At 40.7% G+C, this 72,089-nt stretch overlaps 3 protein-coding genes and 1 pseudogene across 3 annotated transcripts; 1 reads left to right on the forward strand and 3 right to left on the reverse strand.

Moving 5' to 3' along the window:
• Positions 1–2,313: 2,313 nt before the first annotated feature.
• Positions 2,314–17,069, reverse strand: fnta (farnesyltransferase, CAAX box, alpha). Its single transcript, XM_041264585.1, has 9 exons — positions 16,875–17,069; positions 15,516–15,601; positions 14,264–14,378; positions 12,319–12,423; positions 11,759–11,885; positions 11,022–11,170; positions 10,591–10,653; positions 5,433–5,604; positions 2,314–3,048 (listed from the first exon to the last, which is right to left on the reverse strand). Exons 1-9 carry the CDS (start codon positions 17,000–17,002, stop codon positions 2,926–2,928), a joined length of 1,068 nt encoding a protein of 355 aa, XP_041120519.1. The 5' UTR covers positions 17,003–17,069; the 3' UTR covers positions 2,314–2,925.
• A 17,002-nt stretch (positions 17,070–34,071) lies between these two features.
• On the reverse strand, positions 34,072–39,656 carry gstp1 (glutathione S-transferase pi 1). Its single transcript, XM_041264596.1, has 7 exons — positions 39,541–39,656; positions 38,075–38,110; positions 37,486–37,592; positions 36,940–37,027; positions 36,013–36,116; positions 35,789–35,890; positions 34,072–34,482 (listed from the first exon to the last, which is right to left on the reverse strand). Coding segments are annotated over exons 1-7 (627 nt in total). The 5' UTR covers positions 39,542–39,656; the 3' UTR covers positions 34,072–34,293.
• A 12-nt stretch (positions 39,657–39,668) lies between these two features.
• On the forward strand, positions 39,669–41,638 carry LOC121325590 (annotated as a pseudogene).
• An 825-nt stretch (positions 41,639–42,463) lies between these two features.
• gsr (glutathione reductase) lies at positions 42,464–60,197 on the reverse strand. Its single transcript, XM_041264607.1, has 13 exons — positions 59,854–60,197; positions 57,126–57,152; positions 55,198–55,286; positions 53,547–53,616; positions 53,171–53,318; positions 50,800–50,854; positions 50,264–50,363; positions 49,646–49,732; positions 48,119–48,277; positions 46,097–46,208; positions 45,422–45,553; positions 44,361–44,494; positions 42,464–42,790 (listed from the first exon to the last, which is right to left on the reverse strand). Exons 1-13 carry the CDS (start codon positions 60,103–60,105, stop codon positions 42,641–42,643), a joined length of 1,515 nt encoding a protein of 504 aa, XP_041120541.1. The 5' UTR covers positions 60,106–60,197; the 3' UTR covers positions 42,464–42,640.
• Between the last annotated feature and the right edge of the window lie 11,892 nt (positions 60,198–72,089).

Below are 72,089 nucleotides of genomic sequence, written 5' to 3' on the forward strand. Positions count from 1 at the left end.
GAAGGTGGTGTAGATCACAAGGTTAAGAGACTTAAGAAAAGAAAAACATCCATAAAAGAAGTGTACACTGGTTCAACCCTAGCCTCAGTCTGAGAACACCAAAACCTCATGAAAGTTTAAAAATAATCATTATGGTTCCTGATGTAACAATGCAATTGAAATGTTGACAACATTCTAATTTATCTTCATCTCTAGTCAAACAAGACACACTATAAAAGTATACCAATTTATTGCAACAAATAGTTAATTGGTTGCCTCAACTTAGCTGAAATTATAAGATGTAGAAATACCCCCCAAAATAATTACACTATTATTGCATCCTACATCTCTATTACCACTATATAAGAACATAAGAACATAAGAAAGTTTACAAACGAGAGGAGGCCATTCGGCCCATCTTGCTCGTTTGGTTGTTAGTAGCTTATTGATCCCAGAATCTCATCAAGCAGCTTCTTGAAGGATCCCAGGGTGTCAGCTTCAACAACATTACTGGGGAGTTGATTCCAGACCCTCACGATTCTCTGTGCAAAAAAGTGCCTCCTATTTTCTGTTCTGAATGCCCCTTTGTCTAATCTCCATTTGTGACCCCTGGCCTTGTTTCTTTTTTCAGGTCAAAAAAGTCCCTTGGGTCGACATTGTCAATACCTTTTAGAATTCTGAATGCTTGAATTAGGTTGCCACATAGTCTTCTTTGTTCAAGACTGAACAGATTCAATTCTTTTAGCCTGTCTGCATATGACATGCCTTTTAAGCCCGGAATAATTCTGGTCGCTCTTCTTTGCACTCTTTCTAGAGCAGCAATATCTTTTTTATAGCGAGGCGACCAGAACTGAACACAATATTCAAGATGAGGTCTTACAAGTGCATTGTACAGTTTTAACATTACTTCCCTTGATTTAAATTCAACACTTTTCACATTGTATCCGAGCATCTTGTTAGCCTTTTTTATAGCTTCCCCACATTGCCTAGATGAAGACATTTCTGAGTCAACAAAAACTCCTAGGTCTTTTTCATAGATTCCTTCTCCAATTTCAATATCTCCCATATGATATTTATAATGTACATTTTTATTTCCTGCGTGCAGTACCTTACACTTTTCTCTATTAAATGTCATTTGCCATGTGTCTGCCCAGTTCTGAATCTTGTCTAGATCATTTTGAATGACCTTTGCTGCTGCAACGTTGTTTGCCACTCCTCCTACTTTTGTGTCGTCTGCAAATTTAACAAGTTTGCTTACTATACCAGAATCTAAATCATTAATGTAGATTAGGAATAGCAGAGGACCTAATACTGATCCCTGTGGTACACCGCTGGTTACCACACTCCATTCTGAGGTTTTTCCTCTAATCAGTACTTTCTGTTTTCTACATGTTAACCACTCCCTAATCCATGTACATGTGTTTCCTTGAATCCCAACTGCGTTCAGTTTGAGAATTAATCTTTTGTGCGGGACTTTGTCAAAAGCTTTCTGGAAATCTAAATAAACCATGTCATATGCTTTGCAATTATCCATTATCGATGTTGCATCCTCAAAAAAATCAAGCAAGTTAGTTAGACACGATCTCTCTTTCCAAAACCATGTTGACTGCCTCCCAGAACCCTGTTACCATATAGGTAATTTTCCATTTTGGATCTTATTATAGTTTCCATAAGTTTGCATATAATAGAAGTCAGGCTTACTGGTCTGTAGTTATCTGGTTCAGTTTTGTTTCCCTTTTTGTGGATCGGTATTACGTTTGCAATTTTCCAGTCTGTCGGTACCACCCCTGTGTCAAGAGACTGCTGCATGATCTTGGTTAGCGGTTTGTAAATAACTTCTTTCATTTCTTTGAGTACTATTGGGAGGATCTCACCCGGCCCAGGGGATTTGTTTATTTTCAGAGTGAACAATAGTGTGACAGCATGGTCTGTTTATTGATTTACTTTTTTTGTTACCAAATAATTTTTTTGTAACTAAGAACCTTTCCTCCTTCCCTTCATGTACATATGTGTGTGTTTGAGATACATGAGGAATGAATGTTTAGGCCGACCTAGTTTTGGGACGATTTGACTGGCACCCGTGTGGCCCTGCCTCTGAAGGATAACATTTTACTATAATGGGTTGCATTCACAATAATGCAATACAAAGGTTAGCATTCAGTGTAGCGGTAAAAAAAGGGACACCAACTTTCTCTGGATTGTAAAAAACAATATAAAATGTTATCGTAAAAAAAAAAAAAAAAAAAAATGTATGTATACACACATCTATACACACAAATAAACAACCTTAACTGAATACAAACAAAAGACAAGAATGTAGTTTGATGTTATTATTATTATTACATCTAAAAGTACAAAAGTAAATGCAGTTATAAGCATTGATTTGCCTGGTAAAATAATTGGTTTTGGAAATATGTTAATGTCTACAACAAACTAGTTTTAAAGCCTTTATTTCTTCCTTTGATCAGAGCTAATAAAGCACCATCCTATAAATAAATGACTCATTTTTACCATAATTTAAATACGTTAGTGGCCAAGTACCGTAATATATGCACTACATGTCCACATAACTTTGTTTTACTGTACTGAAGTAAAAACGAGATGCAGAGGTGATTTCAGTCCATGTAAACTTACTCTTACATGCATCACACAGGGATGGAAATAGAACTCCCGGTGCAAAGCAGCTGAAATTCCAGGTTTTACTACAAGCTTGATTAGCCAGTGTATAGGTAAGAAGCTCAGGAGTGTTATATTAAACTCATAGTAAAACCAATAGACCAAACTGCTATGCAATGGGAGTCTTATTGCCATCCTTGGTCACATCATCTATATTGGCTGGTTTAGCTTTTACTGTACAATTCTAGGCACAACTTTTTAATTGGGTACATCCCCCCCACCCCACCCCCTTCATACAATCCCTTCTGAAATAGCAAATATTTCCAACTCTTATTGCTCCTCTAATGGACTCTTAGATTCTTCTTTGCCGTATTTGTTCTTAAGACATCCCCCTATGTATTTCCAGTACTCTTTCCTTATGCTGTCTTTTTCTTTAGCCAAAAGGTCACATAGCTGTAAGAGAAAGAAAAACATGGCTGAAAATACAGGAAACTAACAAGTTCAGGTGTTACAGATACAACATGTTGAGTATACAACAAAAGCATTAAAATTCACATATCCCAAGTTATAAACAATTGGGCAATAACACAAAACACACTCCTCTGCATAATTTAGCAGGAACACTAATCAGCAAGAGAAACTTTAGCACCATGCATGACATATTTGTATCAAAATCAAAGTTCACTCCTACGCTGCTGCCGTTTTTCATATCCCAGTGCATTTAACTAAAATCAACACAGCTGTTATGTTGAAAAAATTAATTGCGCGATAAGTAGCAGTACACAATGTCCCGTATGCCCAGATACCCTTACCTTGGTTCAGAAAGGTACAGGTTCAACTTAATCAAATTCTATCGAAATACACTGCAATTATATACAGGTTTACTGTAGTTGTTATCTTTCTGACCTGCTTTGATGATGAGAATAATAATAATAATAATAATAATAATAATACCTCTACCGTTAGGAAACAGTTAAATGAATATGGATGTTATATACATACAATTTATCCACATATAATATAATATATATATATATATTATATATATTAATATATATATCTATATATATATATAGAGTATATTATATATATATATATATATTATATGTATAGAGTACACCACACACACCAAGTCACAGTCACCTCAAAAATTACTGGCACACTTGATAAAGATGACCCAAAAAGGAGTAGGCTATAAATAAAATTGAGTAACCCACACTGTAAAATCGATTGGGAAAACTATATTCTTTTATACTAATACAATTGCTCAGAGAAAACATTTATTTTTAACAAGTAATATTTTTTTCTCAAAAAGACAGGCGTCAATTATTGGCACCCCTAAAGATTCTTATAAATAAAATCAAACAAAACTAAATCTGCATTAACATTCTACTTTAAGTATATCTCAGTCTTAAGGAACTGTATTGTGACCTTCCATGGCTTTCTGTTTCACCAAGGTATAAAAATGAGGTAACACACATGAAAAATCCATTTGTCATCCATCACCATGGGGAAAGGCAAAGAACTCACAAATGAAGAGAGAAAAATGGTTGTTGACCTTCATAAATCAGGCAATGGGTACAAAAAAATAGCTAAAAACCTAAACATACCACTTACCAATATAGGGCAATAATTAAGAAGTTCAAAACCAGTGGAACAGTGGTAAATCTGCCTGGTAGAGGATGCAAGTGCATTTTGCCCCACATGCACAGTGAGGAAGATGGTTCGGGAGGCAAAGAAGAATCCAAGGGCTACAATTACGGAACTTGGTGCATCTTGGGGTCACCAAGTCTCCAAATCTATAATTAGACGCCGCCTCCATGCCAATAGCCTATTTGGAAGAGTTGCCAGAAAACAGCCTTTATTGAGAGCAACCAACAAATGTAAGCGCCTGGAGTTTGCTAAACGACACTGGCACTTGGATTAGAACCGGGTGCTATGGTCAGAAGAGACGAAAATAGAGCTCTTTGGTCATGCACATCAGTGGTGGGTTTGGCGTCGAAAGAAGGATGCGTACGCAGAAAAAAACCTCATACCTACTGTAGATTACGGTGGGTCTTTGATGTTATGGTGCTGTTTTGCTTCCACTGATCCTGGGACCCTTGTTAAGGTCAACAGCATCATGAACTCTACCAACTAAAAGGCCATTTTAGCCAAAAACCTGGTTGCCTCTGCCAGGAGGCTGAAACTTGGCCACAAGTGGATCTTCCAGGAAGACAACGACCCCAAACACACATCAAAATCCACAAAGATATGGTTAATTGACCACAAAATCAACATTTTGCAATGGTTTTCTCAGTCTCCGGACTTGAATCCCATTGAAAACCTGTGGTTTGAATTTAAGAGGGCAGCCCGTAAGCAAAGACCAAAGGAGATCAAGGATCTGAAAAGATTCTGTATGGAGGAATGGTCTAAGATCCGTTCCAATGTGTTCTCCAATCTTATAAAAAAAATTGTAGAAAAAGGCTCAGTGCCGTTATCCTTGCAAGGGGAGGGTGCACAAAGTACTGAAAACAAGGGTGCCAATAACTGTGACCCTTAATTTTTTTGGAAATTAATTTATAATTTGAGAAATGTGTAATTTTGGTTGATTCCCCTGAATCATTAAGTACAATATATTCCGCATGTTGGAAAATTACAATATAGCTCATTACCTGTGTTTATTTTATACAGCCTTTTTTGCTCATCTTTATCAAGGGTGCCAATAATTTTTTAATATATATAAAAAATCTCTCATTTTTCTCAATCTCTCATAAACAAAAATGGTTTAAGCACTATATACACATTACAAGACATGACTATAAAGTATAAATGCCCTCAGTATGTCCACTACTCACCTCCAGTGCATTGTTTAAGGTCTCTTCCTGGTTACTGCATGCATTCTCAAGCATGTCTTCATACATGTCTACAAGGAAGGCGATCAGGTAGGGAGAGCTATGGGTTTGCTGCAGTTCAAGAATCTGCTGCAGTAAATTTGGATATGCAGATAAGCAATGATCCTGCAATATTCTGATTTAAAAAAAAAAAAAAAAAAAAAAAGTAAAATAACGTTCAAACAAACAGATTAGTGTTATGTAGCACAGCAGACATTTTCACTACCCTTTGAGGCCTGGATTAAAATCCAGCTCAACAATACATTTGTTAGTTTCATTTTAACCCCCAGAGGCCTTTTTCACATGACAAAATCACCTCACAATCTGACACAACTGTTAGTTGCTAACAGGAACCTGTTCAGTTCAGGACTGAGGTGTGGTGTACCAGACTGTTGCCAATGCCAGTGTCCCTCACCTATGACCACTAAATTTAACAAAACAATACCATGATTTTTCCCAAGCCGAAACTGACATTTGCATAAAATTCCAACCGAACGCTACCAACAAATGATAAAGCCAACCTAAACAGAGTATTTTTTACAATGAAAAAGTGTTGCCTGTCTACAGCACTAAGCCAGAGGTATTTTTGGGAGCTCAATGCACACTGTGCTGCATGTAGACAGTTCCCTTAACTTTAATATTGTAACATAAATCAAAATGTACAAACAAGACTTAACTGATTGTCATCAGTAGGGATAACTTTGGCTTCATACTTCGTCTGGGGTCTAGGGTTGTTTTCTTTCCATGTTTCAGTTTGTTGATGAAATCTGCTACATTCATCCTGCAAACCTTAACCTAAACTTTGTTTAATAAATGCATCCTTAGAAGTGAAAAGCTGATGCTGGAAGTTTTTGTGTTAAACAAAACCAAAAAAAGTTGAGTCTGTCGAGTATGTTAAACTATGCATAGACATAATAAATAAAATAAAAAAATGTTTCTGAAGTGCTTAAATCTGAAAGTGTTAGTTGAGGTGCTGAACCACTGTGAAGCTGCAAAACAGACAAACGATACTGCAGACTAACATGTAGAAGCTGCTTTAAAGAGTAAGTAGAGGGGTTCCGAAGACTACAGTGCTGCACGTCCCCAGGTGCTGCTACAACTGTTTAAACCTGTCATTTTTTTCATTGTTAACAACCTGACAACTTTTTACACATAAAACTTTAAAGTCTGTTTAAAAGCTATTTTCAAAATGACAGTAAATAATAAATAAATGATCTTGAATTGATTTTTTTGTTTTTTTAAGGGTAGTACATGTTGTCTCTAAACCACTGCATAAATATTTTACTTGTTTAGCAGCTCAAAATGAACCGCAAATGGCCAAAAAAAAAAAAAAGACAGAATCTATCACATCCGTACTTTCCACCTGTGTGCATGTGTGATTGTGATTGAGTGGATTTCCACTCTGATATAGGAATGAGTGAAGCAGGGGTCTGACGACTCCGCCTATAGAGAGCACTGTGCTGCGCGTTAACTTTGCTGTTTTCAACTTGTCGTATAATTGAATACTAAAAAATCAGTGAAGCACAATATTTCAGCATGTTTTAGAAGTATAAATGCTCTGGTGAGCATAAACAGTAAGTAACAATACTCATACATTGATAGTTTTTGTTTAATAGATGTGGCTGCATTTTTAGTAACAGCAATAGCGGCTGGTTGAAATGGATACATTTTTTACTTGCAAAAGAAAAACAAAAAAAAAAAAATACAACAGTATAGAAAGTGCAAAGCGACAGAAAGTTATACCAAATCCCTTTGGATCATTTTTATGTTGGCTTTAATAAAAAAAAGTTTATCAATGTTGGTTATTACAGTTTTACCTTGGTTAATGTTTTTGATATTGTAAGCATTTTAAATGGCAGATAATTATCATGAGATGGGAAGTAAATGGTAACATGATAAACATTTACAGTGGAGACTAGTTTGTATTATTTATAATAACTCTGCTGAACAGAAAGAGATTCCAAAACACAGTAGTCACTAAGAGAACACCCCTCGGGAAGCAAGCAAAGTGTTCTTATAGCCGAAGTGTTCTCTAATAAACTAACTGTCAAACTAAATTAGCATAGCACCCCTACACGTTACAAAATGAAGTAGCAATAATACAAGACATGCACATTATTTCATAAAATGGTGAAGTAACTCACTAGAATGGGAAACATCATGTCTGACTCAGGTTTTTTTCAAGAGCGTAAACAATTTCCAACTTTGTGTAGCAAGAGAAACAGCGGCACGTTTTGCAGTTTATTACACGTCATTCTGTAGCGACGCGGCGCATCCACAGAAATCAGAATACAAAACGAGTCAGCGGTTCAGGAAAGATTTAATAAACCAATCAAGTGTCCCTCAAGACACCTCAGTCGCTTCTGAAAAGACTGAATAAACCATTTTAATTTAAATTTGATGAAGATGAGTTATCAGGTTACAAAACACTACTGTATCCACTGTGAACAAATCACTTTCAGTGCCAAGGTGTTGTTTTAAGTGAAGTTCCTGTTCCTTTAGCCGGAGCATTTACAATGGGGGAAAAATCAGTCTCACCACAAGGGTGTGCATTTAGGTGGGGTGTTCTCTCAGGAGGTGCTCCTATTCGTGGAGACTACTGTACTGCCTTTGAATTATGTGCATCCAAAGACATGTAATTAAAAGTTTTAAGAATTAATCCTACTGTTTGGTATTCTGTCCTAAACTAGCAGTTTGTCAGTCGCAAACTTGACAAATTACAAATTAAATAAACTGGAGAAAATGAAATGCATTAATCAGATTGTTCTGCCTTTTATTGCAACTGTAGTACCATTCAGTCAAGTGAAAATTGTAAAGGGTTACTTGATCTGAAAACAACAGAAGGGGTCAGTAAAAAAAAAAAAAAAAAGGTTGAAAACCCTTGCTTTGGATTACTGTAATGATGTGATACATAGCAGGTATCAACTTACCAGGAGCACAATTACTCCCCTTTGTGGAGAACTAGATCATGAACTCTGAGCTGAACTGCCAGAAACAAGGCTGCTCCTGTATTAATGACATTTACAAACTCACTGCATGCTGATTTCTGAGGTCAGCAGTGTTTACATGTGTTTACTATCTACATTAAAATACATATTAGTGTGAAATGGGACTGTATTTTTGTAGGTCAAGTAGTTGTATTTTAGTAACTACAAATACATTGTAAGAAACATGTTGTGTTTCTTAATCCAATTTCGTTATGAAACCAAGTAGTATTGCATGACAAGCAGGATTATACAATCTAGGTTTTTCTGTTTTTTTTTTTTTTTTTATTTTTTTTTACTTTAAAAAGAAGCCTCTGTATTGTAAGGTGTACTGTATGAGGAGCATATTTTAGATGCATTATTATTGTATTTGAATGAACTGTGCAGATATTTGCAAACTGAGGGATATATTTGTCCACCATTTAACAATTACTGGTATTTTAATTCAATTATTTGGTGCTGTCTGTCTATGCTATTTGTCAGTCAAACAAGTTTTAAAACAGGAGAAAAATAACCAATGCTTGCCACCGTTCCAGTGCCTAGTATATTTTCTTGCGCTGGAAATTAAACGTGTGCTTATATTGGAGGATCCTTTTCTCGAAAATATCCAGAACTGTGACAAATTAAATTTCTGGTGGTTACTGTTCTTTCAGGAAGGCATGTGAATATTTCAAGCTATATATTATATATATATATATATATATATATATATATATATATATATATATATATATATAATATATAAAAAATTTTTTTTTTTTTCTTCAAAATCAAAAATTGTACACTCACTTTACTCCAGCATCTTTAATTGCCATAACATGACAATGTAAACAGCCAGTGTAAGGTGCAGAGTTCTTAAATTAGGGGGCCAGCTTATTTGCATACCTGTGAGAATTGGTTAGATACAATCTTTACATAACAACACGTAACATTAAATCACATCTAAAACCATTACTGGCTGGTAAAATAACCAGACCATAGTATTATAAATCACGTTTTTAATGGGTGGAAATTACTGCCTTTTAGGCATATGGGCCAGTGTGTCTGGGTGTATTTTAAACTTGCAGAAAATAGGTTAGATTTGTATTTGTTAAATAATGAAGCCTCCACCACCAGCAGATTAGCTGCACCTGTCCTTCTCCACCCTGGCCACTCAGTGGTGGAACGACCTACCCACGGATATCAGGACTGCTCAGTCCCTGACTGCCTTCAAGCACCTCCTCAAGACACACCTGTTCAGACAGCATCTGTAAACCTCACAACTCTCCACTATACTGGACTATATGGCACCCAATTGTATCAGTACTTGCATCAGCTTGTACCTGCACTGAACTGCTCCATACCTTGCTGTATTCTACCACTGCTCTTAATTAATTAGACTTCTTGTATCTTGTACTTGACTTTACTTAGGTATCTGTATTCATGTTTCTTGTAATTGCTCTAACTTGAAATCATTCACATCCATTCATTGTACTTTACTACGTCCTCTTACTGGACTACTAATATAAGCAAACATGTTCAATATAAGTTAAACTGCTCTTAGTTGAACCCTCTCTTACATGTAATTATTTACTGTATTCTCTGTTTTGCTGTTATTTGAATCTGATTTTATTGTGCTTTACAACTGCTCTTATCTGTAATGTAATGCTTTACAATGTGATATTTTGTAATGCAATATTTTGTACTGTGATATTTTGTAATAATTGTAAGTCGCCCTGGATACGGGCTTCTGCTAAGAAACAAATAATAGTAATTATAAATACTGTTATTTTTTATTTAGCGTGCTAAATGATTTTACCCTTGCCTCACCAATTTTAAATGTTCAATTACATTCCCTCTAAGCAACACTAGATCAGGAGCATCGAAGGCCAGTGTGCGTTTTTAATCTCCACGACCATACCAATTGCCTCTTTACACTCAGGAACTCGAGCGTGGGTGTCAGCGAGCTACCAGTCTCTGGAGGACAAAGGTCAGCCCTGCAGGTATCTGCCTGAGCTTAACAGGTGCCTAGCCAATGGTTGGCTGTAACAAGATGAGGAGAAAAGCCAGTGGTGGTTTTGCCTTCAAAGCCAGTGCAACACTCCTTTTGGAATCACTATGTTATAATGTTAATGACTAATTTAAGAATAACAGCTTACCCTTTTAGATAGTTCCAAACACTTTCATTATGAGGAGCCTTTTTGATAAGCTTGAGACTATACCTGTAATAAAGTAATACATTATGTACAGTTGATAATAATGGATGTATGAATAGCTTCCAAATTGTTTCACATGCAAGGGTTGAACCACACACTTTCATGCAAAAGTATTGTATGGCTGTTTTCTCTCAAGGCAGATTTTACAGGGACACAACTTGAGCGCGGCAAGAGACATGAAAAACACTATTGCGAAGAGATAGATCACCCCTAGGAAAATCATCAGTAGGATTACATTAGTTATAGGTTGGCAATATGAAGATTGCCTCTATTTACATAATCATATCCAAATAGGCCGCTGCATGTATTCCCAGGAAATCCAACCCCTGTTCTACCAAATGATAAATTATATTTGAAGCAAAGTTTGTACTGACTGGACTTCTCTCTCCAGAACCGCAGCATCGTTGTATCCTGTTGTGTTGGAGATGACAAAATGCCTCTGGTTCCAAGCCGAGTTGTTTCTTACATCTTCATCCAGCAATTGGTCAACATACTCCAATTCACCGTCCCAAAGCTTATACTCCTGAATAGAAAGAACATACATGTAAACCCAGACAATCGTGGCACAACATTCCCCATAAACAACCCAACATACTGCTGCATGAGATCAGAGGCTTTTTAGTTTTGATAAGAGAGCACACCTAGCTGGAGCATCCTATCCTCTCTCTATCCTTTTAACTGAAAAAGCAGCATCTGTCAGGAAACAGTTAAACTGTTACCTGTCTAATCTCACAAACATCTGGAAACATGACAGTCACAGTTATAATTGGTACACAAACCACTTCTCTAGCTTTTAGGTTCACCAAGGCTTTTTTTCCCCCTTCTGCCTTCAAACTTTAGGGGATAAATCTTATGAACACTTAGGAGCAGAGAGATGAAATTTCATTTTTCAACATTCCCCACCACAAAAAAAAAAAAAAAAATGGATTTGTGTCAGACAGCTACTTGCAACGGAGTATCTTTCTTATAGTTTGGTTACGTTGTTTGACAGTGTTATTCGTCAATGTCCCTAATTCCAGTAACCATGCAGACACACTAAACAGCATGAGGCAAACTAAACACTTGTTAAGAAAAGAGAAAGAAGGATACTTCAGGTTCAAGCTGTTCCTACCTGAATAACCCACTGCCGGTGTTGCCAGGCATGGTAGTTCTTTGCATCCTGACTTAGAATATCAGCAATAAAGTCCAGCTCTTCGGAAGGATCTTTCAACCACTCCACTATCATCCGTCTGTGATGCCTAACATTAAAAACAATGTGGAAACAGCACAAAACTGAATAGCACACATTCCATCAAAGGTAGCGGCTATGGAACCAGAGGCACACATTCCTATTGTATTGATAATGGGTCCTCTTATTAGTCTATTTCAATGAAATACATACTATTTGGTGACTGTTTCTAGACTAACGTTAATGAAACCAACATGGTATTTCATGAATAACAATCAGCCAACAACAAGTCTTTAAACAACTTGGGAGTTTTCTGTACAATAGATAGCCAGCAGCGTGCTTCCACTGAGACTGAAGACTTGCTGTCAGCTACAACACTGCTAAACAGTGCAAGGATTGTTAGCCACTGATCACATGATACCAATAGTGCTTTACAAATGTGCAGCTCTCTGTCCCCAGCCTGTACAGAGATTAAAAGGTAGAGAGAAAATAATATACATTACCAGACTTGATAGTTCTTGGGTTGGTCTTCAATGATAGCTGTAATATACTTCATCTCTTCACGCAGATCCTTCTGTAATGACTGTACAAGAACTCTTCGATAATGCCTGCAGGAATATAAGAGGAAACAAACAAAAATAAATAAATCTCACAATAAAAGAACGCCACAAAGTTCGCCAATTTATCTTCTCTCACTACTGTAAACCATAAATTTGTAACACCAAGCCTCATACATTTTTGCCAATTAAATCTGGCATAACCAGGTTCTCCTGGCAATGGCAGTTAAATGTCTGCACACCAATTATTGTTTTTCATGCACTGACACACACTGTTTCACACTGACTCCAACACTTCGATTTCAGGGAAACGCCCAAATTTTGGTCAACTAAATCCTTTACTTTTTTTTTTTTGCCATCCGAAAAATTCGATTTAAATTGTCTACATTTCCTGACACAAGACTCACTAAAGGTCATACTTTCTTCCTGCCTCTCTATTCCTATGTTTCTACAAATTCCACAACTTTTCAGTTTAAAAAAAGCAGTATATTGCTGATGATGATCCATGACTCCCGCTTCTTTAGAAAATGCCTGTCTGTGTACGTCATGGATGATTCAAGATCGGGCAGCAATGTTTTTGTTTTGTCTTTACTCGGGCAGTGAAGTCGTTATACTTTAATTTAAGATGCAGGCCAGTTTTGAGAAGAAAAAAATGGTTTAAAAAGTGTCTTACATTTGAAGGAAAATAGTAAGTGTAAAAAGTTGTCTTTAACAATGAATAGAAAAACTACAGGTAGGTTATTTAAACAGTTGTAGCAACACGCGAGTATGTACATGCTGTATTTTTTGGAACCCCGCTACTTAAGGTTGGTGCATACTTCAGACTCCATCTTTTTTGCAAAGTCTTTTTTCATGCATCTGTGACCTGAAATTGCATGGGGTCGGATGATGTTGAAAAAAATGTCAGCATTTCTGCAGGGTCATACGCTGGTAACCACCACGGAGCAAGAATGAGGAACTTTTAATAAAAGTTTGTAGACACCCACATTATAACCCCTAACTTAATATAGAGATGCCAAAATAACAGAAGCAACATTGGTGCATGTTACTCAGAAAAAATAGAAGAGGACAGGATGAGAAAAGCACGTGGCCACACCTTGCTTTGAATTGCCAGTTACTATGTGCAGTGTGATTGCAAGTCTTTCTGCAGGTGTCATTGGCATTGCATATGTATTTTTGCATTGAAGGAATGGTCCCAATCCGTCAAATCCTTCATCTGTCATTCTAAAATACCTCATCTTTCTAATGTATAAAATTCACCGTTTTGGATTCTCGGTTGGTTGAGAGGACAGATTTACCAACAACGTCGCTTTTTTTTTTTTTTAAAACCTCTTGTATAAGAGATACAAACTCAGCACATCTCCTAAAACTACACAAATGCAGTCTGTTATTTCACCTTTAACAGTATGAGCAACAGCTGCACAGTCAAAAAGGTTGCGACACGATGCGTTCTTTGTAAAGCAAATAATGAAGGGGCAGACCTTTTATAGCAGTCTGCACCTAACGTATCACATTCATCTGTGACAGAAGTATGAACCAACCCTTACTCTAAGATCACTCACTATTTACTGTAGACCCCAGAACGTTATGCCTTCAGAGCATTAATTGTGACATGAATTACACTGGGCAACTGTTATTAACTTTAAAAAAGGTACCAACTATTTAAGTTATTTATCGATAACAAAAACTATGACTAGCCAACATCAGAATTTTCCACCAACCGAAAAACAACTCTTACTTCAAGTCTTGTAATTGGTCAACTGGTTTTGTACACATGGGACAAACAAAATAACACATTTTTTCCTGCTTTATATTTTTAAAGATCACACTTTCACTGCATTAACCACTGTTCTTATTTATTCAGCTTATAGGTTTGGAACCCAGTACTCACCATACTGTGTAGTTTGCAGCATTAAGTTCGATGGCATCTGCAGTTAACTGAAATGCTCTCTCACTCCGTTCATCTCGCTGAAGCACAGCTCGGAAATAATCAAACACATCCATAACTGTGAAAATAAAAAAAGTAACAACTTAAGGGCAGTGTCTTGTATTAGCAATGTGTTTTATTTAATGTGTACAGCAGTTATTTTAGGTTAAAGTACCTTAAATGGCTTGCTTTTAAATTGCACTGAATAATGTTTGTATGTGGAGGGACTCATTGTCACTGCCCCTTTGTTCCTGGACCATGCATTGCACTGTAGGTTTTTATTAGAGCCCCATTCATTTTATAGTACTTGACATATTGTTTGAAAACAATATCAAAATTAACAAATGTGACCAAAAACAAATCTTCCTTGCTAGCATGATCTTAGGGGTATAACATTTCTGATTGAACATCATAGAAAGAATCTGATTCAATGCCTCTTTTAGTACAGTGCTAAGGTGTGTATTACGTCTTGATCACATTCTGCAGGTATATTTATTTCAGTGTTAAATGTGTGTATAACAAAACTGTTATCAGTTCTTATAAACTGAGTTGAAATGTCAAACTGAGCCTACCGTACACTATACCAGCAAGCAACAAAAAAGTGTTAATTGACCATGCATTCATTTACAGCAGTGTAAATATAGTAAAAAAAAAAAAACGAATACGATGGAACAACGTGCCTGGACATTAGCTTTACTATCATCACTTTAACAAGGTGTAGCAAAAAGGGTGGCGTTCAAGCAGTCTTATCCCAGTGTCGATAACACTGCCTTAGCAGCAACGTTAACAAGATCAATTGAATGTGTCAAAGCATGTGATCTTTATCATTGTTATGACCAGAGGTTAATGCAACAAAATAGTGTGGCAGTGTTTATTTTATATTTAGTTATTTCATTAACTTTAAGGGGACAATTTGAGTAACCTACAGTGTATGGCAGATTATTTTAGATCACTGTAACCATTTAAAAATAACTTTGAAAAAAAAATGGAAGAGCACACTGAAGTGTAACAAAATATATTTAAGCTGCCTTTTTTATATAAAAAGCATAAAACAAAGACAATTTATAGTTCAGATCATGATCATTACCCTTAAATCAGATCCAATCACAACTAGTTTGAATTAGCATGAATCTACTGATAACATTTGGGGTACAATCATCTAGACTGGTGGCTTCAATTCTTCAATTCTTAAAAAAAAAAAAACCCGGATACTTACATTTGTCAGAGTAGGCAATCTTTACAATCGGGTTTGGCCCATCATCCTGTGGCACTGGATCAATATCAGCCCATTCTTTTCTATCCCTAAAGAAAACAAAAACATCTACCAGACATGGGACTGGAAGACAAACTGCTCCCTGGTGTTCAGTAAACATTGTATTCTTCACAGGTTGCTCTGGCACTTAAATATCTTACTGTAAAGGGTCAGACAGACACCGGCCACATGCCACCAGATGATCAAACACTTAATATTGTGCCAGAGGTGGTCCGTAGCAACTTTAATTACAACTGGAGGTATAAGCACAACTCGAAAGTGTGGCCAATTCCACATCTGAAACTGTTCAGCAAAGTGATTGTGGTGATTTAGCCTTGACTGACCCAAAAGCAGAGTGTAAATTAAATTAAGCATACAATCCTACATTCACCAAACATTAAAAGTTGTAAAATTCTTGTGCACGTATTATCATCACCAAGAAAAGGGTTCAGAAAACAAGAAAACATGTATACGGTTGTAAAAGTTTTTACTGCTCCAGATGTGACTGGTATTAAACAACAGTGTTTAATTACAGCTTTTAGCCCTCTATAACATGTTACGTTTCGATAGGGTTGTCTGGATTTGCTTATTTGTCATGAAACGCGTGAGCCCACGACATGGTTACATTCATTCATGTATGCAAGAGAAAAAAAGAAAAAAAAAAAAAAAAAAAAAAAACACTAGCTAAAGCCAAAACCAGAACTCGGATCTGTCCAAATAGGTTTCAGGGACCACTGAGTTTCAGACCAATTAAGCTACTGGTATAGCATGAACACATAATGTGATAATAAAATCAGTATTGTGATATACAATACATTATTTTTTTGTGAATTAACAGTGGGTCATTTACGAAAACGTTGAGAATGTAGGGTTGCATGTTTGGACTGTGTGAATAGTGATCAATAATACGATTATCGGTAGGGCAGCAGTTTCCACACAGTAAACACACGGCCAGTGACAATTCATTGACACCCAGTAACCTGAATCTGTGTTTCGGCGCTTTCACTTAAGTTTTTTAATTCCCTTAAATTATCAACATTCATATACGACCAGTATTTTTACGCCAAAACGCGATTTTAAAATAGTAGCCTACGACTAGTACTAAATCAAAGGACAGTACTAGTACAGACAATAGGTATCGCACAGCAAACGATCCATTGATTGCAAGCATACAATGACCTCAAATCTAAAGCTATAAACCATTTAAGTACATTAAACTGTATAACACTTAAGGATTTATTCGTTTCGATATTTTTTTTTTTTTTAGAGCCAATGGATGAACTGCTGTTTCACTGTGCACTTTTTTGTATTTCTGTATCGTACCTGTAGAATACATATCCCATCCCAATTTCATCTCCATATTCCATATCGGGTTCCACATCGCCCTCTTCTTGATTCTGGTGCTCTTCGTGGGGTTCTGAGTTCAGCTTTTCGCCTTCAGCAGCTGACATTGTGAGCGCTATATATTGTTTCTCTTCAGCAGACAGTTTTAACTGAGCACCAGGATGTTGAGGAGACATTAAGGCGGAACGAAAACGCCACTTCCTCTACTTTTAACCCGTTAAAAGCCGTATTTTCAGTTAGATGTTTCCTATCCATTTAAACGAACATAACAGACCGGGGATTTACAAAACTGTTTATTGTTTATTGGACCTTTGTACAATAAAATCCCTTAAATAAATCCAGCGGACATAGGTTGATCTAGTTTGGTAGTCTGATGCACTAATAATTATTACCAATAGGTCATTTTAATTAGGCAGATCTTAATAAGCTCAAAAAGATTGCACTGATGTTTAAACTGTGTTCTACATAACTAATATATAGGGTGTAGGGAAAATATGGCAGCTAATCTGACTGTTTGCAAGGTGTCGAGATTGATCTGGGGGATATGTGATTATTTCTCAATCACTGTTACATTGTATCCTTTCACTGTGTACAGTAGACAGACCCCAATAACAATCTGACCAGTCGGGACTACAGAGTGATGCTAGACACATTTATTCCACTTGAGATTTTCACTCATTCCAGTAACATGTCACTGAGTCTTGCCTGAAGCCTGTTCTTCAGCAGTCAGTAGGTCACACACACCTCCCTCCAGCTCTCCAGCCTTCTGCCAGCTCTGTTGTCAACTCAACGCTTGTCTTCTTTCTATTCCTTAAGGATATTATCTTCAAGTACTGCTCATCCTTGTTAGACAGCTTTTTGAGTCTTCCAGTCCTGGGTTTGTCAATTACAGAGGATGTTTCTCTGTATTTGTTGATTATGCTTTGGATACCACACCTTGAAAATAGAGTGATGCGAGCTATTTCACCCAATGTTTTTCCTTCTTTATGCAAGTCAAGGTTGTTATAATAGTTGAAACACTAGTGGAGGCTTTGAGTAAATTTTTAATGCTCATAATGCATCAGAGTAGAAAAATGCATATTATATATATATATATATATATATATATATATATATATATATATATATATATATATATATATATATATATATATATAATACTTTCGCAAGCCACTGTGTGTATATATATATATATATATATATATATATATATATATATATATATATATATATACAGTGGCTTGCGAAAGTATTGACCCCCTTGGCATTTTTCCTATTTTGTTGCCTTACAACCTTACAACCTGGAATTATTTTGCCTACCACATCCCCACAGCATGATGCTGCCACCACCATGCTTCACTGTGGGAATGGTGTTCTCGGGGTGATGATAGGTGTTGGGTTTGTGCCAGACATAGCGTTTTCCTTGATGGCCAAAAAGCTCAATTTTAGTCTCATCTGACCAGAGTACCTTCTTCCATATGTTTGGGGAGTCTCCCACATGCCTTTTGGCGAACACCAAACGTGTTTGCTTATTTTTTTCTTTAAGCAATGGCTTTTTTCTGGCCACTCTTCTGTAAAGCCCAGCTCTGTGGAGTGTATGGCTTAAAGTGGTCCTATGGACAGATACTCCAATCTCCACTGTGGAGCTTTGCAGCTCCTTCAGGGTTATCTTTGGTCTCTTTGTTGCCTCTCTTAATGCCCTCATTGCCTGGTCCATGAGTTTTGGTGGGCGGCCCTCTCTTGCCAGGTTTGTTGTGGTGCCATATTCTTTCCATATTTTAATAATGGCTTTAATGGTGCTCCGTGGGATGTTCAAAGTTTCGGATATTTTTTTATAACCCAACCCTGATCTGTACTTCTCCACAACTTTGTCCCTGACCTGTTTGGAGAGCTCCTTGGTCTTCATGGTGCCACTTGCTTGGTGGTGCCCCTTGCTTAATGATGTTGCAGACTCTGGGGCCTTTCAGAACAGGTGTATATATACTGAGATCATGTGACATTTAGATTGCACACAGGTGGACTTTATTTAACTAATTATGTGACTTCTGAAGGTAATTGGTTGCACCAGATCTTATTTATAGGCTTAATAGCAAAGGGGGTAAATACATATGCACGCACCACTTTTCCGTTATTTATTTTTTAGAATTTTTTTAAACAAGTTATTTTTTTCATTTCACTTCACCAATTTGGACTATTTTGTGTATGTCCATTACATGAAATCCAAATAAAAATCCATTTTAATTCCAGGTTGTAAGGCAACAAAATAGGAAAAATGCCAAGGGGGGTCAATACTTTCGCAAGCCACTATCTATCTATCTATATATCTATCTATATATATATATATATATATATATATATATCATCATCCCTTTTAAAGCTGTTCTTCTGGAAATATCAATACATTTTGCATACGCTGCAAACTAAACTCCTACTGTCATAAGAACATAAGAAAGTTTACAGACGAGAGAAGGCCATTCGGCCCATCTTACTCGTTTGGTTGTTAGTAGCTCATTGATCCCAGAATCTCATCAAGCAGCTTCTTGAAGGATCCCAGGGTGTCAGCTTCAACAACATTACTGGGGAGTTGATTCCAGACCCTCACAATTCTCTGTGTAAAAAAGTGCCACCTATTTTCTGTTCTGAATGCCCCTGTGGCAGGCTGGCGAGTGGATAGAGGCCCAGAGACAGACTGCAGTTCAAAAAAATAACTATTTTATTATAAATAAACAAAAATAAAGTGCACAAGGGCAAAATAACAGATACTCAAACACAAATAAAGCAAAAACAAAACTCACAAAAATAAAGTTTCCAGGCTGGGCAATGCCTTCACTGGATTTAGAAAATTCAAAAAACCACAAAACAAACACCAACCTGCTTCCTCAGCTCCCTCCTCCCAAATGAGAAGCTGAGGCCTCCTTTTATATCAGGTGGCTGGGCGCTGATTGATCGTTAATCAACCTAATCAACTAATCAACCCCAGCCACCTGAACATAATAAACCCAGGCAGGCAGGGGAAGTTAACCCCATCCCTGCCAATTTAAAAGGGCAGAGCTTTGCTCTGCCACACACCTCCCCCCATGTACAACGTACACCGGCCGCAATCGGCCAACTCCCCCCTTCCCCCCCCCCCCCCCACCCTCCTCCCCCCAAGAGTCCAATTATGTCCCTTGGGTGGGCTGTTATGGTGGGTGGTGGTGGGCGGGGTTGATGTCGGAGCCCCCAAGCCTTCTTTGGTTGAGGGGGCCCCGAATGTCCAAGGTAGCATGGCGACGGCGGCCCGGCTCCCTCTGGTGGCGGAGGCGGCGACGGCGGCCCGGCTCCCTCTGGTGGCGGAGGCGGCGACGGCGGCCCGGCTCCCTCTGGTGGCGGAGGCGGCGACGGCGGACCGGCTCCAACGGAGGACCGGCTACCCTCGGTGGACGGAGGGCGGCGGCCGCCTCGGCGGACCGGCCCCTGGGACCACCGGCAGGAGGAGGCGGCGGCTCCCTATGCTCCCTCTGGTGGCGGAGGCGGAGGCGGCGACGGCGGCCCGGCTCCCTCTGGTGGCGGAGGCGGCGGCCCGGCTCCCTCTGGTGGCGGAGGCGGCGGCCCGGCTCCCTCTGCCCGGCTCCCTCTGGTGGCGGAGGCGGCGGGCGGCCCGGCTCCCTCTGGTGGCGGAGGCGGCGGCCCGGCTCCCTCTGGTGGCGGAGGCGGCGGCGGCCCGGCTCCCTCTGGTGGCGGAGGCGGCGGCCCGGCTCCCTCTGGTGGCGGAGGCGGCGGCCCGGCTCCCTCTGGTGGCGGAGGCGGCGGCGGCCGGCTCCCTCTGGTGGCGGAGGCGGCGGCGGCGGCCCGGCTCCCTCTGGTGGCGGAGGCGGCGGCGGCGGCCCGGCTCCCTCTGGTGGCGGAGGCGGCGACGGCGGCCCGGCTCCCTCTGGTGGCGGAGGCGGCGGCAGCGGCCCGGCTCCCTCTGGTGGCGGAGGCGGACGGCGGCCCGGCTCCCTCTGGCTCTGGAGGCGGCGACGGCTCCTCCCTCTCGGGCTCTGAGAGCGGCGGCGGCTCCTCCCTCTCTGGCTCTGGAGCGACGGCAGATCCTCCTCCCTCTCTGGCTCTGGGAGCGACGGCAGATCCTCCTCCCTCTCTGGCTCTGGGAGCGACGGCAGCTCCTCCTCCCTCTCTGGCTCTGGGAGCGACGGCAGATCCTCCTCCCTCTCTGGCTCTGGGAGCGACGGCAGATCCTCCTCCCCTCTCTGGCTCTGGGAGCGACAGCAGATCCTCCTCCCTCTCTCTCTCTGGGAGCGACAGCAGATCCTCCTCCCTCTCTGGCTCTGGGAGCGACGGCAGATCCTCCTCCCTCTCTGGCTCTGGGAGCGACAGCAGATCCTCCTCCCTCTCTGGCTCTGGGAGCGACAGCAGATCCTCCTCCCTCTCTGGCTCTGGGAGCGACAGCAGATCCTCCTCCCTCTCTGGCTCTGGGAGCGACGGCGGCTCCTCACTCCTCTCTGGCTCTGGGAGTGACGGAGGCTCCTCCTCCCTCTCTGGCTCTGGGAGCGACGGCAGATCCTCCTCCCTCTCTGGCTCTGGGAGCGACGGCAGATCCTCCTCCCTCTCTGGCTCTGGGAGCGACAGCAGATCCTCCTCCCTCTCTCTCTCTGGGAGCGACAGCAGATCCTCCTCCCTCTCTGGCTCTGGGAGCGACGGCAGATCCTCCTCCCTCTCTGGCTCTGGGAGCGACAGCAGATCCTCCTCCCTCTCTGGCTCTGGGAGCGACAGCAGATCCTCCTCCCTCTCTGGCTCTGGGAGCGACAGCAGATCCTCCTCCCTCTCTGGCTCTGGGAGCGACAGCAGATCCTCCTCCCTCTCTGGCTCTGGGAGCGACAGCAGATCCTCCTCCCTCTCTCTCTCTGGGAGCGACAGCAGATCCTCCTCCCTCTCTGGCTCTGGGAGCGACAGCAGATCCTCCTCCCTCTCTGGCTCTGGGAGCGACAGCAGATCCTCCTCCCTCTCTGGCTCTGGGAGCGACGGCAGATCCTCCTCCCTCTCTGGCTCTGGGAGCGACGGCAGATCCTCCTCCCTCTCTGGCTCTGGGAGCGACAGCAGATCCTCCTCCCTCTCTGGCTCTGGGAGCGACAGCAGATCCTCCTCCCTCTCTGGCTCTGGGAGCGACGGCAGATCCTCCTCCCTCTCTGGCTCTGGGAGCGACAGCAGCTCCTCCTCCCTCTCTGGCTCTGGGAGCGACGGCAGCTCCTCACCCCTCTCTGGCTCTGGGAACGACGGCAGCTCCTCACCCCTCTCTGGCTCTGGGGACGACGGCAGCTCCTCACCCCTCTCTGGCTCTGGGAGCGACGGCAGCTCCTCACCCCTCTCTGGCTCTGGGGACGACGGCAGCTCCTCACCCCTCTCTGGCTCTGGGGACGACGGCAGCTCCTCACCCCTCTCTGGCTCTGGGAGCGACGGCAGCTCCTCACCCCTCTCTGGCTCTGGGAACGACGGCAGCTCCTCACCCCTCTCTGGCTCTGGGAGCGACGGCAGCTCCTCACCCCTCTCTGGCTCTGGGAGCGACGGCAGCTCCTCGCCCCTCTCTGGCTCTGGGAGCGACGGCAGCTCCTCGCCCCTCTCTGGCTCTCGGGAAGGCGGCTCACCCCTCTCTGGCTCTCGGGAAGGCGGCTCACCTCTCTTTATTGGAGTGACCGGTGGATCTCCCATGTCTACCGCCAGGTAATTAACCACCATGAGGGCAACCTCTGGGAAGGACGCTGGGTGGTGTTGTTCCTCCCACTGTTCCCACCTCTCCCCATCTCGACGCCACAGCGTGTTGATAACTATGGGGAGATCGTGGACGAGGTCTGCCTCAGGGTGCATCAACCAGTCCCAGATCTCCTGGGACGGTGGTGAAGGTGGTGGTGCTGGAGGTAGTGGGGTGGCCCCTGATGCCCGGGGTGAACACGGCACCTCTTCCTGGGCCTGGTTGTAGGGGCATCCTGCCCAGTTGTGGCCGTCCTCCTCACACCGGCCACACCAGTTTGCCGGTGGCACGTCTGGGCAGGACCGCCAACGATGGTCCTCCTTCCCACACCAGGAACACCAGGGGAAGAGGCTGGCCGGGTCCTCCAGCGGTGGCTGCAGCAGCTTACATTTCTTCAGCTGCTGCTTGTCCTGCCTTTTCCACTGTCTGCTCTTCTTTCCCATTTTTTTTTTCTCAAAAAAAAAAAAATAAATACTGCTCTGAGCCTCTAGGTGGCGCTATCCCACTTCTGACACCAAATGTGGCAGGCTGGCGAGTGGATAGAGGCCCAGAGACAGACTGCAGTTCAAAAAAATAACTATTTTATTATAAATAAACAAAAATAAAGTGCACACGGGCAAAATAACAGATACTCAAACACAAATAAAGCAAAAACAAAACTCACAAAAATAAAGTTTCCAGGCTGGGCAATGCCTTCACTGGATTTAGAAAATTCAAAAACCACAAAACAAACACCAACCTGCTTCCTCAGCTCCCTTCTCCCAAATGAGAAGCTGAGGCCTCCTTTTATATCAGGTGGCTGGGCGCTGATTGATCGTTAATCAACCTAATCAACTAATCAACCCCAGCCACCTGAACATAATAAACCCAGGCAGGCAGGGGAAGTTAACCCCATCCCTGCCAATTTAAAAGGGCAGAGCTTTGCTCTGCCACACACCTCCCCCCATGTACAACGTACACCGGCCGCAATCGGCCAACTCCCCCCTTCCCCCCCCCCCCCCCACCCTCCTCCCCCCAAGAGTCCAATTATGTCCCTTGGGTGGGCTGTTATGGTGGGTGGTGGTGGGCGGGGTTGATGTCGGAGCCCCCAAGCCTTCTTTGGTTGAGGGGGCCCCGAATGTCCAAGGTAGCATGGCGACGGCGGCCCGGCTCCCTCTGGTGACGGCGGCTCCCTCTCGGTGTAGCGGAGGCGGCGACGGCGGCCCGGCTCCCTCTGGTGGCGGAGGCGGCGACGGCGGACCCGGCTCCCTCTGGTGGCGGAGGCGGCGGCGGCGGCGGCGGCTCCCTCTGGTGGCGGTGGCGGAGGCGGCGACTGCGGCCCGGCTCCCTCTGGTGGCGGAGGCGGCGACGGCGGCCCGGCTCCCTCTGGTGGCGGAGGCGGCGGCGGCGGCCCGGCTCCCTCTGGTGGCGGAGGCGGCGGCTCCCTCTGGGCTCCCTCTGGTGGCGGAGGCGGCGGCCCGGCTCCCTCTGGTGGCGGAGGCGGCGGCCCGGCTCCCTCTGGTGGCGGAGGCGGAGGCGGCGGCCCGGCTCCCTCTGGTGGCGGAGGCGGCGGCGGCGGCCCGGCTCCCTCTGGTGGCGGAGGCGGCGACGGCGGCCCGGCTCCCTCTGGTGGCGGAGGCGGCGGCGGCGGCCCGGCTCCTCTTCTCGGCGCGGAACCGGACTCATATGCGGCCGGAGGCTGGCGGCGGGCCCGGCTACATTGGTGGCGGAGCGGCGGGGGGCGGCCGGCTCACTCTTGGTGGCGGAGGCGGCGGCGGCGGGCTCCTCTGGTGGCGGAGGCGGAGGGGCGGGGGCGACGAGGAGTGTCCCTCTCGGGCTCTGAGCGACGGCGGCTCCTCCTCCCTCTCTGGCTCTGGGAGACGACGGCAGGCTCCTCCCTCTCTGGCTCTTGGGAGCGACGGCAGCTCCTCCTCCCTCTCTGGCTCTGGGAGCGACGGCAGATCCCCCTCCCTCTCTGGCTCTGGGAGCGACGGCGGGCTCCTCCTCCCTCTCTGGCTCTGGGAGCGACGGCAGCTCCTCCTCCCTCTCTGGCTCTGGGAGCGACGGCAGGCTCCTCCTCCCTCTCTGGCTCTGGGAGCGACAGCAGATCCTCCTCCCTCTCTGGCTCTGGGAGCGACAGCAGATCCTCCTCCCTCTCTGGCTCTGGGAGCGACGGCAGATCCTCCTCCCTCTCTGGCTCTGGGAGCGACAGCAGATCCTCCTCCCTCTCTGGCTCTGGGAGCGACAGCAGATCCTCCTCCCTCTCTGGCTCTGGGAGCGACGGCAGCTCCTCACCCCTCTCTGGCTCTGGGAGCGACAGCAGATCCTCCTCCCTCTCTGGCTCTGGGAGCGACGGCAGCTCCTCACCTCTCTGGCTCTGGGAGCGACGGCAGCTCCTCCTCCCTCTCTGGCTCTGGGAGCGACAGCAGATCCTCCTCCCTCTCTGGCTCTGGGAGCGACAGCAGATCCTCCTCCCTCTCTGGCTCTGGGAGCGACAGCAGATCCTCCTCCCTCTCTCTCTCTGGGAGCGACAGCAGATCCTCCTCCCTCTCTGGCTCTGGGAGCGACAGCAGATCCTCCTCCCTCTCTGGCTCTGGGAGCGACAGCAGATCCTCCTCCCTCTCTGGCTCTGGGAGCGACAGCAGATCCTCCTCCCTCTCTGGCTCTGGGAGCGACAGCAGATCCTCCTCCCTCTCTGGCTCTGGGAGCGACAGCAGATCCTCCTCCCTCTCTGGCTCTGGGAGCGACGGCAGATCCTCCTCCCTCTCTGGCTCTGGGTGCGACGGCAGATCCTCCTCCCTCTCTTGGCTCTGGGAGCGACAGCAGATCCTCCTCCCTCTCTGGCTCTGGGAGCGACAGCAGATCCTCCTCCCTCTCTGGCTCTGGGAGCGACGGCAGATCCTCCTCCCTCTCTGGCTCTGGGAGCGACGGCAGATCCTCCTCCCTCTCTGGCTCTGGGAGCGACAGCAGATCCTCCTCCCTCTCTCTCTCTGGGAGCGACAGCAGATCCTCCTCCCTCTCTGGCTCTGGGAGCGACAGCAGATCCTCCTCCCTCTCTGGCTCTGGGAGCGACAGCAGCTCCTCCTCCCTCTCTGGCTCTGGGAGCGACGGCAGCTCCTCACCCCTCTCTGGCTCTGGGAGCGACGGCAGCTCCTCACCCCTCTCTGGCTCTGGGGACGACGGCAGCTCCTCACCCCTCTCTGGCTCTGGGGACGACGGCAGCTCCTCACCCCTCTCTGGCTCTGGGGACGACGGCAGCTCCTCACCCCTCTCTGGCTCTGGGAGCGACGGCAGCTCCTCACCCCTCTCTGGCTCTGGGAGCGACGGCAGCTCCTCACCCCTCTCTGGCTCTGGGAACGACGGCGGCTCCTCACCCCTCTCTGGCTCTGGGAGCGACGGCAGCTCCTCACCCCTCTCTGGCTCTGGGAGCGACGGCAGCTCCTCACCCCTCTCTGGCTCTGGGAGCGACGGCAGCTCCTCGCCCCTCTCTGGCTCCCGGGAAGGCGGCTCACCCCTCTCTGGCTCTCGGGAAGGCGGCTCACCTCTCTTTATTGGAGTGACCGGTGGATCTCCCATGTCTACCGCCAGGTAATTAACCACCATGAGGGCAACCTCTGGGAAGGACGCCGGGTGGTTTTGTTCCTCCCACTGTTCCCACCTCTCCCCATCTCGACGCCACAGCGTGTTGATAACTATGGGGAGATCGTGGACGAGGTCTGCCTCAGGGTGCATCAACCAGTCCCAGATCTCCTGGGACGGTGGTGAAGGTGGTGGTGCTGGAGGTAGTGGGGTGGCCCCTGATGCCCGGGGTGAACACGGCACCTCTTCCTGGGCCTGGTTGTAGGGGCATCCTGCCCAGTTGTGGCCGTCCTCCTCACACCGGCCACACCAGTTTGCCGGTGGCACGTCTGGGCAGGACCGCCAACGATGGTCCTCCTTCCCACACCAGGAACACCAGGGGAAGAGGCTGGCCGGGTCCTCCAGCGGTGGCTGCAGCAGCTTACATTTCTTCAGCTGCTGCTTGTCCTGCCTTTTCCACTGTCTGCTCTTCTTTCCCATTTTTTTTTTCTCAAAAAAAAAAATAAATACTGCTCTGAGCCTCTAGGTGGCGCTATCCCACTTCTGACACCAAATGTGGCAGGCTGGCGAGTGGATAGAGGCCCAGAGACAGACTGCAGTTCAAAAAAATAACTATTTTATTATAAATAAACAAAAATAAAGTGCACAAGGGCAAAATAACAGATACTCAAACACAAATAAAGCAAAAACAAAACTCACAAAAATAAAGTTTCCAGGCTGGGCAATGCCTTCACTGGATTTAGAAAATTCAAAAAACCACAAAACAAACACCAACCTGCTTCCTCAGCTCCCTTCTCCCAAATGAGAAGCTGAGGCCTCCTTTTATATCAGGTGGCTGGGCGCTGATTGATCGTTAATCAACCTAATCAACTAATCAACCCCAGCCACCTGAACATAATAAACCCAGGCAGGCAGGGGAAGTTAACCCCATCCCTGCCAATTTAAAAGGGCAGAGCTTTGCTCTGCCACACCCCCTTTGTCTAATCTCCATTTGTGACCCCTGGTCCTTGTTTCTTTTTTCAGGTCGAAAAGGTCCCTTGGGTCGACATTGTCAATACCTTTTAGAATTTTGAATGCTTGAATTAGGTTGTCGTGTAGTCTTCTCTGTTCAAGACTGAATAGATTCAACTATTTTAGCCTGTCTGAATATGACATGCCTTTTAAGCCCGGAATAATTCTGGTCGCTCTTCTTTGCACTCTTTTTAGAGCAGCAATAGGAGGAGGGGTGGCGCTATACATAAGAAACAGTCTTGAAGCCCAGGTGTTAAACCTGGATAAAGAAAATAAAACCGAATCAATATGGGTCAGAATAACGGACAAAAATTCAAAGGGCGTAATAATAGGAGCATGCCAGATTCAGACGGTGAGCAAAATAATCTTTTATACAATGACATTAGAAATGCGTGTAGCAAAGGAGAAGCCATACTAATGGGGGATTTCAACTTCCCCCAAATAAAATGGGAAAACCCTGTGGGTAGCACGAAGGATGAAATAGAAATGGTGGAAATGACAAATGACTGCTTCCTAACACAATTTGTCAAGGCACCGACTAGAGGGGAGGCATGCCTTGATTTAGTCTTTTCAAATAACGAAGATAGAATAACTAAAACAGAGGTCAGAGAACCACTGGCAAACTCAGACCACAACATGGTCTCATTTGAAGTGTTTTTAAAACCCCAAAAGTAATGACTAAAGCTAAGGTTTACAATTTTAGAAAAGCAAACTATGAAGGTATGAAACAGAGACTAACAGAAGTAGATTGGAGTAAAATAGAGAAAACACCCACAGAAGAAGGATGGTTGTTCTTCAAAAATGTAGTACTAGAGGCCCAAAACAATTACATCCCTAAAGTAGACAAATCTAAATGTAAAACTAAATTGCCAAAATGGTTTAATAGATCAATTAAAAAAATATTCAGCGAAAAAAGGTACTTTACAGAGCATTAAAAAAGGACCAAAAACAAAGTACGCAGAAAGAGTACATGGAACTGCAAACACAAGTCAAAAAGGAAGTTAGAAAGGCCAAGAGAGAAATAGAAATGAACATTGCTAAGGGAGCTAAAACCAATTCCAAAATGTTTTTCCAATATTACAACAGCAAGAGAACATTCAAAGAGGAGATTAAATGTTTAAGAGATACAAATGGCAAAATTGTAGATGAAGAAAAAAAAATAGCAAATATATTAAATTATTACTTTTCACAAGGTTTTACAAAGGAAGATACTGACAACATGCCCCACATGTCATCCAGTTCCTATCCAGTTTTAAATAACTTTAGCATAACTGAGGCAGTGTTAAAGGCACTAGGAGCTCTTAAAATAAACAAATCCCCTGGGCCAGATGAGATCCTCCCAATAAGAACATAAGAACATAAGAAAGTTTACAAACGAGAGGAGGCCATTCGGCCCATCTTGGTCGTTTGGTTGTTAGTAGCTTATTGATCCCAAAATCTCATCAAGCAGCTTCTTGAAGGATCCCAGGGTGTCAGTTTCAACAACATTACTGGGGAGTTGATTCCAGACCCTCACAATTCTCTGTGTAAAAAAGTGTCTCCTATTTTCTGTTCTGAATGCCCCTTTTTCTAAACTCCATTTGTGACCCCTGGTCCTTGTTTCTTTTTTCAGGCTGAAAAATAGTACTCAAAGAAATGAAAATGAAAATAGTACTCAAAGAAATGAAAGAAGTAATTTACAAACCACTAACCAAGATCATGCAGCAGTCTCTTGACACAGGGGTGGTACCGACAGACTGGAAAATTGCAAACGTAATACCGATCCACAAAAAGGGAAACAAAACTGAATCAGGTAACTACAGACCAGTAAGCCTGACTTCTATTATATGCAAACTTATGGAAACTATAATAAGATCCAAAATGGAAAATTACCTATATGGTAACAGGGTTCTGGGAGGCAGTCAACAAGGTTTTAGGAAAGGGAGATCGTGTCTAACTAACTTGCTTGATCTTTTTGAGGATGCAACATCCATAATGGATAATTGCAAAGCATATGACATGGTTTATTTAGATTTCCAGAAAGCTTTTGACAAAGTCCCGCACAAAAGATTAATTCTCAAACTGAACACAGTAGGGATTCAAGGAAACACATGTATATGGATTAGGGAGTGGTTAACATGTAGAAAACAGAAAGTACTGATTAGAGGAAAAACCTCAGAATGGAGTGTGGTAACCTGTGGTGTACCACATGGATCAGTATTAGGTCCTCTGCTATTCCTAATCTACATTAATGATTTAGATTCTGGTATAGTAAGCAAACTTGTTAAATTTGCAGACGACACAAAAGTAGGAAGAGTGGCAAACACTGTTGCAGCAGCAAAGGTCAATCAAAATGATCTAGACAAGATTCAGAACTGGGCAGACACATGGCAAATGACATTTAATAGAGAAAAGTGTAAGGTACTGCACACAGGAAATAAAAATGTGCATTATAAATATCATATGGGAGATACTGAAATTGGAGAAGGAATCTATGAAAAAGACCTAGGAGTTTTTGTTGACTCAGAAATGTCTTCATCTAGACAATGTGGGGAAGCTATAAAAAAGGCTAACAAGATGATCGGATACATTGTGAAAAGTGTTGAATTTAAATCAAGGGAAGTAATGTTAAAACTGTACAATGCACTAGTAAGACCTCATCTTGAATATTATGTGCACTTCTGGTCACCTCGCTATAAAAAAGATATTGCTGCTCTAGAAAGAGTGCAAAGAAGAACGACCAAAATTATTCCGGGCTTAAAAGGCATGTCATATGCAGACAGGCTAAAAGAATTGAATCTGTTCAGTCTTGAACAAAGAAGACTATGTGGCGACCTAATTCAAGCATTCAAAATTCTAAAAGGTATTGACAGTGTTGACCCAAGGGACTTTTTCAGCCTGAAAAAAGAAACAAGGACCAGGGGTCACAACTGGAGATTAGACAAAGGGGCATTCAGAACAGAAAATAGGAGGCACTTTTTTACACAGAGAATTGTGAGGGACTAGAATCAACTCCCCAGTAATGTTGTTGAAGCTGACACCCTGGGATCCTTCAAGAAGCTGCTTGATGAGATTCTGGGATCAATAAGCTACTAACAACCAAATGAGCAAGATGGGCCGAATGGCCTCCTCTCGTTTATAAACTTTCTTATGTTCTTATGTTCTTATGTAAACGGAAACAAAAAAAAAGAAAAAGGTTTAGAAGAAGCAACTTTAGTACAACAAAATCCAAAGTTTAGCTGTTTTTACAAAAAACAAAAAAATAAAAAACAAAACAAGCTCCTACAAGACAGCGGTGAAGTGGCTGACAAAAACGACAAGGAGCAAGACGGCATGTGGAGCTGGTAATGTTGAGAAATTGAAGGCTAAAGAAAATGTGGTAGAAATGCAACAGCCTCTTAACTACATTCGCAGCTGCTCAACAAAAGGTCAATTTATCTAATCTGTGCCCAGGGCCCATCAGTTCTTTGCCCCATTTACCCCCCTTAGACACCTTGCTCACTAAATATCTAGGTATTCCTAGATATGTTATCACCTCCTCTTTGCAAAAACGTTCACAATTTTAGTGAGCAAGTCGTACCTCATGAGCAGCAGCACCCCAATAAAAATGCATAGGAATCCCTTTGCTTTTACTTGTTGATAAAAAGGGTCCAAAGTATGATGCTAAAGTTGGCTTCTTATTCACCAGCTTCTTATTTGCATGCCAGCTTCTTATTCGCATTCCAGCTTCCTATTCACATTCCAGCTTCTTATTCACATTCCAGCTTCTTATTCGGCCAGCTTGTCCAGCTTGTCATTCCAGCTTTATTCGCATCCCGCAAATGTAACACAAATTGAATAAGTAACTGGTGTATTTTTGGGGTTAAATTGTTTTGGGGCTCTTATTTCAAAACTGATTATCACACAGGGTGAACCCCTCTGTGTCACCCATATGTATTTATTCTTGCCCAAAACGGATTTTGATACAAAAACAGCGTGCAAATATGGCACAGATTGCAAGTTGGCCAATAATGCAAATTGAATAAGTGGGGTATTTCAGGGGTTAAATCATTTTGGGCCACTTATTTCAAAGCTGATTGTCACACAGGAAGAACCTCTCTATATCACCCATATGTATTTATACCAGATAGATATGTAGGGATACCTCGATATTTAGTGAGCAAGGCTTCTAAGGGGGGTAAAAGGGGCATCAAAAGATGTTCCCCCATGCGTTCTGTATTGGTTATAAAGGGCTACATTTTGGGGTGCTGCTACTTGTGGGATACGGCTTGCTAACTAAAATCATTAGTGTTTTTGCAAAGAGGAGACGATTGCCTATTTAGGGATACTTAGATATTTAGTGAGCAAGGCATCTAAGGGGGTACATGGGACATCAAAAGACATCCCCCCCCATGTGTTCTGTATTGGTGATAATGGGCTACATTTTGGGGTTCTGCTATTCGCGGGGTACAGCTTGCTCACTAAAATCTTTAGTGTTTTTACAAAGAGAGGAGCACGGAGGAACAGGAAACTGGCTGCAGTGCTGAGGACCCACTCTCTAACAAGGCTATTTTACTCTGTCCCTTTGATTGTTAGAATACAGGGGTTCCACTGTGATAAGATGACAAGTTGTGAAATACACAGGGTATAATGTATTTCATTCATTAATAGAAATATAATGTTTTCTCAGGAATGAACAAACTTAAAAATGAGATTAAATAAGCTTGTCTTTTTCTGGTTGCATTGTGAATGTAAGCTTATCAGTCAGCTAAAACACAGTGTAATCTACCTTGAACAGCTAGGACCACGTGCTGCCAGAGCGCACTGCAGCAACACTCCGCCACCTCAAAAATACATGCTTGATCCGTCAGTTAAGTGTTTATTACAAGGTTAATGAATTTAGTCCCTCCGGGACCAGGATTGCCCACCCCCGCTCTAGGGAATGAAGTTCCTCACCTAGGCAGAGGCCGCCCGGTTTGCATACTGCTGCTAGGAGTGTTTCCATGGGCGTGCCTAATCTAATCCTTCTGTATCTGTAGTCAGTTCACTCCAGTTCATAACATCAATCATTTTCTTTTAACGGACACCTGAAACAACCAATGATAGCAGGGATCTCGATTCAGCTGTCCATTCAGAGAAGAGGGATGTAGTTAGGGTGAATGGCGCTGTGGAAACTCGCTGGCGCTTCACTACCCAATCTGAGCACGGAAGAGAGGTGTCGATGTTTGAGATCCATTACCTTTAAACATGAGTTTTAAAAAATATTTACTTAAGCATTTTGCTTAAAATACCATTTTTTCCCCTAGGTTATATCCTTCTATAAATACTGTTGTGCCATCAAGCTAATGTGTTCAACAACACTAATAACGTGAAGAAGTGTTTTGTTTTTTGCTTTTGAATCCCCAGGGCTGGAATTTGATGGTAGCTATTGAAATAAACAGAGAATGTGTGATGATTTGTTAAATTGTAATAAGCAGCAATTAGGACTTAAACATTCATAAACTATTGTTGTTCTCTGACTGCCATTACGCAGTGGTGCTTGCGAGTGTTGGCTTTTACCTCAGCATTTTAAAAAATATTGATCCCGCCTATCAACATAACATTAACAGAACATAAACAACCAATCACAGAGCACTCACTCACACCGACACCTGACACGCAGTTCAGTGGCCACACCCCCTTGCTTGCACCAGTTCTGAGAGCTTGCAGCTGTGTCAGTCTCGCACCCAGCAACACAACAGACGCTCGCTATTAAAATAACTCGTCTTTAACACTAGAACTACCAAGGTAGACAATTTGACCGTTCACGGTTTTTAAATGTAATTTACTTCGCCTGTCTGGCAGATACAGGCTGTGCGTTTGACTTGTTTTAAATATATGTATTTATTGTCCTGGCAAATCATGAGATGTAGGGCTGCAAAAATAAGGGAGATATAATACTTTCATACCTAGAACTACCAGACTGGTCAAATTGACCGCTACATAGAAAACAATTACATTTTGCTTATACAGTATTCTATTTTATTTATCAGTCAGGCCTGCCAGCCGATGTTTTGAACTGTGATTAGATCAGTCTGTTTTTATATGGCGTCTTGTAATCTAAGCTGCCTAATGTAATTCAATCAGCGTTTTTTAACTCAGGCGTCTACTGTCACGTGGTTATTCAAGTTTTATATGAAGCACCTGAATAAACTAGGACTTATATCCAATTGTTTGTCCTTTCATTATAATATTTACGCCGTTTTTTATACGGCAGTCAAATTGACCACTCATGGTAGTTCTAGTGTTAACCTAGGATTTGAATACCACAAGTGAGTAAACTGTATATTGCCAAATTAAAAGCAGGTAAACACCATTTACCTGCGTATATCCTCGACTACACTACGCGTCTACTGGTGCCAGAACTGATTGTCGCTCGCACTATACAAGTACCCTGGCGCTAAAATCTAAATCCAAATTTGCACCCCTGATCCTTGCCATTCCAATCGTTTGAACTACTTGGAGGAGGTGGTGGAGCTAGACAGAGACTTGGATAAGGAACCCTAATTTTGGCAAGTACCAAACTATTTCTGCTGGTACTCATGTGAAAACCTAATGATAAAAGTTGTGTGAACCCCTCAATATAAATTATGGTATAGATCTGTGCATTAAAGATGACAATAACCTTACAGTAAAAAAAAAAAAAAAAACTACCTATTAGAATACCTGGTTAACTATTTAATCAAATGCATATTCTAATAAATGTAACTCCCTCTGAAATGTTATGAAATCTAACACTTTACATGATCAAGGTCAGGTTATCTTCAGCAGTGTACCCATATTACGGCAGTCTTATTCCTTTAGACATATGGATACAAGTGCTGCATTTCATTTTGGCGAGTTTATACACAGTATATTTAAAAAAGAAACTTTCTTGGAGGTCATAAGTATTTACAAGCACTACATTTTTATTTTTCTGCACTTTAAAACAGGAAAATATAAATCTGACTTACTCATGTACTCGCATCATTATTATTTTTAATAATTGGTACACTCTTGAGAAACAAAACATGATTGTCAAATGTGTGTAGTTTACTATTAATTTTTTGCAGCCTACTCTAGGATGGAATTAGCTCTCTTAAGCGTTTCCATGGTTACATAGCATGGAAATCACTGTTTTCCATTGCCGTTGATAGGGCGGCTCTTGTGTGCATCAGACTCAAGGAAGGCTTTCATTTTGGGACGTGCAGACAGGCGCTCCGCGTAGCTCTTGAGAGCCGGGAATGAGTCGATACATTCAGGCGACAGGACCTGGTGTATTAGCAGCAGGTCCAGGAGGTTGTAGTCAGCAAATGAAATCTATCACAGGAAGAGAAAGACACACAACATTAGCATTAAACAGCAACATTCATCCCCTGGCACGGGTGTAAATACAAAATTAGAGCCATCAACATGACCTACATCCACTGTCACACCTATGTGTTTTGTATACTCTAACATGCACTAAAGGAAGTCCAAAACAAGTTGTCATAATGGAAAAAGCATTTCTGAAATGCAACACACAGGACGCATCTATATGCCTACAGATTCTGATACAGTTAATTCATTTTCAGGTTTCATCAGAACTGGATAAACTCTCCAGAGAGAGAAGTAGAAAAAAAAAAAAACTTTATTGGGCAAACTAATGTTAAAACTGAAAAGCTTTCATACAAATCTTTTGAGCTAAATATTTCTATATAATTGCCACAATTTCCAGTTTATATTAATATTGGAACTTTTTAAATCAGTGCTTAAATAGGCAAGTGAAAAGATATGTAAAACTTGGAACAAAAAAAAGTGCATTTTGAATGTAAAAAAAAAAAAGGATAGCATTACTGTTATAATTAATAATTAAATGTAGTACTGGGGGAGGGGGGATAATGTATGGTAGAGAAGTAATTTCCAGTGATTTAAGGGATTATAGAGGATTTTTATTTTAAAATTAATTTATTTGGAAACAAAAGATCTTGTTACATATATTTAGTGTTTCAACAAAATGGTCTCCACATCTTCAACACCAATGTCATTAGATGAGACATTTTGTATGATTAATTATTCTAAGATATTTTAGCAGGATACAGCAACTAAGATATTGTTTTCCAGTGACTGGGAAAGTGAAATTAGCCAGACAGAACCAAAGTCATCTCGGCTGGATGCCCCTTTCTCAAATTGCACTTTGACAGAAAAGTCAAAAGTTGCACGTTTATTTTCCCAGCCTGTTTGTCGTTAGTAATAAACGATAAACTAAGATTGAGTACAAAGTATTGAATAATTGTATTTTTATTCCGAGTTAACTGTGTTACTTGCCTGTAGATTGCCAGGCGGTTAGATTTTTTTTCTTTTTATAAAAAGCAGATGTCGTGTGACCTTAACATCCTGCTAGGGTATGCAAATTTGTCATGCTTTCCTCATACTCTATACTCCACCACAGAAACACCAGTGTGCAAATACCGGAAGCTCTTTGCCTAAATTGTCTCACTTTTTTTCCCCCTACCTTAATAGAAAAAGTGTATTATACACTGCTTAGTAGTAAATGTTAAGTACTGTATAATGCCCAAGAGAAATATAATACTTTGATCCAGGGAATTATTTTCAATTACAGTAAATTTCACAATTTTACAGATACCTGGTCTCCTACAAGAAAGCCTCCTTTGTTGTCAGACAGAATCTTCTCAAACTTGGACAGATCGCCGGGCAGGTCCTCAATATACTTGGCTTTACCATTTTCCTGAAGAGAAAGAATTAGGGTATCAAATGCTAATATCATATCTTAAATGATAGTAGATTTCCAAAGTACTACCAAGCTACAGCAGGTGAGGTGAAAAGGACATCAAATCTCTAACCACTTACATAATCCTGGTATATCATTCTAGCATATTTAAGTCTGAGGTCTTCACAAGAGTCATTCATCATATCAATCAGCGCTGCCTGCTTGTCATCCTTTCCATAGAGACCTGAACATGACAAATGAAGCAAAACAATACATTATCACGACACTTAAAATAAAAATACAAAGTAACAAGAAATTAAACCAACCTTGTTTAACCACCTCCCTCCACACATAGACCCAAGTCCTTTGTCTACAGAACTACCATAGGTTATATTTGCAGAAATGATGTTGTCTACTGGCACATTTACCCCGGCACCCCATATATCTCAAATGCTGTCCCCTTTTGCCAATGTAATGGTCATTGTTCTTACTTTGCATAATTTTTTAACACAAGTGCCATCTTTAAACAACTTCAGTCTTCAGAACATTGTTTAGCATTACTAAATAAATATTTTAAAAGATGGTATTGTTTCAAGATGGCGTTCACGTTACAAATGGATGCAAGAGTGTGGTTTTAATTTTGTTAAGTATGGTGTTTTTTTTTAACATACTGAAATAAAATACAAAATGTGCATCAAAGCCGACGGTCATTCATAAATTAGTGCAGAATTGGAGGGAAACTGGTTCTGTGCAAAACCTAAAAAAGGTGCACGCAAAAACTGTGTTAATGGAGAACAAAGTGACAGACCATTGCATAGTCCACGTAAGTAACCGAGGCGGTAATCTGCACAGTGTGATGTGCCTCTTACCCTGTTAGAGCCACAAAATAGCTTAGGTTAAATTTATCCTAATTTCTTAATTATACTTAAGCTTCTAAATTTCGGAATTTCATTTTTCTAATGTATTACTGGGTAAAGTTTTAAATAAAGCATCATGTATACTGTAAACCAAGTCAAAAGTATTCAACTTCACTCAAACTCTTGTATTACTTTTTAGACAGTAATTACCATGGGCTCGCGCCAAGTAGCGCAGAATGGCATTGGACTGGTAAAGCGCGAAGTTACCATCTTCAAATTTTGGCAACTGGCCAAATACCTGAAATATAAAAAAAATGACAAAAACTCTGGGAAAAATTTTAAAAACATACAAACAGCTAACAAAACATCATGCATCACCAATGAGCACCAGAACACAACCTAACATCCTATGGATAGCCTTGAAAAGTTAAGTTTTTTCTACCTCAGATTTACCCTGGCACTAAAACAAATTAAATGACAATACAATTTGCTGGATAATAGTGGTTAAAGGAGGCAGTATTCATTAGGAACTAAGTGTCAATATCTCCCAACCACGGACTTAATTCAGTGGAGTACATGCATGCACCAGATGTTAGTGTTAAAGTTAGTGCTGCAAACCTTGTGGTTACAGATACAAGTACTGTATTAACGTTACTGTATTTGAGATGATGGTGCTGCCTCTCTACATCCTTTCTTCAGAGACTTTTCAGAACATGAAGTAGGCACCTACTATTTTATTTTTAAACAAAGACATACACATGTTGCTTTAAGGTCTCCTTTCATCCAGATATCAAAAGGGATGACATTCTCTTTCCATTCCTGACCCTGGTCAGCCAGTAACATCCTCATCATCTCACAGCGCCCTAACAGAACAAACGTGCATGTTAGTAGTGGACAGGCACATATCTATCTACCTCCTGACTCTGAAGATTATGGTTTATTAGTACAAATTTTAAATGTATGACTTGCATCCACAGCAACCTACAAACAATTTAAGTTGAAAAACTGAGTTGGAGACACTGTATATTAAATGATTGAGTATATTCCATTGATCTAAATGACGGCAAATCTAAAAACCGTCCTTCCCTTATGAAGCTGTACTCGGGAGCCATAAGAGACTGTGCAAGCTGTGTTGTGCCACACAATGGGAATACAAGTACTTGTGCAATGGCATAATAGGGCAACTGGGAGCAGTGCCCAACCTGATCCACAATATAAAGGACCGCCTTTTAAATGATGAAACACTATTCACATCTGATGTAATATGCATACTCTTGATGTTCTATTAAGAATTAAAATGGCATCCAATACAGATTTAGCAGTCACATAAAACATGAACACTCACCTCTCACATCAAAGTATGTAATGACGTATGCTGGCACTAGAAAATAAAACGATAATAAAATTACCGATGTATGGAAACCAAGCACAGAAACACACCAGCAGTTCAGCAGCCCCCATGCAATTCTCATTAAATACAATGCAGTTTGCACCCATTTGCTTTTGATTAACAGGCAGACTGTACCCAAGTAAGTGTATTGCACCTGCTGCTGTCTACTAGGCCTACAATTAATATACTGCTTAACAAGTAATAATGCAATGTGGGTAATGTTGCAGCATTCAGAAAGATCTAACAGCAACAAACAGTGACTGCTGTACTTTCTAAAAGAACAGTCTGAAATAACTGCAGAAGCTAATTATAAATTTAACTAAAAACATTAAACAAAGGTAATTTACTGGCAATGTACACACTTTAAATAGTAAATAACCATTTATTTTATTTCCAATAAAACAGAAATAAGCAGAACTATTTGACTGGGTTAACCCTTATGCAAATAATGTGCTGATCTTATCTTAAATGCCTAATTTGTGTCAGTGGGTATACAATACGGGTGAACTGCTGCAATAAGTGGTTACAAATGCTGTAGATAAAACGCTATTTTACATGGATACTCCAAGTAACGTTGTAAACTCACAGATTCCAACCCATTCCCAAAAGTTTCAGATATAACCACTTGTGCAGTTGTTCAGAAGATATGAATAGTTCCTGAATGGCAAATCCACAGATCGCGTTTTACATTTCTGATAATCTATATCGAATTCTTAATTTGCACAGAACGCGGTTTGGAAAAGGATGTAATTTAAAATCTCTGAACATGTGGATTTACAAGTGGAATAGTACGTACAAGAAGAAAAAAAACATAATAAAAGGTATAACGTTTAAGCAAGCACCCAGAAGTATTTTGTGGAACAATACTGAAATTGGATACTACAGTACAACTGATCCCAGCAACTACAGCGCATTAACTAAGTTTGTGTGCCAGCAAGTTGGGCTCTATAAAGAACCGGTTATGTAACTAAGCAAAACAATGTTGAAAGCCTGAATCTACCGAGATTTAAAAAAAACAGCTCTGTGTTTATGCAGCTAGCAATGGAATTAAAATCTTTACTGTGTGTGTAAACCATTACAACTTCTACCAGTTCTCATGTTATATATCCACCCTGCTTAAAAACGCTAAGCAATTAGTAAAATACAATAACATAGTTACTAGATCTAATACGACTATTTCAATATTTCAAATTATAAAAAGGTACATTAACTGCTCAAGTGAAAAACGTAAAAATGTACCTGTGTTTACTAAACTCAAAGTGATATTAATCACATGACATTTTCACATACAACAGGTCATAATCCATGTTAAACACAAAGTACTTGTATTAGCTTTTTTATTTATTTATTTTTTTTTAACTATTGTTGGCTAATTACAATGCTTTCTGCATTTTAATAGTAATACGCCAATGCGATCTTACTTTTCTTCGTCGGTGTTTGTCTCCGTCTACGCGTTAGACAGAAATGTTGGTCTAAGAAGTTGATGCTGCTTCAACCGTGTGTTTTATCCAGTGTGAAGCGAGCAAAAGTTGCCGGACAATTTATCATTATGCAACTTCCGGTAAATCAATCAGTGAGGGTCGAAAGAGTATTTCAAAATAAAAGTCTCAAATAATCTGCTAAAAATATCTTATTGTGTTTATCTTTATTTTTGTTTATATTACTTATTGTATTTATATTTATTTGTATTTCTATTCTATTATATATTTTGTATGTAAAAAAAATCTATCATGCGTATATTTAAGTCATTCCTGAAAAAGGGGGGTTAAATGTAATGAATGGACTCATAGTGAATAGAAAATGCCAGATTTACATCACTGCTATTGTTGCTCGGGTTTTAGTAGTGCCAGGGCACTGAAAATATGACATTTTGGCTGGTAGATTGTGTATTTCAGTCATTCCTGAAAAAAAATATGGATTTTTGTTTTGTTGGGGTTTTTTTGTTTAGTTTTTTATTTGTTTTGTTTTAACAGCAGATTAATCTTCTGCTGAGTCATTCTAGTCCACGTGGTTTGATATATTAGACGGGGATTGGCGAGATAGGGGCGGGGTTTTGGGTCATTTTTAGATTACATCAGTTTAACTGTTTTTGTTAATTAAGTGCAATTTTCATTCTATAGAACACAATTTTAATTGCCCGACGTCTTTAAACAATTAAAAAAAAAAACTTATATAAAAAAAAAAAACCTGCAGACCACAGCGAGTGCGCCTTTTAAAGTGTTTTCATATATGTATGGTATAAACCAGGACAGGTCGTGCAGTTCCCATGATACATACCACGCCTACGGTGATACTAAGGCCCGAGTCGTCAATAGGAGAGGATTTTTAACCACCCCAAAAGTGGTATATATCGTCGGAACCGCACGGCCCGAAGTGGTTTCTACAGCATATAACACGGCTACCTGTCATTTGTGGGAAGAAAAATAATTTAAAAATAATTAAAACACATTTAAATTAAGACAAAACCAGAAACTTTCATTGTGTATACATCAGAGGTGTAATGTAGTCCCAAATTGAATTAATTGTTCGCTTATTAAAAATAAATTGCACATGTTTGTTTATTCTGAATTTCTGCATCGAAAGTGCCATCTCACTAGAAACTATAGGGTTGAGCACATTCTACGCACACTACATATATTTGTTTTTTTGTCTTCTGTGTTACAGGTCTTTCTTTCCGAGTGGAAGGGCCACAAGGTTGCTCTTTCTAAGCTTACTGGTTTTTATTTCCAGGAAGGCTTCTGCATGGACTGGAGATGCTTAAAGCTCTGAAGAGCAAATGCATAGTCACCCTAGTAGGATTCTGTGTAGAAGATAACGCAGTTGTTAGAGTACCAACCACTGGGCTCCCTAATGAATGTCTGCAGCGTTAAACCTTGTGAAGTACCAAAGCCTGAACACTTGGCATAACCGATTCCGACTGGCCATAGAGTATGTGGCCATCGTTAACTTTCTCCACAGCAGCCCAATGGGCACTTGTGTAATGTGACTCAAATTACCTTGGCAAGACTTTGTCTCAGTATTTGTTAACCAGCGACTTCCATCTTATGGCAAACGACTTGGACGCCCTCCCGCTAGTTGACAGAAAGGCTAGCTTGCTAGTAACATGTGGCCTTCAGGAACTGCTGGAGAATTCTTGGTACCCGAGGCTAAGGCATTGCTGTTTACAGACACACTGATGCCTGCCTACGATGAGAAAACAGACATGGAAAATCCCAAATGTGGTTGACTTCCTCCTGGGGAAAGTAGAATGGAGCGATGTTGTCTGCTTTCAACTGTTTGACATTCAAAGTGAATGTAAAAATAAAAATTCAGTGGAAAGACCTTCAGTTCAGACAGTTTTAAATGTGTACAGAACTGTATATCCTTGATAAAAGAATACTACACCTGGCACAAGAGACATGTTGTGAGCACATTGTCATTTTATGAAATTGGAAAAACAAACATTACAAAAAAATATTCTGAGTCCTTTGTATTTGAGCCACATCATTTATTGGCCCTGTAATTTTGCAGTTGAAATGAATAGGAATGCAGCTGGGATAGGCTATCAGGCAAGGGGAAGCTTTGGGAATAAGTTTCAGCATAGTATTATATCAAATATCACACATAACAAATACAAATTAAGATTTAACATTTTTAATAACCTGTTTCAAAAATAATGCAAGAGTTACAAAATCAGCATTCAGAAAATAGTAAAAGAATTGGTCCAAATTTAAACATACCCTGGACATTTTTAAACACATTCCAAGAAAATAAATTTGACATGTTTGCCAGATAATTGCCAAATTTCCCCAAGAAACATCTGTATTCCGTGTTATTTCTAATTGGAGTCATAAAACATGAGTCAGGAGAGATCTGTTTTGGGTTTACCAGCTGCCCCAAAAATTGAAACGCAACAGCCATGATAACCCGCAAATGACAGACGAGGCAAAAACCACTGGTTTATGCAAGTCACAGCTACATGAACCTCTTGCTCCGAAAAGTGATCTCCGTTCATCATTTGAAAATACTGTATCCCAATAAAATGGCATAGATAGCACTGGGAAGAACTGTTTTCCAGAGTTCTGTCCTATTTATGCAGAAATCCTGATTATCAGTGTCCCTATTAAGTGGCGCTGATTATAACCTGATGTTCTGATGGTAAAATGAGGGGTGTTACTTGTTGTTTAAATAAGCCTTTCTCAACCAATTTGCTATTTCCTGTTGAAAACAAAGATGATCACCTGACTAAATAGGATTATTTTTGTGATTAAATGTGCAAATGAATGTGGAAGTAGTAAGAATGATTCAAAAGTAATGCAGGAGGAGGGCAGGGGCATTACAATGATATGTTAATATAATACAGGGTTGAAAAGAAAGAATTTATTACTCTTTCATTGTTAATGATTAAGTGAAAGCAGGTAAACCAATATTGACAAAATCTCACAAATGTTTACATATTGAGATGTGGTTTTAAATAGCAGCAATGCAAAAACATAAGATGCGTCTAACTCAACACATATTCAGGTTGGCAGGTGCTTTGATCTATCGCAGCGTGACCAGTTCTTCTGATGAGGTTGGGTGAATGGCGATAGTGTTATCAAAGTCTGCCTTTGTGGCACCCATCTTGACTGCCACAGCAAAACCTTGGAGCATTTCATCACATCCCAGTCCCTGCATATGTAAGCCTACCACCTGCAACAGAAATGTAAAACTTAAAATGACTATTGACTACAGCATATTCAGAGCAGCAGAGAATACTACTTAGCTTTGGGGTTGTACATGTTCTCAGATGCATTCTCAGCCATTCTGAACCACCACTTTGTTTTTTTTTTTTGTTTTTTTACATTTTAAATCATTTATAGGCAAATCTATAACAAAACATAGAATAATAGTGTGTTTACATACAGCAAAGAAAGTAGAGTGGCAAAATATATAGTTTGCTTCCCTGTGCTCTATGCGCTAGGTGCCTATGGTCTGAATCAAGTTACAGTTCAACAGGAGAAAAAAATACTACAAGGTCACAAAAAATAAAGTACTTCTGAAAACAGTTTTTTCCACGATAAATAGATACCCCCCATCCCCCAGTTTTTTTAGCATTTCTACAAGCAACACGATTTTGAAATAATTCCCTCTACTCATATAATACTTTCACCCATGTATTAGTAGTGCAACAATTAATCAATGCATCGATTACTGATCACCTGTCTTTAAATTTCCACAGCTTCGATTACATATTAGTGAATCAACGCATCAAATTAGAACTAGTCTGAAGTCTCTTGTTGCCGGTTTGCATTAAAAACTTGAGTGCACGTCTTTTAGTGCTATTATGGTAGATAAACAACGTCAGCACGTTGCCAGCATGCTCACTTTAGGCCTCTACATTCATATTGGATATACCCCGTGTAAAATGAGTTGAGTTGCAACGCAGGTGAGTCTGCTTTTTATTGCACTAAAAAATGACAAGAACACAGCATTTACTTTTTACGTTATATGTAACCATTTCAAAAGAATGCCGATATTAAGTCTACAGATTGCCGCCTTTTGTTTCAAAGTATGTTGTGTTTGTATTATATGGCAATATTATATTTTTAAAAAGCTACGGTAGTTAAATTAGTCAGGATTTGTGAGATTAATTACAACATTTTGCACTGGACATAAAATGTAAACAGTAATGAACAATCATAGTGCACATATAAATTACTTCTGTTAAAATACAGTATTTTTTATTATTATTACAATGTTACAGAGGGACATCTGATGTGGCCGCACGCATATTCTTTTCAGTCAAGTCCTTTGTATTTCTTTATTATAACTGAAGTGTTCTAATTTGAATGCAAGTTGTGCCTTTTAACTATTACGCACAGCAGTGTTTTTAGTTATTGGATCTTCTGTTAAAAAAAAAAAAAAAAAACAACAAAACAACTTAATGTTCGTTCCTTATTTTGAAAAATGAAACGTCAATGCATTGATTAATCGCTGTTAAACGTCTGTACGATAATCGAATATGAATATGCATCACTAATGAATACAGGCATGTATTTCGTAATAATATACTCAATACCATGTAATAAGCCATTGCAAAGTTCAGTATAAATAAATTGACCTACTGATGGGTTGAACAGTGTTCAAAAAGGGAATACCAATGGTTATATCCTCATGTTTGCTAGATGAATAATTTAGTTACCTAATCTGCCATCAGAAAAAGCACTGGATTCTGGAAGCAGCATTAAGTGTTTTTCAACCTCTCCCACCCTTTGCCTACCTTTTCCTCCTTTCCAGCACACACTAACTTCATGACACATTGGGTTTTCCTTGTAGTCATTGCATAGTACATAGGAATGAAAGATGTTGTGTAAGTCTTCAGGTTCTCTTTTCCATAAGTGGTTCCTGCTTCCTCTGGAAAGGCACATATGTTAATGTACAACAGAAGCAGCAAAAACTGAAATAAACCTGGAACTGGAATCGCATGAGCAACTAACTACATGATTGTACAAACTGCATCCATGTTCGAATGATCGGTCCTACTCCTGCTTTGATAAAACTGAATACAGAAGACTTTTAATTAGGGCTGTGTTCGAAGGTTCGTTCGCTAGCCAATAGTTTGTTCGCGACACCATTGACGCACTGTGTTTTTTTTTTGTGTTTTTTTTTTTCCCTGTTAACAGAAACTGTTTGACAATGTGTGAATACTACAAATCATAATGTAACTGATAACCTGCTTGGAACAGTGACTGTTAAATAAAGCTTTGTTTTGACTAAGTCCACTGCAGTTGTGCAATGCAAGCGTACTATACTGCAAGCATCCTCAATTAGGCTACATGTAAATAAACAATGCATTTTTATTTAAATTACAAAAACATGATTACTGTTCTATATAACCTATTTTTAAACTACATGTGAATGATTTATTCCATTTATATGGAATATCAAATATAAACAAGTAGCTATAGTGATGTCACCAATAAATTATGCAAATGAGTACCATCGAAGGTTCAAACCTTCGATGGTCAAAATGTACCCTTCATTGCAGCACTACTTTTAACAAGGTCATCCATATCGACAAACTGCTCAACTTCATATAACTGGCATAATGTTAACATATACTTCAGCTAAAAATAAAAACTGAATTAACACAGAAACAATACTAAAACAAACAAAACTCATTACTAGAATCAGAAAAGCATTTTGGTTTTGGAAGTTATTTACACTGCTGCAGTTGGTAAGAGACACAAAAATGCAGGTGCGAATAGAATGTTTTTTGGGGAAATGGGAGTCATTCTACCAGCATTTACGTCAAACTATTAAACAAAATTGGGTGCCTACCTTCAGTGAGTCCCACGGTCCCTATTGGGGGGTGACTAAACACCACTGTAGGAATGTTGCTATAGTCGAGTTTGGAGTCTTTCTTCCCTTCAAATATCCTGTGTGCAAGTTTTCTGCCAGCAGCTATAGCAACTAATGACAAAACAGTCATAAAAATTGTTACATTGCTCAAAAATGCAAATACAAACCACTCTACGTATGCAAACCTCCAAAAAGTGAACAATACAGAAATATTGTGCAAACTTAAAATACTAAAGGAATGTTTGTAGGATTAAAGAAATATATATTTTAAGGGAAAAAAGCTTAAAAAAACTTGTGAGATGGAGTAGTGATATACTGCTCTTCTTCTTCTTCTTCTTCTTCTTCTTCTTCTTCTTCTTCTTCTTCTTTTATTATTATTATTAAAATGACTACTGACCTCAACATATGCAGAGCAGCAAGGCAAAGTAATTCTGAGTACCATTTTTTTATTTTTTTTACATCATTCTGAAATGATAGGTTTATAGTGTTAATGACTGACACTTCAGTCCTTTACTGACAGATAATAACCAAAATGCAAACTATCCTTCAAGGTCATTAACTACCAGAAAAGGACCTTCATGTTGGTCATATACAATAACATACATCAATTATGAACTTCAGTATGCTTCAATGTAATGTTGTAAGGTTATAAACCTGGTGTAAGAAGCGCCTTCCCACAAACGTCTCCAACTGCATAAATTCCTTTCCTGCTGGTGTTCTGGAACTCGTCCACTACAATGTGGCCCTTTTCATCCTGCTTCAGACCCTGGTGGTGAAAGAGGTTAAAAGTTCTGTGGAACACACTGGATACTTCTGCTAGAGCTCACACATACCACAGATCACATCACCTGAGAGCTACTAAAATTGAGGTATATTAGTCTGCTTTTCTTATAGCATTATCTACATTAATGATTTAGATTCTGGTATAGTAAGCAAACTTGTTAAATTTACAGACGACACAAAAATAGGAGTTGCAAAGACCCCTGCAGCACCAAAGGTCATTCAAAATGATCTAGACAGACATGGCAAATGACATTTAATAAGTACTGCACGCAGGCAATGTAAATGTGCATTATAAATATCATACAGGAGATACTGAAATTGAAGAAGTAATCTATGAAAAAAACCTAGGAGTTTTTGTTGACTCAAATGTCTTCATCTAGACAATGTGGGGAAGCTATAAAAAAGGCCAACAAGATGCTCGGATATATAGTGAAAAGTGTTGAATTTAAATCAAGGGAAGTAATGTTAAAGCTTTACAATGCATTATTTATTTATTTATTTAAATATTTTTATATAGCACCAAATGGCATCGGAGTGCTGTACAAGACAAAAAAACAAAAATAATTTAACATATAGTACCATGTGATAAAAACATGGTAAATCATTAATGGCATAAAACACAAAGTACAGTATAACAAATAAAATTAACACTTTCAAATCATGTAATAAATTATTAAAACCATTCCAGTTCTCTAAAGTTACGCAAATATTCTTTGATAAATCAAAGTTTTTAATAGCTTTCTAAACTTAAGGCAGCTAGAAGAGGTTCTAATTTCCACTGGCAACACATTCCATAAATAAGCTGCTCTAGCCTGAAAGGTGTGGCCTCCCAAATTAACCCAAGAGAAAAAAAGGAGGAGAAATATGGAGAGAACCTTTCAAACGTAAATTCCTGGTGTTGATTCTAACAAGAACAACAGCTTGAAGACAGTCTGGTCCAACTCAGTTTAACGCTTTATAGACAGTACAAAGGATCTTGAAAACTATTCTCTCACGGACTGGTAGCCAATGTAGCTCCCTCAGAACCGGAGTGATGTGTGAGCATAGCGTATTCCCAAACACAAGGCCAACAGCCATATTTTGAATCCTCTGAAGTCTATTAAGCTGGACCACAGGAAAGCCTGAATAAAGAAAGTTGCAGTAGTCCAACTTTGGGCTTAAATGTTTGTACAACTGTCCAAAAAAGTGAACCTCGCAAAAATGGTTTAATAACTTTTAAATTATGCAAGGGAAAAGCAGAAAAACTAACCAACCATCTGGTTAATTTGGGGGATAAATAAAAGATGCTTATCAATAATTTAATAATTAGTAAGACCTCATCTAGAATATTGTGTTCAGTTCTGGTCACCTCGCTACAAAAAGGATTTACTGCTCTAGAAACAGTGCAAAGAAGAGCGACCAGAATTATTCCGGGTTTAAAAGGCAAGTCATATGCACACAGGCTAAAAAAACTGAATCTATTCATTCTTGAACAAGATGACTTTCTTATGTTCTTACCCGGGTATCAATTTACTAATTTGAGAAATTAAAGAAAATATAGAAAATATGACAATGCAGTTGTAAGAGCGGGGCTCTGGCTGGCGTAATAAAGACAACATTAAAACAAGCTTTGCATTCAGCTTGTTCAAGGTTCAAGGTTTTATTGAAAACAGTAAGAGTGGCAAGTGCACCTCAACAATAATAACTGCTGACTATTCTTCTCAGGAACTAAATCGGAAAGCACCGATACCATGTCCTTGCATAGGAGTTCTTCTATAGATTAAATACTTGCAATAAATAATAAATAAATAATTGTTCCATCACCAAGCACCACAAACCAGTAGTGGTGTTCTGAGACTTGTTGTAGCCTCTGCAGATATCAAAGCACAAAAAATGCATGAACGATGTTCTTACCAGTGCGTCTAGGTTGAGGCCCTCTGTGTTTGGCTCCCGTCCAATAGCCCACAACAGGCAGTCCACATCCTGGATTGTACTGATTTTTTCTTCCTGATCTGGTACTTTGGTCACTACTGTAACCTCTAAACCATTGTCAGTTTTTCTTATTGATTTAACCTAAAAACAGAAAAAACGTGACCGGTAAATCAAACTGAAACATTGAACTGTAACTGTATTAAATCACCTTATAAACTAGCTCAATAGTATTACTGTATCTGAATCCCCACATTTTGATATTCTCAATCACACCTAAATAATGTTCTTGAAAGTATGTAAGTGAAAGTGGTTCTCTTGATATACGTAAAAAAATGTGACATGGATGGACAGGCATACAACCTTTAGACCCCTAGATAATAAAACTACCTATTACTTATTCTAAACAAAGTCAATTTGTCATCAGCCTTAGATAAGTGGTTCTCTCTCTCTCTGTAAAAGTGAAGGGTGATGTACAGTACATACAGCCTCCTCCACTATATCCACAAGGACATAGTGGAGAGCGACAATGGGAGTGAAGCTGGTTCAGAGGATTTCGATACCAGTGATGATGACTTATCACTCCGCGATGATGATGAAGAGGACGTGGAGCAAAGATCAGTACAAACTGTACAAACAAAAGAGCATGCAGCTACTTTACTGGTAAGCCAGCTGCAAACGGGAAGCTGTTTGGTTTGAAATGGCAGTGCTGTGAAAAAATACTATCAATACACAAAAGGCAATAAAGCAGTCATTTGTGACTATCCCTCCAACACAAGAGAAGCAGAGACCAAAAAAAAAAAGGTGCAGATTCTGCTACGAAAATTTAAACAAAAGAAAGGACACAAGAAAAATGTGCAGTGGTTTCCAAAGGCAACCCCGGGTTCTGTTGTAGTGAACATTTCAATAAATGGCACAGAGCAAGCCGATAATGGCATACATTTTGATGTTGTTTGATTTTTATTTGATAATTATTGTTTACTGATTATTATTATTATTATTAGCACTACTTGCAGTGTTTTTGTTTTCATTGTTAAAAAAAAAAAGAAAATGTGTTTTTAGCTCTATATTGAACATGGGTACGTAGTACACAGGAGCATAAAGAGTTAATGAAAAATAGTTTAGGTAATTTGTGTTTTATTCATCATATGTTAACATTATATAGCAATTACAGGTTTGAAAACATTATTATTTTTACTATTTTCAAAATCTGGTACCTGGGAAGGGGTTTCATTTTTACATCTGGAGTTGAAATGGTTAAACCATACATATCAGCGATACAGTATATTGTTAAAAACTGAATAACAGGCCCCATTTTGGCAATTTAAACAGATGTTTTCATTAACTTGGTTTTTAATCCACCACCATTTAGATCAATTAAATACAGCAGGCGTCATTCTAGAGAACAAAGTTTGATTTACACCCCAAACAGGTGGTAATCATTTTGGAATGGTCAGGTGTCCTTCCAGAACAGTAACTTCTACTTAAGGTGTATTAAACCTCCATATTTACCTGGGAGTTCTTACACAGCTCAATTCCAGATTTTTCTAGTTCTTGGGTACAATTTTCACTTATTAGGGAGTCAAAACTCCTCAGCACCTGTGTGACACAAACAAACACAGCTTGAAATAAAGGTCAATATAAAATCCTTCTGTCATGTTTTCTTACATTCATTTTTAAATTTCATGCAGTGCTACTGTTCTCCCTGCTGCTGTATGCTTCTCTTTTGTGAATATAGGATTACAATATTATGAGGCGAGGCCTTTTTTTGGCCCACAGCTGTCTTACATATTTCTGGATGACCTGGCTTTAACGAATAACAAATAACTGAACTGAATTTTGAAAATGTCATTAATTAGAACAAAACAAGCCAACAAATGTTTATCCAACCATCCACCTCAACTCAAACTTATGTTATTTTAATTGGAAACAACCCAGTTGCCTGGACAAGTTCCAAGTATAATACTACAGAAAATAACTGTAGATAAGCATCAGAAGAATATTTATATGACTGGCCACATTACCAACGCCACTGACTCACTAGAAATCTTCTGGAAATAAGGACACTATATAATTGTAACTGGTATTGTGTGGGATAGTATATGAAAATGATATATGGTGTAAAGTTACCCTTCCTTGTCGTATAATCATTGATGCTTTTGATCCCAGTGTAGAGAGGATTCCTGCCATCTCCACAGCTATATAACCTGCTCCTACAATCACACTGCGTCTGTGTAAAAAAAAAAAAATAATAAAAAAATTATATACATATATGTATATTCCATCACTGTACCCACCACAAATATAAAGACAACAGAAATGGGTGACCCTCAACATAATGAAATTAACATACATAGTATGTTCAAGAACTAGTTGTGACAAATATCTAGGCAAAGTTTGGTCAGATTCAGGTGAAAGTTTCTAAGATATATCCAGAACAAATTCACAGACGGGTTCTGAAGATAAAAAAAAAATGATACGCTACAACAACATAACAAAAACAATATTACAGTTTATTTGATATGTCTATGCCACCATAGATAGCTTTACAATTAAAATATGAACATCCTTAAAACATTTGCCCCAGGTATCATGCAGACCTAATATCCGTGCAGAGTGGTTTATAAAAATGAATACTATAGATGCAGAGCTTCTGATTCTCTTACTTTGGCAAATGTTCAAGTTCAAAAAACCCATCACTGTTTATTCCAAGGCTTGCTCCTGGAAAAAAAATTAATAAACATGTATGACAGTAACACGCAGTAGTACATCCTCTGCCACAGCAATAAATACACTGTTAGAGCTAGCAGTATCATGAAGAAGTTTCTTTTAGTATTTATTTTCCTAATGTGTTTTGATTTTACTTAAGATTGTTTCTAATATAATTTTACAAAATACTCTAAGGCAGTGAGTGGTTTTATTTATTTTTAAACTGCAGGTTTCAGCTCGATTACCCCTTACCAATTTTCACTCTACTGAATGGTACCACAGAATAATGTGATTAACAATTTCCCCCATTTATTTAATATACTGTATAATTTATGTCACAACAGTTTGTGACTGACAATGCTCGGTCCTCCAAAGCCGGGAAAAAGCTCTCGCAAAGAATCTGTCACAGAAAGATGGGTTAGTCTAGGACCGGGCACTGAGAACGTAACACGGGCCACGTCCCTAGCGAAGGAAGGACAGCGCCTCACATGGTGAGGTAGAAAAGCGCATGAGCTGTGAAAGAATAGTGTGGCCAGGGGGTCCCCTCTGACTCGCTCGATGAGAACACCCCTAGAGCAAGGTCAAGGAAATCCAGATTAGCCTTTGAAGAAGCTACATAATAAGGAGATGATGTGTAAAGTGAAATTGAAATGGCCAAGCAGAGATAGGCGGTCTAGTTTCTTAATAGAAGAAGAGAGCTGGAATGCTGTGATGAGGGAGCAAATGTGTTTTAGTTTGGTGGGTGGAAGTCTGGCTTCAAACTCTGATGTATCGAGTGTTATGCCTAGGAATTCCAGAGAAGGGACGGGACAGATGGTTCAAAACAGGTTTTTCGATCCGTGTTGTGATTGTCAGCTAGTAGGATTGTGGTGGCTTTAGCTGAGAAAGGCATGTGATATTCATAAAACATGGTCCCCCCATACGAACAGAGAACTCTACTGTGTAGAACAGATACTGATCCGATTCTGTGCAGCGATGAGGATATTGAAAAGGCTAAGACGAACTCTCAGAGTGTTAGATTTTTTAGTAGGCGAGGGTCACGTGATTTTAGGGTGACTGACTTTCGTATATTAGCAGAGAGGGAGTGGTGCTTGATAATGCAGGCTGAATGAGAGCCGGACGCTGTTGCTGAAGCCAAGTTGTACTCAGGAATTTCGATAGTGGGGACTAGGGCTGAGGTCTGGAAAAAGGAACTGTTGCTGGATAGGAACTTGGTTGCATGGTGGCTGAAGGGGCGCCGTGAGTTTTCGATATTGTCTAATCTTTTTTTTTTGAACGGTGTGGTTGCTGGGCTGGAGACTGGATAATCGATGAAGCAGCTGGTAAAGGAGCCGCCGGAGTCTTCGATGAAGTTGCAGTGAGATGAGACAATTCACAAGAGCAGGTAGGAAACTCTGAATGCTGGTCGGTGTCGTCCGAATTGGATGAAAGAATCAACTGGCGCCGGTTAGGCATAATGACTGAAATTATTAATTCTTTTAACAAAAAGATCTGATTTCAGAATTAATTTGGGAGTACAAACTTTGGCTAGAAAACGAAACGCTAGACAGAGGAGGAGTGTGAGATTGGGGTTTAAATAGGAGGTTAATTAAGATAGACATTAATTAATCAGACCAGCTACCATTTCACACTAAGGCTAACATTTGCTTTCTATTCAGCACTGTAAATGTTTATCACAATACCATTTACTTCCCATCTCAGCATAATTGTGTGTGCCATTTAAAATGTTATCAAAATCAAAACATTAACCTCAAGTTAAACTATAATAACTAACCATGTTAAACTCTGTATTAAAGCCAACATAAAAATGATCCAAAGGGACTCTGTATAACTTTGTCACTTTGCACTTTCTGTAGGCTCTTTTGTGTATTCTTCCTTAGTTTTTCTTTTGAAAGTCAGAAATGTATAAATTTTTGACTCAAGAAATGATAAACACGGTAATCTGAATGTACTCTATCAAACTGCGATAACAACTGAACCAGCTGCTATTGCTGTTACTAAATGGAACCACACCTATTAACACAGTAGAAACACACTCAATCTGAATCACACATGCATACAGGTGGATGATCATTTTGAAACTATTGTCAGACTGTAAACTTTGAACTCCTGAAAATTGTTTTAATATTTATGCACACTGATTTAATGATAATATATAATACAGTTAAAAAAAAAATTAAAAGATCATTATTTTTTTTTTTTACTTTCATTTTAATTTATTTAGAAGTACCCCCAGAGCGACACCTACCTCCAGTTGAAAACCCCTGCACTAAAGGAACAAAAAGGGTTAAAATACAATAATTGAGATCACTGCTGATGCAAGCTTACCAGGCACTTCCTCCTCACTAGGCATAGAGGGACGCCCACCTGTTGCGATTAGGATGTGAGGAGCAGTGTACTTTGAACCATTTACCTCCACTGTAGGCTCTGGGTCTGATGTGAATGCTGCATGGCCACTGATTGTTTGGATCTGTGCCTGTTCACAAATACAACATGTTTTGTCAAGTGGTCAGGGCAACAGCTTCATTAAGCATTTACACTGCAGTGTACACCATGCAATACTACAAATGGGATGACCCCTGCTCTAGATAAAAAATAGTTGTGTAAATCCACTATATTACAGGGAAAAAATGGCGATTGAGCACAGATCCAATAGAAAACAGCATACTCATCATATATAGTGGTAAGGTAAGAAAACACTGACCTTGTTTAAATTATTTTGATAAATATCATTCAGTCGGCGAACATATGCATCCCTTTTTTCTTTAAGCAGTCTGTCAAGGAAAAAAAACAGACATATATAAACACGGAACTAGTTTTTGGTTGAAACAAATCTTACTACATTTGAATCACTCTTCCTAAGCCTTGATTCATAAATACCCCAAGTGTATCAAAGTGCAGGGTCCTCCCAAGGCTTTTTTAGCCGGGCGGTTCGTCCGGCAAAGTGGCTGTCGCCGCCCGGCTGAAAAAACCTGATCTGCCCGTCTTGCAGATGCTACTGTGCCTTTAACAATAAGGATTGATTTCGCTTCTAGCAGAACTCTGCTGCGTGAAACAAAATCTTGGAACCACACGACAGCTGTGTTACATCTTCACACAACATTTAACCAGTCAGAGAGTTGAAGGGGCAGGTTTTCTGTGTTAAACACTTCAATAGGATAAAACTATAAAAATTAATGCTAAAAAAAAGAACCAATTATTTTCAAAGCAAAAATTGTGACAATTAACGCTGTACGCCTTTAAGAAGAAAGGTGTGATGGGATATCAGCTGAACATTGTCAGCTGACATACAAATGCTTAAGTGCAGCGGTGTCGGAATATTACACTCCAGTTATGACAGTGCCAAACAAAATGCCCTGAAAATTCAACATAAAGAAAACTATTTAAATGAAGCAATAAGCTCAATAATTAAGCTAAAAAGGAAGTGCAAAGATTACTGGGTTTTTTTGTTATCTCCAATAACCCTACGTTATCTCCCCAGTCAAATCGTAGAGTGCCTAAATAAGCACAGTAATTTACCATAATAAAAAACAGAAATGACAAATAAAATGTAGAACATAAAAAAGCACAACCAGATACAGTCAACGAAAGACAACACATTATTCAAGTTCTTTGTCGTATTATATATTTAAGGTAACATTTTTTGGAATTTGGCTGTCTGGCCTGTCACATTGTTAATGAAATGTTGTATCACGCAAGACAAGGGTGGTGAATATTAGTGCAACAAACAATGAATGCAAAGCAACAAACAATGAATGCAAAGCAGCCTGAAATTACTGTCCTGAAGTCGAACACAATAAAACTGTGTTAAATGGACAGCATGGCAGAGTGACATTTTCAGGTTTTGCAAAGAAGTCTGTCCTATGGGATGATACGCTTGCATCTGGATCCATTCTGTATTCTGATTGGTCGCAACTATGCTGTGCAATTGGCTTCCCTTTGGCTGAACAGACTATATCCGGAGTGTGGGTAAAGGTTATGTTGGTTTGCCTTAATCATTTTTTGTAGAGCAGCCCAACACAAGCACCAGACAAAACACCATGTGTACGAAGTCTATATAACAACAAATTGATAGACTTCCAATAAAAATCTAGTTTTCTGAAAACATTACAAAAGCATATGCCAGTTTATTATTAGCCCTTGTCATTGGAAGGTTTTCACTAGATGGTTCTGGTGCTGACTAACATAAATCCACAAATGACCTAGCCAGTGTAACATTGGTCTATAGCTAGAAGCTAGAAGTTAGCAGTCCTGCCATGCTAGAACAAACATATCTACCAAAATAAGATTCTAAATATTTCTCAAAGCAGCAAAGGTTTTACCATCAAAATAAATGTCTAAAACAATAAACTCACCGCCAGCTGAACTTTAGATTGTCACAGTGAAAACCATAGTCACCATGATCATGAATGTATTCTGCATGGACTGCTGTATTCCACATTACCTGTAAGAGAGTATTCTTCACTTAGCACCATGAGGCCACATCAATAGTTTTACAATGCATTCTATCTTACTTTTGGCACAGTTTTTAATAACAACCAAACAAAAACTGTGATGAAGATAAATGTTTGGTATTTTATGCAGTGTTAATTAATTGCAAACAGTTATTATACTTTTCTTTAATTGGTTCTTTTTAAAAGACACAAAGGATATGATGGTATAATTTAGACTTTAAAAAGGGAGGATGCTATCATGTTTCAGAATGATGAAGTGGACAAAAGGCTAAAGAACTATGAAATAATGTACAGTAGAAACAGTCACCCAATGAATCACATTTTCAATAAAGTTGAACAGTAGCATTAAAGGTAAAGGGATACCTTAAGGAGAAACAACATTATATAATTAAAGAGAACACACACGAGGATATTAACCCTCACAATAACATGTCGCAAAACCGACTTTCCTGGCAATCTGTGCAACTGGACCCCAGCAATAAAACAACATATAACAATTGCAGTAAATTAATGAATGACAATGTGTATATGAACACGTTCTTTAGCGTTTCCTTTACTTCTAGCCATCATTTTGCTATAATGTGTTGTTTATGCTATGCAAAATACGCACAACTGTCTCTTAGCAAGTGAAGGCACCGCTGTATTCTGGACGCTGTAGTTCTGGGAACATGTCAGGGGCATGTGAGATATCATTGGAAAGCCCCAAGCCTCCTCTTTCATTTGACTCTGTTCCTAGCTCTTTCCATATTCGAGTTGCAAGCACCTGAACACACCTGCAGACTTGGTGCACGTCACAGCACTGGAGCACTGAATGAGGGGGTGGTAGAAAGTATGCATACGGGCATGCCTGACATCAATGGAAAGTGCAAAGCCTGTGCTTTTAAACAAAGATGAAACCGGAACGCTATCCGTTGAAGTGACCGAGTAATAGGCAACAAACAAAACTTAGGAGCAGACAGACTCAAGTCACATGACTCAAGCCTTAGTTTCGATTTGCTGTAGTTTATTTGCTCAGGCCATACGATACATCATTGGATAGCTCTAATTCTGTACTTTCAAACAAGCATTGAACCAGGAAGCTATTACGGTGCCTGAGATATACAAGCGAGAAGGTTAGGCCCACTGATACACTATGCCTGGGGTCCATACGGACCCCCAAACCTAAAACAATTTGGGAAATCCAACCAGGCTACCTGGACTACAATTATCCTTTGCATAGTGTAACAGGATGGGTGCCTGAAAACTACCTAAAAGGAAACAAAAATCAAGTCACTAGATCCACATAATAAGTGATACTAAAGCATTGTGGGGTCCAAATGGATCCCAGGTTACCTTATGAGGGTTAAACCGATAAGAAATTAATTATTAAGAATATGTAGGTGGCTATCTATTTCACTTCACCAATACTCACGCTCTCAGGTATTTTTAAGTGGTTTACTTCTACTGGACTCATTACGTGGGCCCTGCTACATTAGCTTGTGCTTTTTGGAATTATCTGTAATGTTTTGGCCTTGCTCCATAACTGATGTTCCATTATGAATTCAAAACATCAAGACATATTGTGGTTACCCAAGATTAAAACATACTAAAAGCCAAGACTAATTCATCTCAATTATACCTGCCTTGGATCAGGACAAGTAAAATGAGTTTAGTGGTCTCATGCCCCATGTGGGCATTGTCTGCAAATTTGGCTGTAATTCTAAAGTTACATAGTCCGATTCTCTGCAATGACAAGTGCTGTATGAATAAGTTATAAGTTGTTGTAATTTTATCAGTGGCTAAAAGACTGCATCAATTACTCAACTTTTTTGTTTGACAGACAGGCCTACCTTTTTCGGTACACATCCAACATTCACCTACAAAAAACAAAACAAAAACATACCATTAGCGGTAGGTTCAAGGTTATCAAACACAATTTAGAAAAACATTGCAGATCATTTTATCCAGGTTAGTAATGTTTTTAAAGATACACTACACAAAGATGGGACAGCTCCAAATATTTTAGGCGAAATACCCACAGGACACCCGCAAAAGCAGGTCCAGTACGGGTCATTATGTGAACGTTTCCACGGTTGACTATGCAATGTTCTCGGTTTGTATTGCCGCTTGGTTGATACGTCACAAGATCCTTTTAGCACGTCTGCTCAGTGATATAAAAAATGTCTGTAGTTAGTGGTAAACATTGAATAACAAGCTAGACGTATAACCGGTCACCTGACAAATTTCACCAAAAGCATATTTTTTAGTAATTTATCATCATATACAACAGTCCATCACACATACGGCTGCTGTGGTGCCACAGTAAGGGCGGCTATTATAAAAAGGAAGGGATTTGGCAATTGCTTCCAAGTAGTTTTTTCTAATTGGTGCAACAGAAAGATTGACACTGAGGCAGGTTTTATTCTTGGTCAATCTGTTGCTTCATTGGTGCACTCTGTGTTCACGCTATAGGGGGCACGGTATGGTTCAATCATGGGGTAAGAAAAGCGTTTTACTGATGTTATATATTTTTTTAAAAATTACATCTCTAAACAAAGGAACGAGGCAAGGGATGAGGAAACCGTGGTATGTAAATAATTATGCCAAACAAAATTGCCGTACCACAAAAATACAAGTTCAATGTTTCACCATCTGAAATTAAAACATTCAGAATTACTGTGGATGGAGTTACTGAATGCAGTAAAAAAAAAAAAAAAAAAATCCATAATAAACAGAATGCTCTAGATGGCGACTGTGAACACATATAACACTATTTAAAAAGGTATAATTTTTCAATATTAATTCAGAGAATGCATAACTGTAAATGAATTATGTTTAGGCTTTAATTTACCTGTATATTTTACCACAAATCATTTGTTTAAAAAAAAAAAAAAAAAATTAAATTCCTTGATGTCTATGTAATTTGTCAACAGACGGGGATATTTAAAAATAAATAATGTATATCCTGTTTGTGGCATCGATCCCTGAACAGTAGAGTTAATGTAACAATGCATTGGAATCTGTGCATTTGATAGATTCTGTAACACATGTAAGCTGTGTTTTGTTTATTAATTATTATTATTGGTTTTGTTCTTTGAATTCTTTGAATATAATGTAAAAAAAAAAAAAAAAGAGTTTAGTTTATTCACTTTGTGCCCACAGGGGCATCACATGTACATCTCAATAGTGTAGTACAAACACAAAGACAGACATTTACTAAGATAAAAATAATAATACAAATGCTTTTAAAAAGACCAAATTCCCACTGGGCTGTTTATAGATTTTTTAGTATTACATGCCAGACAGCCGCTATAAGAATGTTATCTTTATTAAAAATGTGCTTGGAGTTAAATTAACTGATAAAAAAATTGAATCGAGTGACAGCACTAATTGCAATATATACTTTGGAGTGTACGTGTTTTTCTTTGCGATGTTAAAACAGTACTTCCTTATTTAGGGGTTCTTTGCTTGGAAAATACTAACCAAGGTTCTTGCTCAATAATATAAACCATAGGTGCTGCAGGAAATGGTTTGAGAGCAAGCTAAAGAAGAGCTGTGTAAGCCATATGCCACACATGATGTCAAAATAATTTATGACTTATTTTTTTCTCTGTAGGAGTCAAATAACTGATCATTTGCACGGTTCAAGCAACCTGGTTTTTCTTGAGTTGGCCTGACTAATCTATGTGAGGGAAAGTTTCAGATAGGCGTGGCCTTTCCATTTTGTTGGTTTGTTTGCTAAGCATGATCAGTAACAAGGCATAGAAAAAAGAAACTGTAGAATCCAGACTGAATTATGGAAAATATTTGAGGCAAGTCATTGTGCCCCTGTAATAAAATATTGTGCAAGAGTATGCATTTCAATCTAAAAATATCTGTACACAGCATATCTTGTTTAAAGTTCTAACAAAAAAAGCCTTGTCCTTATTAAATAAAAAAAATATGAAAATCTATGTTGCTCTTCTGCTTACCTTGTATAATTTGAATAACCTAAAAATGCCTTATCACAGTAAGTAAGCATGTTCCTGTAACTGTAGACATGACAATGCATCCTACATTGTGGGCAAGAGAACAAGAAAGACGACACAGTATATTTTGCAATAGGTTGTTAAAGGAAAAAACAATTTGCTTAAATATATCAGAAATACATGACATACAATAATAATAATAATAATAATAATAATAATAATTTAAAAAAACAAAACAAAACATAATGTAGCCAAGCATGGTCTGTGCCTACAAAAGTAGCACGAAATGTCCCTGTCAGGAGGAAGTCATCACCTCCATTCACATTTTTTAAAGTAACAAAAACGCTTATTCACTGCCAAACATGAAATACTTTAGATGTGTGCTGGCTGCAGTATATGATACTGGCTTTAGGATTAGGGTTGCGGTGTAGGGAGAGGATTATTCATTGTTTTAATCAGAGTGCAGTGTCCTGACAGGAACATTTGGTTGTACCTTTGAAAGGACAGGTCGTTTTGCAGCTCCTTGAAACTGAAACATGTCTGACCTCCACTTGCAGAACCGAGTACAGTAGTAAAATACAGAAACAAAACGTGTACAGTATTAACTCACGCATGTCCCTCCGAGTTTGAGGCTCTCTATGACAGCGGCTGAAACTCCAAGTTCCGCGGCTCTCCGAGCACCGGCTAGACCGCCAGATCCACCGCCGATTACTAGAAGATCAAAACGTGTTGGGGAAGACAGCGAGCCTTCCATGGTTCCAGCGAAAACGAGAGATTTTTTTCGGTGTGTGAAAAATGAAAGACGTCGCTGGAATGTCAAAAGAGCAAAAGGTGTTCTTCGAAACAACACTATTGTTGTCATGACCAGGAAACAGGCAGCAGACCCACGTTATTCAGTAGAAAATAAATGGGAGGGATTTGTCACAAAAGGGAAACAAGTATTGTGCTTAGTCACTATGAACTGCAAACCCGACCCACGTTATTCAGTAGAAAATAAATGGGAGGGGTTTGTCACAAAAGGGAAAAAATATTAGTCACTGTGAATTGCAAAACCATGCGATTGTTATTCACAATACCAATAGCAACCAACATAAGCCATTTTAGTTTATTGTCACATAGCCAAGTTTTGAATTGTGTACTTTCAGATACAATTTATAAAGATTGAAGCGCTTATCACAAATTCAACATTTAAAATCAATATGACAAATTTGTAAAAAATGCTTCAGTCTTTTTTTTTGTACACTTGGCGAGTCAACATTTAGCTGACATGTTAAATCTGGGAGTCTAAAAAAAAATAAACCTGTGAAAAAATGCGTGAAACTTAAATCTTTTTTTTTTTTTTTTTTTTTTTTTTTTTACATTTCAACATGTAGCTAGCAGGTAAATCCGAAACATAGCATGATCTTTCTGCGTTTTAAAGTAAGTAAAATCTTTGTCGTTAGCAATTAAATGTGAAAAAATAAATCTCATTTTTCAAAATGCATATTTATTTTGCAAGCTAAATCTGAAGTAACATGCACATAACCCCTAACACTAACACTAACCCTTACCCTAACCCGCATAGCCCATTTGTGGACTGACCACGACCTGCGTTCCCTCTTCCTGCCGGCTGGGCTTCGTTACCTGCTGATGTGCCCTGAAGGCGATGCCTTATGTCACCCAGCGGAGCTGTTGGGACTGGGACTGTTCTCGTGACAGTTTGAGTCTGGGGAGCTCGCCAGCGGCTCGACCCACCCCATGCAGACGCACGAGGAGGGAGCAACGCGGCCACCTGACGCGACCTTATCAGCATCAGGGACCCTGGCTTGTGTCAGCCACAGCTGTCTACGAGCCACCACCAAGCTGGCTAGGCTTGGCCAAGGGCTCACCCTTGGAGACTGGAGACCAGCTGCAGTGTACTGGGCCAGAGACGTAACTCGGAGGTCATTGGCTCAGGAAGTTGGGCCTCACGCAGTACACTGTCCAAATATGCGGTAAGCACACTCACCATATTGGTTAACCAAGTTGCCTGCGCTTCTGCTGCATAAGTTCACTTCAGATGCTTCTCTGTCACCCTACATTGAGGGTTTGGGCACGCTGGGTCTCTAGCCAGACCACCCACCGGCGGGGCATTAACCAGGGCCACGATCTACTGGGAGAAACCCCGCCAGGCCGAGCTTATCCGCACCGTCCAAGGAGGCGAGCGATGCAGCCTTTTTAAGTAAACTAGGACCCGAAGCCAGGCGATGCCAGGAGGAACGTACTTCCTCCATAAAATCTGGGAAGGCCGGGAAACTCTGAGGGCGAGGAGCCAGCGCTGTGTCCGAAAAACAGACCAGCGTGATTCTGCCACTGGCGTCCAGAGGACCTGCAGAAAGGCTGCAGCACGTCCCATGAGAGCCAAGACCAAGCTGGACAACGGGGTGGAACCGGTCTCTGAGACACTCTCGGAGCCGGGCTCTTCCTCAGCAAGGGTCTCACCCACTTGCATATCAGAGGAGAAAGAAGCTCCACTCCCTGAGGCCGCTATGGAAAGCGTATCTTCCTGTTCCAGTTGAGGCGGCTCTCCACAACCATCCAGGGGAGGAGGAGGGGGGGGGGGGGGGGGTATGGGAATTGGAACAGGGGGAGTGCCCTCCACTCCCCCTCCCCCCCCATACCCTATTGGAACAGTGGCAGACCATGGACAGAGACCTGGGCTGCCGGCACCTGCTTGGTCAAGAGATCTAGGACCTGCGCCATCTGAGCCTTGAGGTCCATAATGTCCCTCGCCTGCCTCGAACGATTTGCCGTCTCAGCTGAGAAGATGGAAGCAACTGCGGGAGGCCTGCGCATTGGCAATGTCCAGCAGGGAGTCCTGGGACATGCTGTCTGGGGTACCCACAGCCGCTGACAAGGCCCTAACCACCTTAGCGGTGGGTCTGTCATGGAAATTTACACCTCAAACTCCTGTAAGGCAGAGACTCAGTAGAACAAACAAGATTGAGTAAACAAGTTTAAGAGCCAGTAAGCATAATATAGAACATGTAACCTACAGTTATTGCGAGCGAATCACAGAAGCTTAACTCAATATTCGCAAATAGCAACAACTTGGAAGATTAAGACGAGACCAATCATATGCAACAATAAGAACTTATTTAAATTGCAAGCACCCTAAAATCATTTCTTATTCTAAGTAAGTCGGTGACATTTCTGAGAACAGTCACGGATGCAGCTTGCGGTTGCTAAATAAAGAGAACTTCCTCTTTCTAGCTAGTAGTCAGTATCTTTCCATCCCTTATATGGGCCACCTGCCCTTCAGCAAGAAAGAGGAAGTATGCTCACAAACAACTACCGATAATAATACATTATTATTATATTATACCTAAATCTTATAACCCGTAATAGTGTTTAAACCTGAGCATGGAAACCTTAAACAATCATAGCAGTAGCAACATTGTAATTTTCCCACCACAGGTCTGTGCCAGCAGAACTACTTGACAGCGGGGATGTGGCAAGGCCTAGTCCTGAGGAGGACACGTGCACGTGTACGGAGTGCATCATCACTGGAAGAGGCCTTTCGGCAGCTCTGGTATAGAGAGCTTAGTGATACCTACCCGAAGGGCAGGAATATCCCATACCTGTCTGGCGGTGGTTGTCTTCAAATTGAAAGAGAATGCATTTGGTCGACTGAAAGAGAGATGGCATAGATTATCAAAGCGGTACGATATTGATATCTCTCTGGTTTCTGATGTTGTTGTCGCATGTTGTGTGTTGCATAATGCTTGTGAGGTACTATGGCAAAGTGTCCACCCCTTGTGTATATCTATCTATTTATGTATTATTGTTTTCATTTGTATTATTATCGTATTTGCATGCGCACGGACAAAGTCGTCTGTCCTAATCATTTTTATGTGTTTATGAACAGGTGGTTGAGGACCATCCGTCTTTTATTTTTTACTGTTTGATATCGGCGACAAATCTGGTCTCATATATGTGTAGTCGGTGGGGATGGGGTTAAAACCCCTTCCCTAGAACTCTCATGGGAATGTGCCTGGAGCCTTAGTAAGGAAATTTATTAATAGGTAATTAAGGCTGCAGCCATGAATATAAAAGACCCACACTCAGCTCAGAAGGCAGAGCGTGTCAGAGAACAAGAGAAGTTTAAAGTAAGTGAAAACAATTGCTCTATACTAATATAAGAACATAAGAACATAAGAAAGTTTACAAACGAGAGGAAGCCATTCGGCCCATCTTGCTCGTTTGGTTGTTAGTAGCTTATTGATCCCAGAATCTCATCAAGCAGCTTCTTGAAGGATCCCAGGGTGTCAGCTTCAACAACATTACTGGGGAGTTGATTCCAGACCCTCACAATTCTCTGTGTAAAAAAAGTGCCTCCTATTTTCTGTTCTGAATGCCCCTTTGTCTACTCTCCATGTCTCAATCTACTTGTTTGCGTTATTGTTTATTTGTTTGGCCAACATGCCCTCTTGTTTTGTAGAAGTGTTTTTGTTTGTTTCTTTATTATTTTAATAAAACACTGAGCGCAGCCATAGTGCTACAGTTTCAGCCCATACTTTTGACTACTGCTTCCTGAACCTGACATCATCACCCACAAGCGACACAAAGTCATCTGTGACAGGTACGGAGAGAACTTTACCTTCCTGTTTGGGACCAACAACGCAAGGGCGTGGAGTGACAGCAAGGGTTACAACAGCCAGCAAGAGATCAAACTGACCTGTTTTATGAGCCCTCTGCATGTGAAATTAGAAATGCTGTCATGGCATCTATAACCGAGTAGCATTGCATAATTGCCACAGAAATATATTGGTGTGTGATTAGCAAAGGATAAAGTCACGAACGCATGCACACACACACACACAGTACTGTAAGCATCATTAACATACACTTGTACATAAAGAAGAAAAAAAAACTTTTTAGAATTTTAGTTTTTGTTTTATGGAGGCATTAGCACAATTGCAAACACATCTTCTAAAATTAACCCCAAAATGATGATCAACCCAGTAGGAACAACTTGTCAGCTTATTAAAACTGCACTGCCTTGCCCAAATTAACCTAAATTTGTAATGCATAACACAGTTAACTCCCATTAGCCCAGATCCCAGTCGTGGGTTTCCAAACGGCCCTTATTTAAATAATGTAGTCAAAAGTTAAAGCATTCCCTGTTACACGTATTGTTCCTTCCCTTGCAGTTAACAGCTCCTTACAGGGCAATTGAACATTTTAATACAACAAAACAAACAAAAACATCTGAGAGTGACCCCTTAATATTGCACAATACGCATTTCTATAACTCAGTATAAGTTGTATATTCATGGCCATGGAGTTCGATTCATTATGAGCTCTCGGTGGTGTGGTAGAAGTGCGATTGTGCTGTAGTTGTCTTGTACTGTGGTATAAATGGTAGCTCAGAAGACTGAGAGGGAGAAGCTAAACATTCAGCTGAAGGATTTGGTGGTGATGCAGAAGTGTTGTGGGTGACTTGAAAGTGCTTTTGTGTGGAGTTGCCATGTACCTGGGAACACACTGTGGGACAGAATGCAAGTAGGGTGAGTTTGGTGGGTTCTGTGAGGCTACAGTTTGGTGTGGTCAATAACTGAAGAAAGACAGAAGTGATGTAGTTGGGACATTAGATACTGGAGGGCATGTCTGCACATATTTACTTATGTCGTGCAGACCTGTTGAGGTAATAGGTGCTCTTGCTCCATAAAAGAGATTACTCATGATATTACCCATTTTTTGGATCATTTCCATTTGACCAGATCTAACATCCTTTGCGAGCTGTCTTTGAGCTTCTCAGTTTTCCCTGTCAACCTGCATCTCCCACTCTCTTTGCTCCCTAAATCGCCTTTCCTTGCTTCAGATGCTGTGAGCTGAGCACAGACCTCTGCGGACACTGCCTGCAACGATTGCTGAAGCTTGGTTTTCTTCACCCCTGTTCTGGATTGTTGTCCACCTGCAATGCAAAATTACAAATCAAAGGCAGTTTATTATAAAACTTTTTTACTTTTTAATTATATTCTTTTGTACAGGTACTTTACTTGTATGTACACGCTTATCAATTCATAATTAATATCTGTATTTAGATAAAAATCTTGTAATGAAAATACATTGTAAACATTGTTAAATATTATTTAAAAAGCTATTTTGAGTGTGGTAATATTGATAATTCAGTCATATTTTAAACATTATTTATTTTACTATAGGTTATCCACTTGCATACTCGTGATGTTCTTGTACATAACTAGTAACTGTAACCTAGTATTACATGTCTGCAATAATAAAAATAACAAACACAGACATGAATTTTGTATTTTTACGAACGGCGCTTAAGAACTGTAGTGTACTGTAAATTTCTGTGCTCGCTTCATCCTCCCTATATATATACTGTGGGAGTTTTAAATAAAGGCATTTATGTGGGAAACATTATTAATATTATTTCCATTCAGCTGTATACTAACTTCACTGTATACCAACTGCACTGTATTGTTTTGACCATTAAAAAAATAAATAAAATAAAAGTAACAAAAAAGCATAGCTATTTACCTGTAGTTGAGGCTCAGTCGGGAGTTGAACTTGAAGCTTGATCAGAAGTTGCATCTTCATCAGTGACAATGATGCCACCATCACTTTCTTCAACAACAGGGTCGATTCCATTTTGTTTTTCGGTTGATGGATGTGAAGTAGGGCTCGAGACCTGTTCATTTGGATTTTCTTCTACATTCTGGAGAAGTCCACCAATTATGTTGCCTGGATGTGCTCAGGGCCTGTGCCCCCAAATCTGACTGCTCAAATCAAAGTGCCTCATTTGTTTCGGAGCTCTACCATGCCTGGAATTGTGGTCTTTGATTTTGTGGTATGATAATTTCAGGGTCTTCAGTTTTGATATCGGCTGGTTTTTTGTACAGCTGTACCCACGCCCATTCATCGCCCATAGATTACAGCATCTAATACAGTCCTTTCTAATTGCAAATTCACCTCCTCGTCAGCCCGCAAAGTTAGCAACTCCCTTACTTCTTCAGGACTCCAGTTACTACCTCGTCCTGTTTCGCCATTGTACCTACCTACGCTATAATGATGTGCATGTTGACTTTGAAACCACACCCAGTATAGCGCTTCAGTGGCGATATAGCCTTTCACATAGGCAGTTAGGACAGTTCAGTGCCATATCTGAACCATCTCGCAAGGTGGTTCAGAGACGGCATAAAATACGACGGCTCTGTTGCGGTATAGGCAACTGCTTAAGTGGCGGTTCTGAACCATCATAACTCAACTGTGTGAAAGCACCTATAGAAACTTAGTTGTAAAGTGCATAAATAATCTGTCTAGGAATCAGACAAAGTTCAAACAGAACTTTGAGGTCTATTTATTACAGGGCCGTAGCCAGCCATGAAAAATCAGAGGCACTTATGGCAAGCCAAATTATCATTATCATCCCGGGTGGTGTCGTGTAGGCCTCCTCGGGCAGCGATGTGCAGGCCTTCCCAGGCAGTGGCAAGATGATCTCCCCAGACGAAGGAGGACTGGCAGCCCTGGGTGGTGCAAGTCAGGGCAGGAGCGGACCCTTGAGAGGTGATGGCAACAATGGACCCTCAGGAGGTAGCTCCAGCTCCTCTGGTGGTGGAGGTGGGAACAGCAGGTTGTCTCCCTCTTGCGTTGGAGACGAGAGCAGCAAGTAATCTCCCTCTCTCATTGGAGACTGATGCAGCTCTCTCTCGGTCACTTGAGAGTGGTGCAGCTCCCCCTGGGTCACTGGGCTTCCCTTTCTGGACACGTGGGCTTCTCCTTCTTGGGCTGTGGATGCTCGGCCTCCCCCTCTTGGGCGCTGGACATGATGGCTCCCCCCTTCTGGGCATTGGACACTTGGGCTCCTCAACCTGCAGGTTCATGTCTGGGTCCCAGTCGACCTCCGGGCAGCTATCCTCCTGATGCCCATAGCAACGTCAATATGTGCACCACCCCTCATCGTCCCGTTCAATGGAGTAGAATTCTGCCTCTTGCTCCTCGTAGACCCAGCCCATGACCTGCGTAATTGCCTCCAAGGTCTCCATCAGCCCTGGATACCCTCATCTGATCCCCTTCATCTGGATTACAGGCTTCAATTGGACAAAATCCACACAAAATCTCCTGACACCCAAACAAACACTGTGCCGGTCTGCCCAGCATGAGTAGCAGCCTTCTTTGTTTTCATCTTACTTTTGCTTTCATTTTTGTTTCTTTCTGTTACATTTTTCCCATCTCTCTCTCTCTTTCTCTCTCTCTCTCTCTCTCTCTCTCTCTCTCTCTCTCTCTCTCTCTCTCTCTCGATCCCATTCCTCCTTCCTGAATATCCCAACCTAAACACAGAAACAACCAGGTAATTAATTCGGAAACGGACACATTCTACACGGGTATAATAGGATGGGGCTTTTTTTTTTTTTTAATTTATTAGTTTTTTAATTTGTTTTTTGTTATTTTCTCCACAATTTAGTAGTTTCAAATTATTTTGTTTAGCTCAGCTCATCGCTACCAACCCTGCGCTGACTCGGGAGGGGCGAAGACGAACACACGCTGTCCTCTGAAGCGTGTGCCGTTAGCTGCCCACTTTTTTACACACTGCAGACTCACCATGCAGCCACCCAGAGCTACAGCATTGGAGGATAACGAGCCCTGGGCAGCTTACAGGCAAGACCACGGGCGCCCGGCCAGCCCACAGGGGTCACTGGTGCGGGGTGAGCCGAGGACACCCTGGCTGACCTAACCCTCCCTCCCCCCTGTCGGCACTCGGCCAATTGTGTGCCGCCGAATAGGGCCTATCCCATTAACTCTATCCACGCTGCCATACAGTAACAAACAAAAACACTTTGTATTTTAAATATACACAAACTACCTTTTAAATCATAACACACTAATATCACCTGTTTAAATAAACATAAACAATACATTGAAATGATAATAATACATATGCACATCATTAGCACCCTGTACCCCCCAAAATTTGGACATTGCCTTATCTGGCCCTCCAGTGAATTTAATTGAGTTCCCCTGGTTTATAGCATAGTAAAGCATTATTCCCCTATACTGGACTTGTTTAAAGTAAGTGGGCAAAATAGACTGCAGTACCAGCGTCATGACCACTAGAGGTCATTGGTCTGCAGAAATCAGAGCATCACCTGCGGCTAGCACTTTTACAAGGTATCCATGTGAAGGTAATTAATGTTAAGCAATTACAGGAGGGGTATAAAAGGTCTCTGATTATACAGCTCTTGTGGAAGGGGAGAAGAGTTAACAAAGACTCCAGACTCCAGAGTGAGGAGAGAGGAAAAAAACTTACAGGTAAACGGTGTATCCATCCAGAGTTATTTAGAGATACAAATAAAAATGTAGTTAGGGCAAAAGGAAGACATAAGACTTATTATGTAAATGTAAATATTCTAAATAAAACCATTGAAGCTTATTGGATGACTGTACACAGTGTTGTTTTGAGGAAACTGCATCAACACATGCAGCAAAATACCACAGCAGACAAACTTAGGAAAAAAACAGAGAAGAGATGGATAGCCAAATTAAACACAATGACACCTATAGGATTACAAAATATAAATATCCCTAGAACCTGAACCACATTTTATAATTAAATGGAGAACTAATATCAACTTAAGTAAATATAAGAGAAAATACACAATCACATTTATCTCCTTTAAGAAAAACTCATACTCAAACCTAACTGTTACCCTTACCCTAACCCTAACCCTAACCCTATCTCCATCTTTGACCCTAGCTCGAATCCTTAACACTCGCTCCAACCCTAACCCTAACCATACCCTCAACCTGTGTGAGTGCATTAAATGCAAACAATCTTTAGAAAGTAATTTAAGTACCGCTGGGGCAAGTTTAAGCTAATATTTTAAGATTACATAATATAATTTCAGTTAATACCAGGGCTTTATTTATTCTGACAACTAAAATGGGCTACTTACCAGGGAAACTGTGGACCTTAGAAACAAACAAGATATGAATTTAAGAAAGACATACTTACTGCTAAAGTCAGGTTAAACAGGGTAAACAAATAAGTATGTTGGTAAATTTAAACTTAATTATATAGCTATTTGAAGCATTCGCAGGTTTCTAACTATTCCAGTTTAGCACTGTTTCACTTGTTTAATATATTACTCTGATATAGTATAGTAAAACTACTTGATGCTGAAGTGAAACATGTAATAGTACATTACACCTTTAAGCCACAGTGCCACAGGAAAAACATGCTTGTACCTGACTTTCAGTATTGTGTCTGCACTGTGGAACTTTTACAGTACTTACATTAAACTCTAGATGGCAGTGATATATGACATTCAAAGCCAGACAATCAGTTATTGAAAAAATACATGGCAACATTTCTGGAATGATAACTAGGGTTTAATGTGAGCTACAAAAATGCATACTCTTCTTGCAAGCTTTTGCTAACAGTTTGCTTGTAGTCATCATATTTCTTTCCTGTTGTCATTGCTTACTTCAGACACAAAACATCCTTATTCCAATTACAACACATGGCCACCTGATTGTACATATTATGTATTTTTGTTTATTATATTCACCATATAGTATATTATATTTGCATTCAAACATCCTGAGTCATAAATCGGAAGGGGAATGAAAACAAACTTTATTAGTAAATTATACTTGGCAGCACAGAACACAGCAAAGGTAAATGAGCGCTTTTGTTGTAAACACAAAGTTCTGTAATATAAGACCATTCACGGGGCATCTATAAGGGCTGAGAATTAGTAGACAGACTGAACAGACATGACTCTCACTACTCGAGAACTGTGAGGAGCTTCCTCGACGGTCTGGGAGTAAGATACCCATGAGAGCAAAAGGTTCCGGTATGGCTGGAACCGAAGAACATATAACACATGGAGAGTCCCTTTACTGCTCATAGGACCATGTTCTAGTGGCTTGGTGTGACTCGTCTACCCATAGGGACAAAAAGGTTTGCAGACCTGGAATAAGAAAGATTTATTCAGGGCCGGAACCAGGATCATGGTCGAGGTCAAGCCAACGTCTGGTGCTGGGTCACGTGCCCCGAAGGAACCTGTCAATAGGAGATAGTTTAGAGGTCAGAGCTAAGACAGATAGCTGGCTAGAGGAGAACCATTAGGATATAGGGCCTATGTAGAGGCAAAAGCGTATAAGCTGCAAAAGTACAATTGTGGCTGGGGGTCCTCTCTGGCTTCCCGAGAGAACTTCAGCTTTGTAGGCGGCACAGTCGAACCCGAGGCAGGGGGGAGTGCGCTTCACTGCCCCCCCAAAGACGGAATCCCTGGCTTCCGCAAACCTCACCATGAAGAGAAAGACCACTTTCTTCACACATGGATATAAGCTAGAAACATTAGAAACAAGGTAAAGTGTTAGTAGCACAACTATGGATTGGAGGCCATCTGCGCTGTGGAGGAAAAAACCTTTTTAATGGGGAAAAACTGCTGGTGGTCCTGGCAAAGAAAGCACCCCCACTCTGGGCAAACTAGCAATTGACTGCTGGGCTGTTGCAATGTCTGAGGGAGATGATCTGATATAGGTCTCTACTGCTGATGAAGACCAATGGCAGAGGCTCTTGATGAGGTGCTGGTTCACTTCTACGCTTGCTGCTAAAGTGGCTACTCCTATCCGGAAGGAGTGCAGTATATAGAACTGAGGCAGCAGGTCTGCTGTTGAAGTGAGAGCCGATATGTGAGAGGAGAACCAATGTCTTGTAATAACTGTCCTGGATATGTCTGTGATATGTCCGTGAATAGCGGGTCTGTTGGGAGAGCATTCCTGGTGGCAAGGTATTTGGATATGGATAAAAACGGGCACAAGGGAGAGTTGATTTTATATAGTTGGATGATGAACTGCACTTGATCAGTCTTACAAACTCTTAGATGTAAGATTAAGTGGCTGCGGGGAACCAGAGACAGATCAGAATGGTGTAGACCCAGGGTTGGAAAGCTGTTTTTTGATGATACTGTAAACTCTGCACATCTCATAAAGCCGAAGAAACCCTTGAGACATAAGGTTTCCATGGTGAGGTTGTGGCTGGATTGAAGCAGCTATGTTGCAATGTATTGTTGAGTTTAGAAAGAATGTCTCGGGTTATCGGCTGTCTGGTTGGGGAGGCTGAAGGCAAGCTCTTTTCGATTCCTAAAAGAGTTAGGCAGACAGCTGGAATTGATAGTAGAGGAGGGGATGGTATAGACCTGAGGCAGTACTCGTACTGGATAGACCAGATAGATGATGGTGCCAGTTTGAGAATTTCTCGGAGATAAGCAATAAATGCCAGCAGGAAAACTTGATTGAATATGGTGAAATCCAATTCTGGGCACAGAAGATGGAAAAAGCAGTCCATGCAGTAGCATAGGTAGCTCTGGTGGATGGCTGAAGGTAGGAACCTGCAGAGGTATGGGGTCTGCTGTTGGGACCAGGTTGTGGAACTTGCAAAGCTGAAAGTGAGACAAAGCATCAGCAGCGTTATTGAGAATGCCCGGTAGATGGCGAGCTTGTATAATGAAGTTGCTTGACTCTGATATCCAGACTAGATGACAAAGTAGTTGCATGACTAATGGAGATGAAGACCTGCCTTTGTTAATGATGTGAACTGTGGATGTGTTGTCACTGAAGAACACAATGGATCTTCATGGCCATACGTGTCCTTATAGAGAGCAACAACAATAGGATACAGTTCCAACAGATGTGATGGTCTTTGTTGAGGAGAGAGTGTTTGAATTTCTTGAGGCCATGTACTGGAAAATCACTGGGACCTGAATAGCCCGCCACATCCTGCGTGTGAGGCGTCCTTGGACAAGCTGAGGTCTGGAGCTGCTATGAAATTATCATAGGAAAGTGACAGTCCGT

Source organism: Polyodon spathula, chromosome 1 (assembly GCF_017654505.1).
Source record: "Polyodon spathula isolate WHYD16114869_AA chromosome 1, ASM1765450v1, whole genome shotgun sequence".
NCBI classification, from domain to species: domain Eukaryota; kingdom Metazoa; phylum Chordata; class Actinopteri; order Acipenseriformes; family Polyodontidae; genus Polyodon; species Polyodon spathula.

Excerpts from the sequence above, each read along its gene's own strand:
- gsr (XM_041264607.1), bottom strand. The coding sequence starts at position 60,105 with ATGACAACAATAGTGTTGTTTCGAAGAACACCTTTTGCTCTTTTGACA. Across the intron at positions 53,617-55,197 it reads AATCTAAAGTTCAGCTGGCG|ACTGCTTAAAGAAAAAAGGG; the intron begins GTGAGTTTATTG and ends TTTCCTTGACAG. Across the intron at positions 44,495-45,421 it reads GACCGTGGGACTCACTGAAG|AGGAAGCAGGAACCACTTAT; the intron begins GTAGGCACCCAA and ends GTGCCTTTCCAG.
- gstp1 (XM_041264596.1), bottom strand. Across the intron at positions 37,593-38,074 it reads TACATACTTTGATGTGAGAG|GGCGCTGTGAGATGATGAGG; the intron begins GTGAGTGTTCAT and ends TTGTTCTGTTAG. Across the intron at positions 35,891-36,012 it reads GAATGATATACCAGGATTAT|GAAAATGGTAAAGCCAAGTA; the intron begins GTAAGTGGTTAG and ends CTTTCTCTTCAG.
- fnta (XM_041264585.1), bottom strand. The coding sequence starts at position 17,002 with ATGTCAGCTGCTGAAGGCGAAAAGCTGAACTCAGAACCCCACGAAGAG. Across the intron at positions 10,654-11,021 it reads GTTCTGGAGAGAGAAGTCCA|GTATAGTCTCAAGCTTATCA; the intron begins GTCAGTACAAAC and ends ACTTTATTACAG. Across the intron at positions 5,605-10,590 it reads GTTTGGAACTATCTAAAAGG|AATATTGCAGGATCATTGCT; the intron begins GTAAGCTGTTAT and ends TTTTTAAATCAG.